At 39.8% G+C, this 72,000-nt stretch overlaps 1 protein-coding gene across 1 annotated transcript; it reads right to left on the bottom strand.

Annotated features, from left to right (window-relative positions):
* Window positions 1–29,750: 29,750 nt before the first annotated feature.
* LOC124264337 (carbonic anhydrase-like) lies at window positions 29,751–63,647 on the bottom strand. The gene is made up of 8 exons (XM_046699093.1): window positions 63,526–63,647; window positions 37,292–37,324; window positions 36,504–36,671; window positions 35,284–35,426; window positions 34,335–34,427; window positions 33,711–33,777; window positions 32,874–33,031; window positions 29,751–32,261 (listed from the first exon to the last, which is right to left on the bottom strand). The coding sequence occupies exons 1-8, from the start codon at window positions 63,590–63,592 to the stop codon at window positions 32,058–32,060; spliced, it is 933 nt and encodes a 310-aa protein (XP_046555049.1). The 5' UTR covers window positions 63,593–63,647; the 3' UTR covers window positions 29,751–32,057.
* Window positions 63,648–72,000: the final 8,353 nt, after the last annotated feature.

Below are 72,000 nucleotides of genomic sequence, written 5' to 3'. Positions count from 1 at the left end.
CATTGTGTGTTTAGTGGGGAAGTAAGTAGCTGGAAGTAACAAGACTTGTCACAAGCATAAACATGTGTGTACTCATTAATCCGTAGCAGTAATCATATGACTGAGATTTATAATACAGGTAACGCAAAATTGAAACAGAATCATTCATCATTCTCATCATGGGGTCAGCTTCTGTTGAAATTATCTAATACTGAGTACTTATTATGAAACTTGCTAAACAAGTATTTATGTTACGTCTTAAGGCCAGTGACATTATTTTATGGTGCAACCAAAATTCTGAGGGTGCAGCCAAACCTATAAGCCAGGTTGAACTTAGTGCGGGTACTGAAAGAAAACAACAAATCGCACCTTTATTTAGTGTGTAAATAAACATGTCACCATGTCATTTCTTACGGATTTCAACCGCTTTATTTTTTATTTGTTTGTTAATTCAGGGCTACTTCTTGGCCCTACATTAGGTGAGAAAGGGACGGAAATATCCCTGAATTAGCATTACAGACAATACAGACGTTGTTCAGTGTCATTATAACGAGGAACAGAACATTTTGGAGGACAGTCAAACACCATAGTAGTGAAGTTGTAGGGACCTGTGTAAATATTTTGAGTTGAAGCAAACCCAAAATGTTTGTTAGTGTTTGTTGCTTTACGCCACACTCAGCAATATTCCAGCTGTAATACGGCAGTCGAGTCTGGGCCAGGCTATCCAGTGATCAACAGCATGAGTATTGATCTATGTATGGGGTGTGATGTCATGTGTCAACCAAGTCAGCAAGTCTGATCACCCCATCCCGTTAGTTGCCTCTTACGACAACAATGGGGATGCAGTTGTTACCCGGATGTTGATGGGTGGAGACCTAGAATGAGAACTGGATGAGGAATGCCAGGGGTGGAAATAACTTTAAAATTGCTAGTGTAGTCCGTTACAGTGGCACATGTAAAATCACTTGCCCTGATAATTTTTCCACTGTACCGGCCAATTTCCTTGTTGATTTTTTAATAAACAACACAATTAACATGGGAAAGTCAACTGGACACTGGTACAGCGTGATATACAAATTTGCTTGCCCGACAGAAAAAAACACTGGACTGGGGCATCGGGCAATGGGTTATTTCCACCCCTGAATGCGCAGGGGCCAAGCTTTCACTTTGAGACAGCGGTAAGTTTGTCACGTCAAAATTTGACACATCAGTGTTTGACTGTATTTTCATACCTCTTTATTAGGTGAATTGATGCTAGGATGCAGAGAGCATACATGTACATATATATAAGAACAACAAAATGAAATAGTGACAGTTATTCAGTGCTCATTGGTGATTAGAAATGAAATAGAAGCCAGTTGTTGAATTGGCACTTTATGTGTATAAAAAGCATTCAAAAGCTGAAATATGAAGTTCTTCATGAACAAAATAGCACTTTTACCCAACCCAAACATCATTAACATCTGGGCTATTGTAATCAGTCACTCATCAGACGAGAATATTACTTGCCTGGGGCTCCTTTCACGAAGCAACCTTGACTAAGGTTAACCTTAACTCCCATTCTTTAACATTGCACTAAGGGTACGTTAGTGACTTACGATCACCTTAGTGCTTTGTGAAAGGAGGCCCTGGACTGCAGTGAATAGCAACTGGCTGGGACATACAATGTTCAAAATAGTTTATTACATTTGTTAGTTCATTACGAGCGTGCTCATTATAAACATAGTTTCTGTATATCAACTCAAAGGGATGAAGATTAAGAATTATATTGATTAATAACAAAATTAGTTCTTTTTACTACTTGGATATACAAAACAGTTCATTATACCTGTTAGTTTGTTATAAACGTTTTCTGTATATCAACTCAAAGGTATTAAAAATAATGAAATTAGCTCTTCTTTTTATGTATATATTATAAGGAATGCTATCAAAACCTGAAGTTAATCAGTTTCATATACGCACAGCTTAACCATTGTTTGGTTATGGCTCAGTTTTGTACTGCTCACCATGGTAATGTTATCAAATGTGAACATTTCTGAGGCATTCAATTATTTTTTGAACATTTATATTCTTGTAATGATGGTTTTGCATTATTGAAATCTGCTGATACATCGATATTGTGATGAACAATCTTACTTTGCAGTTGTTGTTAGTTTCTCAAACAGCGTGTCACAATCATTTGTATTATTACATTCCGGTCACAAATTTAGGAATGCTCTCAGTTTGAGTAATGAACACGAAATGAGAGTTTTGCATGGTCTTGAACTGTATGATGATGCTTAATATTGAAAGAAATCTCAAACAGATTGTAATCAGATTCTCTGCAGGTGCCCTGTTTTAGGAAGCATCTTTGACCAACAACTTGACCATTCTGTAAACAATCTGTGTAAGTGTTGCCTGCTAAGAACGTAGATTTCCATGACATCCCCAGTAGTGTAGAAGGGGTATAGTGTTACCTATTTATTAACTGTTATAATTGTTTTTAGTTTTGTCAATATTTGAACAAAGTTTGTCCACAATTGTTCAATCTCTGAAACACGCTTGTTGTCTGTAGTTTAAATCACCTGCTTTTTGTCCATTTAGTCCGCGCCCACACAGCATTTCCCTGTGAACATGATACGTGGACAGTGACTATAGCTCTGGTAATGAAGGGACTCTGGACTCTGCACGCTGCAGAACCTAAGGGACACAACTCTGCAAGCCTAAGAAGTCCTCTCAACTCTAGTTATGTTCATTAATGAAGGCAGTACTAACATATTTTCCAGCTTAGTCAAGCTTTCCCAAAGGTTATGTGACTATGGTTTTGTTTCAGGAATTAGTAGCACTTTATTGTTTGTCTTTAAATTAGAAGTGATACACGTAAGGAAGAGGGTTTTATGGATGTTAAATTCTTTACTGTGAGGAGTTATATGTTTCTGAGTATATATATTCTTACTCCTTCATCAGGTGAATAACATTTCTAAGTATATCCTTACTCCTTCATCAGGTGAATAACATTTCTAAGTATATCCTTACTCCTTCATCAGGTGAATAACGTTTCTAAGTTATCCATTTCTAAGTATATCCTTACTCCTTCATCAGGTGAATAACATTTCTAAGTATATCCTTACTCCTTCATCAGGTGAATAACGTTTCTAAGTATATCCTTACTCCTTCATCAGGTGAATAACGTTTCTAAGTATATCCTTACTCCTTCATCAGGTGAATAACGTTTCTAAGTATATCCTTACTCCTTCATCAGGTGAATAACGTTTCTAAGTATATCCTTACTCCTTCATCAGGTGAATAACGTTTCTAAGTATATCCTTACTCCTTCATCAGTGAATAACATTTCTAAGTATATCCTTACTCCCATCAGGTGAATAACATTTCTAAGTATATCCTTACTCCTTCATCAGGTGAATAACGTTTCTAAGTATATCCTTACTCCTTCATCAGGTGAATAACATTTCTAAGTATATCCTTACTCCTTCATCAGGTGAATAACATTTCTAAGTATATCCTTACTCCTTCATCAGGTGAATAACGTTTCTAAGTATATCCTTACTCCTTCATCAGGTGAATAACGTTTCTAAGTATATCCTTACTCCTTCATCAGGTGAATAACATTTCTAAGTCATATCCTTATCCTTACTCCTTCATCAGGTGAATAACATTTCTAAGTATATACTCCTTCATCCTAAGTATTACTCCTTCATCAGGTGAATAACATTTCTAAGTATATCCTTACTCCTTCATCAGGTGAATAACATTTCTAAGTATATCAGGTGAATAACGTTTCTAAGTATATCCTTACTCCTTCATCAGGTGAATAACATTTCTAAGTATATCCTTACTCCTTCATCAGGTGAATAACATTTCTAAGAATATCCTTACTCCTTCATCAGGTGAATAACATTTCTAAGTATATCCTTACTCCTTCATCAGGTGAATAATGTTTCTAAGTATATCCTTACTCCTTCATCAGGTGAATAACATTTCTAAGTATATCCTTACTCCTTCATCAGGTGAATAACTTTTCCTTACTCCTTCATCAGGTGAATAACTTTTCTAAGTATATCCTTACTCCTTCATCAGGTGAATAACTTTTCCTTACTCCTTCATCAGGTGAATAACTTTTCTAAGTATATCCTTACTCCTCCTTCATCAGGTGAATAACGTTTCTAAGTATATCCTTACTCCTTCATCAGGTGAATAACATTTCTAAGAATATCCTTACTCCTTCATCAGGTGAATAACATTTCTAAGAATATCCTTACTCCTTCATCAGGTGAATAACATTTCTAAGAATATCCTTTCTCCTTCATCAGGTGAATAACATTTCTAAGAATATCCTTACTCCTCATCATTGACCTGATGAAGGAGTAAGGAGTAATAACTTTTCAATTTGTGGCTAAGTATGCTTAATCACAATGGAATGTCAACATCCCAATTGTATATACACCACAATGTTTGGTAAGGATATTTTTCTATCTTGGATAGTTATACAGAGTGACATTTTCTGATTATACTTTTGAAAAGTTAAGTAGTATATTTTCGGAAGATCTGAGAATGCTGTAAAAATCCACCATTTGTTACTAATCTCACCATGTATGAGAGACAAAGGTTCTTGTTCTACAATCTCTTAAGGTCATGATGTATGTCACGGTACTTGTTTTACAACCTTTGAGTAACATTCAGGACTTATGCTGCATTTGTTTCAGGAATTAATTCCTTCTTCATGGGTCTTGGGTGGCCCAGTTGTCTAAGGCAGCACAATTCACTGTACAGAGTTGTGTCCCTTAGGTATGCCAGGAACCTGTGATTGGGGTTTGAATCCTGAATCGACCTGATTATGTTTCTAGGCTTGTCAGCACCATACCCATTCTTGTTGATATCACTAAAGTCATAAACATCTAAGATGAGAATCATGTGGGTCTTTCCTCGAACATCAAAACTCACACGCAGGGAGATAATGGAATTACTTTTTAAAGTGACTTTTAAACCAAACTCCACTCAATAGTTTCTTCATTATTGCGCAAATTGTTTATGACACAATTTGTTTTTTGAGGTGTGTTGTAAAACATACATCTTCAATGCTGCTGTACTGTCACGACATTGCTGTAATATTGCTGATCACAATGTTAAATGGAATTCACAGTCCCATATGCTTTAAACCATTCTGGTTGCCCGGCCTTATCATAATATACCTCATTACTGAATGCCTTTCAAATATGTGATGTCGATATGCAACGTTGACAGTCGGTGAGTGTTGGTCATTGTTGATTTCTGTTGTCAATTTCATTCTTCTATATGTTCATTTCAGTATCAACAGATTAATGGAAATGGTAAGGGGCAGATACTGTATTAATTTGATTGATGTTTTGATTGATTATGATTACAAATGTGTCATTTGTCAATTTGTCAGACTGCTCAACACTTGATATGCTGACCATTATCTTTAATATTAAAACTCATCAACATTAAACGTTATGTGCAGTTGAATATTCACTGAATCTTGAAATTAAAGTCACCCATGTTTAAAACTTTTTTTTTTTGTGTACTCTGACTCCAAAAATTGAAATGTGAAGAAAACAACATGAATGAGTGAGTCAGTTTTGTTTTACGACGCCTTTAGCAATATTCCAGTAATATCACAGTGGGGGAATCCAAAATGGGCTTAACATATTGTACCCATATGAGGAATTGAACCCGGGTCTTTGGTGTGACCACTACGCTATCCCACCACCCCAAAAACAACATGTAAACATTATTGCAGCATTGGGTCCTTGTTGCTTGAAGAATCATAAAATATATGCACTACATGTATTATTTAATGAAGATGGTTGCAGGAGTGCTAATATACAAGAAGTTGAAAAAGGTCTTTCAGAAGAATCCTCTTGAATACCAAATGCCAAAATATACTTAATCTGAGTTAAAAGCATCATATACTGAACCAAAAAAGTTAGGGGTCATGAATATTGTTGGGGATATTTTCATGAAACTGTGTGGTCAGCCTTGACTTTAACAAAAATACGCTAAAAATAGTCACGATCTCTGTCTCTTTGCTTTGTGGAAACTGTTTTGGCACTTTTATTTCTATTCAGTTGGAAACTTTATGCCTCATTTAACTCCTTGGCATGAAACAATACCCGGTGCACATGTGTGAGTTTTCATGCAACAAAACAATGCCCTATACGTTTATTCTGTGTTGATACAAGACGATACCCTGAAGTATTTACAACTGGGAAGTAGGTGCGGTGAACATGAGTGGTAAGCATTTTCTTTAGGAATCTGCCATGACATGTTTGTATTGAAGAAGTTTACATGAGATTTGGCGTAAATATTTGTATCACATTACTTATGTTATCTTGACTTATGTATTGTGATACGTATCAGGATCTGGCTGTATTGTTTCATTCCTAATACACCTTATATATATACCAGTGCCTGGTCATGGTCAGGACATTTCAGATTAATTCCTGAAAAATGAAAGATTGTTGCTATCAGGTAAGATGACCTCAAAGACCCATGTTTTGGTTGTGGTACATGTCAAGGTTCCTTTGAAGGTCATTTGAGAAGTATTGTTAGACTTCTAATTTGATTCCAGCAAGAAAATATGATACAAGTAATGTTCGTACATTGAAGGTCAAGGCCATTTGGTCCGAAAAAGGCATTCCCCAAAAGCTTCGGCATTTGGAATTTTAAGAAATTTTATAGACATTATCCCTAAAGAATTTTTGGCTGAGACTTATAGCTTTGTTGTTAAGATAAGTACAGCTCACTGGTTCAAAGATGTAGTGAAAGAAGTCATTTAACTAAAATTGGTTGATATTAGCATTTCATGAAGCATGGGACTTTCTTTCAAGGTGGTACTTCATTACACATGTGTTTTCCTGAACCAGAACTAATGATATTATACTGGAATCACATGTCACGTTATTCTTAAGGTACATAGAATCATGATACTTCATTCAAAGTTGTTGAAGTTTTATGAGAATTTAAGTTATTTTGACTCACAACTAATACAGCCATACAATAGCATAAATATTGTCATCCTTGCTATATATAATTTTTAAAAGAAGTGACTACAAATGGAATCTGGACATAAAAGACAGACTTATGGAGCTTAGTTGGTGCTAGATTGATATATATGCCACAATTTGATATGTGATGGATTCCTGAAATAACTGTGCATTATGTAGCTGCTCAAAAATGAGTTCTAGGTTTCAAGTTGAATTTGTGTGGTTTTGTTTATGATTTACCTTGTGAAATAAATATATGAGAAGATGAAATAAATTTATTGAAAATTACATTTTTTGTCATTGTTTTGTGTCACACAGCTTATGATTGAGGTTTATATGTGTAGCGTAGCTACTGCATCATTACTGGTCAATATTAAGCTCTGTACTTGTCCCAGTGTTATTATCTCATAGGCAGTGTTATTATCTCATAGGCAGTGTTATTATCTCATAGGCACAGTTACATGTCCTTTGCTGACTGTTAGATGCCGTGAAGAAGTGTTACATCTTACATGAGAAGCATTTCTTCCAGAGGTTAGATGCTGTGAAGAAGTGTTACATCTTACATGAGAAGCATTTCTTCCAGAGGTTAGATGCCGTGAAGAAGTGTTACATCTTACATGAGAAGCATTTCTTCCAGAGGTCAGATGCCGTGAAGAAGTGTTACATCTTACATGAGAAGCATTTCTTCCAGAGGTTAGATGCCGTGAAGAAGTGTTACATCTTCCAGAGGTGTTGTTATGTGTTCTAGAGGTATTGTTTAATGCACCATAGGAATTGTTATGTGTTCTAGAGGTATTGTTTAATGCTCCATAGGAATTGTTATGTGTTCTAGAGGTATTGTTTAATGCACCATAGGAATTGTTACGTGTTCTAGAGGTATTGTTTAATGCTCCATAGGAATTGTTACGTGTCCTAGAGGTATTGTTTAATGCCCCACAGTAATTGTCACATGTTCGAGAGGTATTGTTTAATGCCCCACAGTAATTGTCACATGTCCTATAGGTATTGTTTAATGCACCACAGTAATTGTCACATGTCCTAGATGTATTGTTTAATGCACCACAGTAATTGTCACATGTCCTAGATGTATTGTTTAATGCCCCACAGTAATTGTCACAGGGTCGAGAGTTATTGTTTAATCCCCCATAGGAATTGTTATGTGTTCTAGAGGTATTGTTTAATGCCCCATAGGAATTGTCACATGTCTTATAGGTATTGTTTAATGCACCACAGTAATTGTCACATGTCTTAGAGGTATTGTTTAATGCCCCAGAGTAATTGTCATAGGTTCGAGAGGTATTGTTTAATGCCCCATAGGAATTGTTACGTGTTCGACAGGTATTGTTTAATGCCCCATAGGAATTGTCACATGTTCTAGGGGTATTGTTTAATCCTCCATAGGAATTGTCACATGTTCAATTGTCACATGTCCTAGAGGTATTGTTTAATGCCCCACAGTAATTGTCACAGGTTCGAGAGTTATTGTTTAATGCCCCATAGTATATACTTGTAAAAGTTCCACAGGTATTGTTTGCTGCCCAATAAGAATTATCACAGCTTCTAGAAGTATTGTTTAATGCGTAAAAGTAATTGTCACATGTTCCACAGGTATTGTTTAATGCCCCATAAGAATTGTCACAGGTTCGAGAGGTATTGTTTAATGCCTCATAGTATATAATTGTCACATGTTCCACAGGTGATGTCATACAGGAATTGTTACTTGACCCGTGAAGATCCTTCAGTAACAGTAAAAGTCTTGATCGTTACATATAATCGTTTCCCAAATGCATAGATCGATGTTTATGATGTCAGTCAGTAGAAAACATGCTGAGTGCATAATTAAACAACAAACAAAATGTTTAATGCTTCCATGTCTCGTAGAAATTTGTGTATGTAAGGGTATTGTTACATGTTTTATATACTAAGCAGAAAAAGAAACGTCAGTTAGGAATTTTCCTTCGCAGAAACGGATAACTGTAAACTCATTTAATGTTTTGATTGTATATTTTTGACAACATTTCCAACTTTACCTGAGCAAAGACATTCCTTCCCAAACTCAATTGAACCCAGGAAATGGTCTCAAAATCGCAACCTGACCTCGGAGATGGTACGGTGTTCTCCATGTTTTTCATGCAACTCATGCGGCACGTGCTGTTCACAAGGACCAGCCCTATAAAATGCACCCCCAAACCTGGTTGAAACATTCACATTACAACGTCAGCAGGATGCCTCGACTCACTACAGCTCAGAGGAACCAGGCGCTAATTTCCGGGCCACCAACACCACAAATGATCAGCCCCGTACTGGCAGACCAAGGGTGACCACAAGACGACAAGACCGCCATGTTGCGCAACAGCATGTACAGAATCCCTTCATGCAGGCATCCGAAACAGCACGCCAGACAGTGGGAACACATGGAAGACCAATCAGTACTGATACAGTACGCCGTAGTCTTAACAGCGGGAACCTCCATTGCCGTAGACCTTACCGTGGACCTATCCTCAACCCTTGTCATCGGCGTGAACATCTACAGTTTGCCCTACAACACCAAAACTGGCGATACAGGCAATGGTGAACTGTTCTGTTCACAGATGAGAGTCAGTACTGCGTATCGACTGCAGATGGCAGAACAAGAATATGGCGACGATGTGGCCAGCGTTACTCAGACCAATGTGTTATGGAAAGAGACTCATGGGGAGGTGCAAGCATCATGGTATGGGTTGGAATAGGCCTGAACCAGAGAGTGGGTCCTGTGGTGTTCCAGAACCTTCGTTCAGGGAGAGGAGGCAGCATCACAGCGGTGCGCTACATCGACCAAGCTCTCAGATCCCACGTCATACCCCATTTCACACGTCACTGGAACAACATTTTCCAGCATGATAACGCCCGGGCACATACTGCCAGAGCTACACGGGACTTCCTACAGCAGAACGGTGTCAACATTATGCAGTGGCCAGCCCTTAGTCCTGATTTAAACCCAATTGAACATCTTTGGGATAAAATTCAGAGGAGACTGAGTAATGTCATACCAAGGCCGAACACAGCCGATTATTGCGCCAGGCCTTTCTCAGAGTGCGGTTCCAGGTGCCAATGGCCATTAATCGATTGGTGCGCTCCATACATAGACGCTGTGCTGCAGTTATTGCCGCTCGTGGTGGTTACACTAGATACTGAAGTCAAGAGTCTGAATGGACTGTAAACGTTCTCGTAATGTCTTGAAATTATGCTGAGTTATTCATTGATGTTTCAAAATATTGTACACAAAAATGTTTTTGATCCGCTTATTTTGTCCATTTCTGTAATGATTTGATTACAGTGCCTATCTAATTTTGAATTCGTAATCACGTTTTTTTGCTGCTGAGTATATTAGGTTGTGTGCGTGCGTGTATGTATGTATAGTAGGTTAAACTGTTTTCAAACCCAAGTTAACGTGTTTTTTGTAAGCAGCAGAATAGAACATGGCAGGACATGCTTGCCCATTTTTCGAACACCTGGTGTCATCGCTGATTTTCTGTGGTCCATTCATACAGTTTTCACAGTCATTTTGACATTTACACCACATAGGTTCTGTTTAAAAGGACTGTCAAGACTGGTTAGTCTTTGGCACTGACGGATACTACTGGTTGCCTACAACCGTCCAACTTTTTCGACGCAAGGTTAGTTCACGAAAAGGTGAGGTGAAGTGAAATTGGGTTTAACGTCGTACTTGAGAATATTTCGCTCATATGACGACGTGCATGCGTGTGTATGTGTATGTGCGGCTGCTTGTACTAGCCCAGACTGAAGCTGGTTTTATAGTGCTAGCCCACCGAGATACCATGCCGCAGTTAAGCATGAATACCCCACTCAGACACATTATGCTGACTCCGAGCCGACCAGTCCTTGTTGTACCCATTAATGCCGAGCGCCAGGCAGGGACCAACAAGTACCATATTTTAACGTCTTTTGGTATGACGCGGTCGGGGATCGAACCCGCGATCTTCCGCTCTAACCACTACACCACGGAGGCGGTCCTCGCGAAAAGGTAATTGGTGTCGCTGATGCGTCAAATTTGGAAAAAAATCTTCCACGTGTTTACCATAAGACCTTTTAAAACTTAGCCTGAAACTGTGAATGTTGTAACTTTGATCAAGACATTGCTGAAAGGGTCCCATGACGCTCTTACAAATCTTGGTAGGAAGAGAATGCTCAATTGTACCTCAAACTTTGAGACCCGTGAAGATCCGGGTTAGAATTGATCTTCAGCAACCCATGCTTGCCGTCAGAAGCGACTCTAACTCGCAAAATACGTCAATAGCAGTGTAGGAAAGATGTAGAAAATCTAGCCTGTCCACAGGACTGGCAGGTCAAATTTTTTACCAGTCCTGCCAAAATCTAACCTGTCCTCCAAATATAAATAAAACACCTTCGGCAGTAAATATTCAAAAAGGTTATAATCATTATATATATGTCATTGGTTTGCTAAAATTGACCCGACATGAGGACGGACTAGATATTTTTTTAACCCGTCCTCCACAAAATTCACCCGTCTCGGACGTTGGGACGGGCTATCTTTCCTACACTGTCAATAGCTCCATGTCATGTGGGGGATGACTGCCAGTCTTGTGTTTTGGAAAACTGCATCGAGTACAAACAAGGATTAACCTGCGTTATTCACAATAGAAACGTGTAATAACAGATTCTATTGTGTGTAGAACGTCTCGGGGTGTTGTTATCTGTTTTATTATCTTATCCAGTTGCGTTTAAGTCAAGATGTCAGGTGACGCCTTTTGTGCAGTGTTGTGGGCTCAATGTTACGGGCCTTGTTTATTCTTTCAAATGCACTGAGGAGGAACAGACGATCATACTTACGTCAGAGATGGCCTCGGAAATATGACACAGGGTTCGACTAGTATCTGATGCGTAATTGGTGACTGAAATATGCGATATGGTCACGCAGTTGTACCTACCAACCGTGCTCAAGAAATTGACACTAACAAAACATGTTCTGTACATTCACAAGATATTCTGTCTGCAGCTATGACAACTGTCCTTATGGTATTTTAAGAACCGGCAGAACATTTATATATATACTCTTAAAAATAAGTACGCGATCATGAAATATATATTTTATATAAAACTTTTATGTCCGTGAAACAGTTTTGTTTTAACGCCACACTCGGGTCTGAACCAGACAATCCAGTGATTTGCATGAACATCGATCTTCACAAATGGGATATGGATGACACGTGTCAACCAAGCCAGCGAGCCTGACCACCCGATCTCGTTAGTCGCCTCTTACGACAAGCATGGGTTGCTGAAGGCCAATTCTAACCCGGATCTTCATTGGGGTTCCATACACATTCCGTCATACGGGATTTGGCACTTTCAAAGAATGTCGATTCATCTTTGTAGACTTTGACTGTTGTAAACTGGGTCTTGGTTTACGCCACCCAGATTTCTTTGACCTTGTCTGACCCGACTGAAATCTGATTGTTACTGCCATGGACTACTTATTGACCCTGAAGTGGATTTCAACAAATAGGTGACCTACTTCCTAAATCGCATACTTACTAAACTTACTCTCCGCCACGTCATCCGACCATCAACTCACTCGCTCAATAACCCTAAGGGCATCGCCCCTTTATCCTGAAAGTTTATTAAATGATCATTGAAACTCTCATGTGCACCCTCCTTCTCCAGAGTGTGCAAAACACCCCACCCCACCCCACTCCCCTTCTCAAAAAGCTGTATCCGCCCCAGTAAAATCGGATCGTATCACACCTGAAAATTAGTCTTTCGTTACAAATTACGCGAAGGTGTTCCGTGACCTATATTTTGCCCCAGAACCCTACTTGGAATAACAGTACTTTTAAGTACTTGACTTTTAATCTTTATGTTCATATGCTGAAAAAGTGTAGGAATGTGATATATGTCTGCTCTATTTAAGACAGCTGCGTGTAGGACATTCAAAGGTAGAATCCGCACGTAGTGCAATATCTATCTGACGTCTATTGTTACAAGAGCTGCGTCTTACCTGTAAGTAAGGCGGAACATGACGCAGGATCAATTGTTAAACCAGTTGATGCTACACCTATCTTCGTTTTTGCACTTATTGTAGACTTATAACACATTGGGTGTACATTGTTGGAGATCGCTGTACAAAAGTCTGTAAGGTGAAACAGCATGAAAAATCTTTAGCATAAAACAAATGGTTGACATTGTAACACCTGAAGGAACCAGTAGAAACAAACAATGCGGTGTTGATTACGGCCTGCAATGTGTGCGGCCTTCGTTGTTTCTGTTGTGTCATGCTTTGACTGCAAAACATTTATTCCCATTGAGGGGGGTAGCCTAGTGGTTAAAGCGTTCGCTCGTCACGCCAAAAACCCGGGTTCGATTCCCACATGGATACAATGCGTGAAGCCCATTTCTGGTGTATCCCGCCGTGATATTGCTGGAATATTGCTAAAAGTAGCGTAGAGTTCGCTGACTCAATTATTCCCATTGAAAACGTGTAAACCCTTGTCAAAACACAATAATTGTATTTCGTTCTTTTTGGCTTTCGATGCTTGGTTAAGACCTTACAGAAAACCAAGTCTCGGAAGCCAAAAAAAGCCTCATTCTCCTTGACTGCTGCCTTGACACTTTGGAAATCCCTTTCTTATGATGTCATTTCCGGTTCAAAGAAAAACACGTAGTTTTAAAAGTTATAGTCTTTACTGAAGCAAAACAATGTCGAAATCATGAAGTAAAGAGGAATTGTTGATTCTTGAAGTCCAGGAGCATACGTGTCTGACTTCATTAACGGACTGGTTTACTACGCCTAAATCGCATAGAAAAATAGTTCCGCTTATCAGAGAATTGTCATAGAAATAAACATCCCTGTGCACACTGAAGATCTACTCCTATTAAAGTTATATTATTTTCTAAATTTCTATATAATTGGATAATTGAAATCGAACCATTTCCCAGATGATGTCAAAATAAAAACCAGCGCTGTATAGGGAGACGTTTACAAAGATAACATGTATAAAATGTAAATGTTTTCAAATACCAATCCACAGTTTCCGACCGTTCAAAATGTAACCCTTGCCTTTCTGTAAATAATCGAGTCTGGACCAGACAATCCAGTGATCAACATCATGAGCATTGATCTACGCAATTGGGAACCGATGACATTTGTCAACCAAGGCAGCGAGCCCGACCACCCGATCCCGTTAGTCGCCTCTTAAGACTCGCATCTTCCAGCAGTGTCCAGAGTAATGGTGCTGACAAACGTGGAAACATTTATAGGCGAACGCAAGATCAAAGGATTCTGGCAATTGACCAATGGGCCCATCTTGGCGATTCAAGGGGCCGATCCATGCCCCTCTCCAATAAATTTAATCATCTATATTACTGTTGCCTTTCACACACTTTCTATCCATCATACATAATATGGTAGGTTCTACTGGATTTCAATCGGATTTCATGGAACGTAAATATTGACATCCAAGTTCGCGTCGCGTCGCACTTGGGACAATCAAGCGTTGTTTCGAATTAAAGATTCGTTCTGATTTTAATCCATGGATTATTGGCGACATCACAATGCATTTATCATCCCAAACTGTGTTCCACGGGTGATGTTGCTTGTGTGAGATCATATGATATCTCTTAGGAGATATTATTTTGACAGTAGATTTTGTACAATGCCCTGACAATGCTATGACGTCATGGACTTGATGACATCACAATGCTATGAAATCGCTGCACTGCCGCAGTACCATGTTCAGAGATGTACAATTCAATGAAAACTTATGAAGAGTGATTTTGATGATAAATAGAATCTCACCCTCGTGTCTTCTGATATCAAATATATCAACACTCGTTGATAAAAGTAGAAATATCCTCGGCAAACCTCAGATGTTTGTAACATTATTAACTCGTGGTGATATATTTGATATAAAAAGACACGAGGGTGAGATTCTCTATATCTCCCGGAATAATACATGCCTACAATTAGTCTGAGCTTACCTGCACAATTAGTTGATGCCCGTGATATGACGGACATAGAGTGAACTACGGTTTCTAATTTAAACATATATATTCAAGAGAATGGATTGGGTACAAGTTATTCCAACTTAGTGAAACCCTCTCCTATTTACAGTGCTTACATGCAAAAGTGAAACAAACTATATGTACAGGGTTAGAAAGATATATACAAAAGGAGAATAAGACATTTAAAATAAAGTAATACATTGAATACATGAATAATTTAGATCATAAACCTTTTGGAGTTTGAAATATAGTTTTGAACTTCTTTAAAAATTTGAACATTGTCACTGTTTGGAAGATCTGCACTGCCATTTAATAGTACGTCTAGGTTTGTTGGTGCTCTAATGTTACAAATTCTGCTAATATTTTGAAACATTTCCTGTCTGATATCAGAATACAAAGAACATTCCATAAAATAATAAAGATAATTTTCACAGGTAAATTTACAATTACATTCGGGGTTCTGTCTAAGACCAATCCTATATATATCACCACTTAATCTACTATTTGAATATCTTAGCTGGGTTTGAATTACATAATTAGTTTTAACTACGGTCATCACGAACTCAAAGGGACCACAAAATATAGTTCGATATAACCGTAGTTCGACATACCAATTTCCAAAAATATACAGCAAATGACCGGACAAAAAACAGTTCGTTATATCCGTTATTCAAGATAAAGGTGTTTGTCATAAAAGTAGGTTACTGCACTTTTCAAATTCAGACAAAAGTAACATTTGAAAGGGGCAGGATGCTTTCCTGATCCAAACCCATCCCTGATATATTTGTGGAAGTGTGTCTAGACATTTACACTAAATTATTTACGGTGTAAATAACAACAAACATTATAAACAACACTGAAGCTGTTTTCACTAAGTCGTGAACTGACTCAAGGGGACAACAAGATGCAGTTCGGTATAACTAGTTCTTTGTACGAATTTTAATAAAATATACACCAAGTCGGGACAGAAACTTTATATATACAATGCGTTAAATAGGTCAATTCGTAAAGAGCGCGTTCGCTATAAACATAGTTTACTACATATGACTGACACTGTTCAGCGTAGAATTAAAAAAACCCAAACACATCTATATATATTATCGGATAGACGTCACATATGTCCTTGAGTAAGAAACACACATGCAAAGTAACATGATCACGTGATCACAAAAGGGGCGTCAGCGATAGGCTCATGATGGGCAGCTTGTCATTAACTTGATTAAATAGTTCTAATTGTTCTGTCCGTTTGGGTTGGACTGTCCACGTGTGTTTTTTCTCTATGTGTCCCAACGTATACTTTTGTATGGAGTTCTGTAAGGAACATCAGTTCTAGCTATTTGTGATAGTCTAAAAATGTAAAACATTAAATATACAAGCAACAATAATAATCTTTTGTGAGTAATTTTGTTCCCAATTTGAAAGCGTTTGTTCAATATTTTGGAATCATGTGGATTTAATGCAATCCTCTTTCTAATTAATCTTTTGTTCGTTAATTATCATTAGATGTTGCACAATATGCCTTCAGTTTATAGGGTTCCGGGTAGTCTATGTCATTGCCCTGGATTCCTTATTTTATCTATCAATGGTTGCTGTAATCATATGTAGTTAGGTGTATCACTCTGGTACCGATCATCTGTCAGATGGGCTGCCCACAATCTTCATTAATTGAGGTGTGGATTTCAGGGCTGCGTTTTCAAGCGTTTTTATTTCTCTCGTGGTTTATATTTTTCTCCTCATGTTTGCCAAAGAGGTGTATTTTTGAGCGTGCCATCAGTCGATCCTGGAAAAGTAAATGAGTGAGTTTAGTTATACGCCGCACTCAGCAATATTCCAGCTATATGGCGGCGGTCTGTAAATAATCGAGTCTGGATCAGACAATCCAGAGATCAACAGCATGAGCATCGATCTGCGCAATTGGGAACCGAGGACATGGGTCAACCAAGTCAGCGAGCCTGACCACCTGATCCCGTAGTCGCCTCTTACGACAAGCATAGTTGCCTTTTGTGGCAAGCATGGGTTGCTGAAGACCTATTCTACCCCGGATCTTCACGGGCCTCCTGGAAGACACCGACACATTACCTACCCTAGATTCTAAATCATTTAGATTGCATTCACAACAGTGCAATAAGCTAGTACTAATAGTGCTGAAACCATGGAATTCTAGCGTCATGAAATGCAGTTTGAGCACTTGTCGGATCATGTTCAATATTGATTATGGACATATTATGGACAAACTGCATCATTGGAATCAAAGTGGTTTATAGAAGAATTGACCATATCAACAGCAATACAAAGTATAAGATGATATGTTTCAGAAAGTCATGTCTTCGAAAGGCTTTCAATCAAATCCTAAGATCTAGTTTTGGAATGCGTATATGCTGCAAGAAACAAGGATGATGTCAGGGTGAAATGTTCTGTCGAGAAAACTATGACATCTAAAACTTCACGTCAGTGCACGTGGACTTTCTTCCATTGACAGTTTTCAGTATATATACTAGGCACATAACGAAACTGTGCATACAAAAATTTAAAATCTACATTTATCAAACCTGTGTAGACACATAAGGATTTAAACTCAGAGAATAGTGACACGTATCCAACATGCATGCACGTGCCACGTTCCGTGACGTCAGTGGGTACGTCCTTGAGACGTGCAATACGTTGTTGCACGTGCATTCCGGGAAAGAGAAACAGAGCAAACGAATGCCACACAATACTGTCACTTTGGAAAGCTCAACCCCTGCCCTTGCGATCGTTCAAAAAATTAAACGGCTATTGAAATGCATAGCATGCCAAGGCTTACGTCTGCACAACGTCATGAGGCCATTGGGGTGGTCCGTAGGGGAATGTCTCTACTCAATTTCCACTGCCACCGGAACACCATTTCTGCACTGGTGAGACGCTACCAGAACACAAATGACGTCACGTTCTGGACGTCCACGTGTCACAACGCCAAGACAGGACAGATGGATAAGGGTGACCCGTCTTCGCCAAAGGTTTCAAAGTGCAGTGATGACTGCCCGAACCATCCCAGGACTTCGCCGTATCCACCCCAATACAGTTCGACAACGTTTACGTCATCACGGGATCAGACCACGACGTCCCGCCATACGGCCTATCCTGACACAACGTCATCGACAAGCTCGCCGAATGTGGTGGAATAACAACACGCCAAAGTACTCCTTTGGTGATTGTTCAGGGCAACTTAACTGGTGTGGGCTACAGGGACCAGATTCTTCGACCTGTGGCAATTCCTTTTCAGCAACGTCATGGCCCTGGGTTAACATTCCATCAGGACAATGCCCGCCCTCATACGGCAAGGGTTGCTATGGATTTCTTGCAACACCACAACGTTGACTTACTGCCTTGTCCTGCAAATTAACCGGATCTCTCCCCGAGCATGTTTGGGACGAGATGGATCGACGTCTACACCGTCTTCTTCATCCGCCAGATAACGTCCTTGACCTTGCAACAGAATTTGAGAGAATCTGGCGTGACATCCCACAAGCCTTCCTTGCACGTTTGATAGGCTCTATGCGTCGTCGATGCAATGCTGTTCTCAATGCCGATGGTGGACATACCCGTTATTGAGCTTTTGACATGGTCGTTTGACCCCTGTCCCGCTTGTGGACTCGTGATGTCATTGTGATTGACTTTTCAGTTGAAATTCTCCCGACTTGTTATGGTCTCATGATCCCTCCATTAAAGTTTATATGTACCTTTGACATTGTTATCGTACTTATCAACTGGGATAATATTTTTAAAATGCACAGTTTCTTTATGTGGCTAGTATAGTATATCCTCTGATATTTGCAGGGTATGAAACTCCCCAAAATTGCCGCCAGGCCACAGGGCTGGTTAGATGTAAAACTTGCCAGCCCTGACCAAAACTTACGTGCCCACAAAATATCTTCATTTTTGTTACGGTTAATTAATTGCCGTGACAAAAGGTTTAAGAGTCCCCTTTGAACCAGCAAACTATAACACAGACAAGTCTAAAATATTCAATAATATATTGAACAAACATTGAGCAAGCTACAATGAATGACAATACATATATCTAGTACAATGCAATTGGGTCCCAAATATAAAATGTTAGCTCACCAGAGTCTTGGCATTCACAGTGAGAACAGATATACTGATTGCAGGTTGTTTACAATGACAGCAGTTGAATAGACAAGTACGTTGAACAACTTGATAATGGTAGACAGATATGTATAACTCCAGTCATGTGAAAAGCCCCGTGGCACAACTCAACAAACAGTCTTTATATAGCTGACTGACTGACTGAGTTTAGTTTTACGCCGCTTTTAGCAATATTCCAGCAATATCACGGCGGGGGACACCAGAAATGGGCTTAACACATTGTGCCCATGTGGGGAATCGAACCCGGGTCTTCGGCGTGACGAGCCAACGCTTTAACCACTAGGCTACCCCACCGCCCCCTTTATATAGCTCTTACACAGTTCTCTGGAATTCAAGCAATGCTAGGCTCCATCATTATTCTCCCAGAACGTTCACGAAAGCCATCGTAAACACAAGTCAAACGCGACAAGACCCGGAAGTCAAAACAAAATAGAGCCTGCCAAGGGAAGCAACTCTGAAGCGCTATCAAAAAGGCGAGCAAATTATTTATGCTACACTGAAATAACATCAAAGTCTATGGAAATTACGTCAAGTGTCGGAATACTTTTTGCACTGGATCCGACACTGCTGTATATCAAATGTACTGCATTTTACGGGGAATCTGGATATAGGAAAAGATATTCATCGCGTTATAGTCGCTTTTTCGTTATGGTAAAGCTAATCGTTAATTAAACAAAACAATATTTAACAACCTATGCATAGATACATTATATTTTCCCACGGAGTTAATGCAACTGTTACTTCATTGAGAGTAGGACAGTTTAAGTTGCAAAGAGAATATGAAAGTAAACTTAAACATAAAATGAATGCAAATCGGTTAATTATGGTGCTTCTAACACATTTGTATGTAAATTACAAAGTCAATTGAAATATTCATTTGAGGTCTCATGCAAACAGTATATGTCGTCCTGAAAGCAGTATGTCGAGAAAAAAGTTGGTGGTGAGGGATTTGCAAACTGTTCGTTATTTGATACGTATACTAAGCTAGAACTTGCCGCCACCGCCACCTTGTACTAATTGTTTGTCAACTTATGTAAATAGCATCAACAAAGCAGTACTCGGGCATCGCATGTTTTATCAGAAAACGCAATATGGGTGTATTTATGTCCCACATGTCCATCACATAAATTTTATTGCACACATTATTCAACAGAACAAAATACTACCATTCGCAGAAAATGGGTGTTATTCAGATTTTGTAAAAACCAAATTGTGACAAAATCTTCAACAAACTTTACCTTTCTATCTAAAATCCCACACTTTTGAGAGCTAATCAGTTAACTTTCGTTTCATATCTGACATGGTGATCATAAGTCATATTCAAAATGGCCAACAAATTTGCACGTTCACTGTATGTGTTATTGTAAAATGTAACGAACAAAATGGCTCTCATGTTTTAAACAAACTAGCAGACTAACTCTTTAAGGATTTATTTGGTCGAAATTAGATTCCCTGACCACACACACACACCACCACCAACACACACACACACACACACACACACACACACACACACACACACACACACACACACACACACACACACACACACACACACACACACACACACACACCACTGTATCCGCCTATGCCGTACCCCACCAGTTGTACTTGTTTTAGTCAACCTTGTGGTTGTATTTTGGATGAATCGCTACATGGCTTGGTTGTTAGGTTCCTATATTTCTATCAACGTTACCTTAGGAGTGAAACAAACTTTGGTCGCGTGTCGCCTTGACTCGCCCTTCAGACTGGCACTTTATCATAGCTGTCAGGTTCTTTTGACTGAATTTCATTCATAACGGAATACACCATACATATATCTATATCTATATCTACATCTATAGCTATGACGGTCAAATACGGCACGTATGCCTGGGAGGAATGTTCATGAAAAATGAGACACCCAAAAAAAAATCCTTCGAGAGGGTAGCGATACTGTCTTGATATTGAAGCCACATTAAACACACAGTTAAGGAATAATTATCCTACCACATGTGGTGATGGAATGTCACATGTAAAGCACGGGTGATTTATAACTGAAATTTGAACCATTAATGAAGTAATTGGATGAAATGAGGCACATAAAACTGTTTATTTGGAATCTCCAAGGAATCGCTGTTAGGTTGCAAAGGTTATGGTATACAACGCGTGTAATAATGTCTCTAGAAAAACCTTTAACCTTCTGAAAGACGAACCTCTCCGTGGAACTGAAAAATACGTTTTTTTGGTCGTTCTGGCAGTGTCCCAGCCATGTCTGTTGGTGAGATAAAATTGGGTTAAAGGTCGCGTCCAAGATCATTGCACTACAACAGGGGGCAATTACTCCCCTTTACTTTACCCCTATTTTAAATAGTTTTCTTCGTGTGCAGCTATATGCAATAAAACCTATTTGTTGTGAAATTTGCCTATTAGTTTTCAGTACCGTGGTTCTAAACATAGACGATGGTGACTCGTGCCCTTCAAGAAGAACAACAGAACTACTTTAAACACGAACTGTCGAAGCACATGTGATACATGTGGCCTCACCTTAGGCAAGTGAGTTTGTTAAAAATAGCCTCTTACCCAGCAGAAAAGGGGTATCCGGTGGGGTAAGTCATGTGACTGTTAACCTAGCGCCTCACAGGCAGCTTGGGTTATCTGGAGTAATAATAATTAGATTGAATGTTAGCGCTTTGAGCGAGCCCCTCAGTGGTGCGGAATTCAGCGCATTACAAATGCCCTTTTTATTATCATTTATGTCCCCTGTTTATTTAAAAGGACATTGGTATTGCTCTTTGTACAAAACCGTTTTGATATAATAACAACAACAACGACAACGACAACGACAACAATAAATCCCATCAACCTTTCTCTCAATCTCAACAGATATATTTATCAATTTTAATGGGAGCGCGTAGACAGAATGTTATTGTGCAGTTTTGCACACGTTTTATTGTCTGATTATACTCTTGTAAATCAGGCATCGTCGTGAACGAGTCAGTGGTGTTTAAAATATTGTCTATGTTGGTTTTGTTTACACTTCCTTACTGCTGGACTGTATAGATATGGGCGTCAACCAAGCGAAGTGCCCTATCAGTTTGGAACAGGCTGGGGTTTTCAAGAGAAGGCTCTCTGCTCGACCGTTGCACCGAGTTTATGTGCAGTGTGTTGAGGAGAAGAGCAACCCTACTGAGTCCTTGCATGAAGTCCGCTAGACTGAAAAGTGAAAAAGAAGGCTCTCTGTTTTGTAGCTCAGGACCAATCACTTACGACTTGAAACCGTCAAAGTGTCATTTTACGTCAAATGTAAACATGAAATGTAGATATTGAAATGTAATTAACGATGAGTGGTTGTCCAGTCTTAAGCGACATGATGGCGTGGCTCCGTTCCTTTTATTACCCTCTTTGACACGCTTATGGTTTTGACTCAGAGCTCAATCCCTTGTACAACCATGGAAACTGGCAATAAGGAAATTCTCTTGAATAGGCCCATATACAGCTTCAGACATACCTGAACCAAGTATCTTGATCGTGTCATTGTGCGATAACACTTATGAACTTATTTATATTATTGAATTTTCAGTCCCTTTTGATAGTAATATGATCGACAAGGTTCAGGAAAATAACAAGTATCTGTGCAAAGGGCCCCGAAGGGGCTGGGGTTGGAAAGGCCCAGCAACCCATATGCCAGGTAGGCTCTGTGACTTGTGAGTCACTGTACCCTGACGTTGACTTTGTTCATACTATCAATCACCTGTTATTTTTCTGTTCACACCCATTTACTTGCAAATCACCCGTGAAGATCCGGGTTACGAACTGGTCTTCAGCAAACCAAGCTGGTCGTAGAGGCGACTAACGGGATCGTGTGGTCAGGCTCGCTGACTTGGTTGACACATGTCATCGTATCCAAAATGCGTAGATCGATGCTCATGCTGTTGATCACTGGATTGTTTAGTCCAGACTACATTATGAATAGACCGCCGCCATAAAGCTGGAATATTGCGGTGTGCGGCGTTAAACAACAGCCAACGAACCAACTTGCAACATCATACAACAAACAAAACCTGTATCTTGTACTGAACGAGACTAGTGAGTGAGTGAGTTAGTGAGTGAGTGAGTTAGAATTTAACGTCACGAGACTAAGTTAAATAGGTAAACATGCCAACATGACATGTTCTTGTAGTCTAATGCAACAATTAGCCTAGATTAGCAAATATATCCAAGAAAGCCCACGCAAGTCTAGAAAATGTGGCAAGTCCAGATTTCACAAAATGAAGAAAGTCTCACGTCTCCTTTTCATTATATTATATTTTATTTTTTCACTACGACCTTTTTTTCTGTAAAATATGTTCATTTCAGAGACTGGTTGTTAATCTACAATTAAGCCCAGATAAGCTGCATATCCGTGTAAAATACGCATAGAAAATTTTCAATTACGCATTGAAACATAATTGTTGCGTACCAATTACGCATTTAAAATGTTGGATACGCAAACAGTTTAAAACAAATGCGTACGGAATATAAAAATCGCTTGCGTAATGAAAAAGACATCGATTGCTATCAAGTTGTACTGTTAGTATAGGACAAGTGTTGTACTGTCAGTATAGGATGAGTGATTTTTTATGAAATCATTTCCATTATATTTAACTTGGTTTTGATTAGATAAGGCAGAACATACCTGCTTAGTAAACTTACTCAATGACATAATACTTAGGTGAGAAATATGACTGAAATACGCACATATTTGAAAGCAGTGGGTAACGGAAAATGAAATACCCACTCAACATTCATAATACCCACTCCAAAAAATTACAGTGGGTACAGTACCCACATGAGCTAAATTTTATCTGGAGCTCTGTCAGCCATATTCCAGCCTGTAAATATAATCACCAGTGTAGATCCGGGTTAGAATTGGTATTCAGCAACTCGGGCATGTAAAAGCGACTGAGGGGATCGGGTGGTTCACTGGCCTGGTTGATACATGTCGTCGTACCCTAATGGCGTAGATAGATGCTCATGATGTCAATCACCAAAACAACAGATTGAGGAGACTAGGGGATGCCTGCATCCTGACATGTCAAACCAGTTCCTCCCATGCTTGTTGTAAGTCTTTAAGTCGGCTCAGTAATGACTTGGTTGACACATACCATCGTGTGCCAGTTTTGTAGTCGATGTTCATGATGTTGATCATTGCATTGTATGGTCCAGATTCGATTATTTACCTACCGCCGTCTTATAGTTGGTATAAACAATAACCAATTACAAACAAACAGTTTGGCTTTGCGTCGAACTTAATTCGATAATTCGAAATATTTGCGCTGGTCCCTGCATTTTCAACATAGTGGCGTTTGGCCGTACTCCAAAACGTTGACCATAGTTGTTTGTACAGTGTGGAGCTACTGCGTTGTGCACGTGCACCCCATGTGTAGTGTTTATGGTTTTGATGAAGAGAAATGCGTGTGCGTTCATAAGATATCTGACTTTGAAAAGTTTTTTAACGCTTATACGTCCTATCCAAATTGAAAGTTCGGGTACCCCTACGTAGGGTTTTTGTTGTTGTATATTTGCGCAGGTCCCTGCATTTTGAACATAGGGGAGTTTGACCGTACTCCAAAACGTTGTGTTCCTTAAAATAATAAAGCTCAACCAAGACACTGAACCTAACCATCCGATTCACTTGGTCGCCTTTCACGATCAACATCAGTAACTCGGGACCGTTTCATGGAATCCCCAAGGGAGCATGGGCTGTGGGGGTAGCCTAGTGAATAAAGCGTTCGCTCGTCACGCCGAAGACTCGGGTTCGAATCCCCACATGGGTACAATGTGTGAAGCCCATTTCTGGTGTCCCCCGCCGTGATGTTGCTTGAATATTGCTAAAAGCGGCGTAAAACCATACTCAGTCAGTCAGTCAGTTTATGGTCTGCAGAACTGCAAATATGCCCTTACAAAGACAACATCATTCAAATACATTTTGAAAGTTTATTGTAATTATTAGACACAAAAATGTCAAATGTCAAACGACGTAATGTGTTGTAAGATTACATCACAACTAACGAGACAACTCGGAACAGACAGAACGTGCAGGGACAACGAGAGAAAGAGGAAGAGAGCAAGCGTAAGATGGTCAATCAACTTTAATGATAATATAGTGATAATAATAATCATAATATGTCAATACTATGGAATGGTAACGAACGACTTCCATCCGTAAATCTTATCTTTTCTTTCAAAATAAAAAATATTTGTAAATATCCATATTTGATGAATAGCAGCCTTGTTTATACTCATAACAGCCAAATATACTGAGGGAAAAAAAAGGGATCACATGAAAGGGCAAGTGTTCCTTTATTTTTTTCCAGGTTTCTTCACAAGCTATGCGATACAACGCTTGTGAAGAAACCTGGAAAAAAATAAAGGAACACTTGTGCTTTCATGTGATCCCTTATTTTTTTACCTCAGTATATATATAGGATTTTACTACCACTGGCATTTTGCACCATGCATGATAAATGCATAGATGCATTCTCCATAACGATACTGAGTGATGTTATGTTATTCATTAGACACACATGATGAAATGTGTCCATGACAAAAACGAGATAAGTAATTTGGTAAATAATTTCCGAAGAAAATACTTCCAACAGAAAATAAGGCAGCTTTACATTTGATACCAATCGTTTAGTTCACAAGATTAATTTTAGTCAAAACTCATAAGGTTTTCTCACTGATGCATTAGCTCCTATAAAGGATGACCCACCTACCACCAACCCTCCAACCCAAAAAATACAATAAAGCAAAACAGAAAGAAAAAAACTTTTAAGGAAAATGATTCCGATCCATTTAAAAACGTTTTCGTCAACACTTTATTAATCTAGGATGTAACTTCTTTAAGTTCTCAGCAACCAGCACGAAGAATAGATACCAACTGAGCACAATTAACCCTTATTTAATCCGCAACTATATTCTGTTGGAAGTTCACTTGATTGTTTGTTCAAACTTGCCTCTGTCCACCCTGCAGTAAAACTGGGTACCTGGTATGATACGATGGTAGTCTGAATTTGAACCTTGAGCGCCTGACAGGCGACCGGTTGTATTCTCCAAAGGGAGTGTTCTGTACTCGTTGACCAGGGGTAATATGTCAGCGCTTTGAGCATGCAATGTACATGGATAAATGCGCAATATAAATGGACTATTATTATTATTATTATTATTATTATTATTGAAACAAATTTACATCGTTACCTCCGACATGTTCTTTACAAAAATCAAATAGGTAACACTCATCAATATTGTTGATCACACCTTTGTTTATATTTTACGTTGTCACGCAACAAACCACGAGTATCACATTCCATCACAACACGAGCAAGCATTCCTGGTTAATTAGTTCCAGCGAGAACACCATACGTACACATATTGGTCTAAAAAATGTTAAAATGTTTATATTATATATAGTCTGTATCCTCATCGGCATTGATACAGTTTGCTTAGATATCAACGCATTGCACACTACTGACATTTCGGCTTTCACCACCACAACACTTAAGATCCACAACGATACACAACACAGTAATATTTTCTCTAGGTGGACCGTCAGCTAAGGTCTCGCGTTCTGAACGTGATTGTTCCGAACAATCTAATGATTGTCTAATTCTGTCTAAACCGATGTCTACATGATCCGTCATTCTGTGTAAACCAATGTCTACGTGATCTTGCACTCCATCCAAACCGATCTCTACTCGATCTGGCACTGTCTAAATCCATGTCTACATGATCAGGTTTTCTATCTAAACCGATTTCTACATGATCCTTCACTCTGTCTAAACCGATCTCTACATGATCCTTCACTCCGTCTAAACCGATTATTACATGATCCTGCACTGTCTAAACCGATCTCTACATGATCCTGCACTCCGTCTAAACCGATTATTACATGATCCTGCACTCTGTCTAAACCGATGTCTACATGATCCTGCACTCCGTCTAAACCGATCTCTACATGATCCTGCACTCCGTCTAAACCGATTATTACATGATCCTGCACTCTGTCTAAACCGATGTCTACATGATCCTGCACTCTGTCTAAACCGATCTCTACATGATCCTGCACTCTGTCTAAACCGATGTCTACATGATCCTGCACTCTGTCTAAACCGATCTCTACATGATCCTGCACTCCGTCTAAACCGATGTCTACATGATCCTGCACTCCGTCTAAACCGATTATTACATGATCCTGCACTCTGTCTAAACCGATGTCTACATGATCCTGCACTCTGTCTAAACCGATCTCTACATGATCCTGCACTCCGTCTAAACCGATCTCTACATGATCCTGCACTCCGTCTAAACCGATCTCTACATGATCCTGCACTCCGTCTAAACCGATCTCTACATGATCCTGCACTCCGTCTAAACCGATTATTACATGATCCTGCACTCTGTCTAAACCGATCTCTACATGATCCTGCACTCCGTCTAAACCGATCTCTACATGATCCTGATCCTGCACTCTGTCTAAACCGATGTCTACATGATCCTGCACTCCGTCTAAACCGATCTCTACATGATCCTGCACTCCTGTCTAAACCGATGTCTACATGATCCTGCACTCCGTCTAAACCGATGTCTACATGATCCTGCACTCTGTCTAAACCGATCTCTACATGATCCGCCATTCTGTCTAAACCGATCTCTACATGATCCTGCACTCCGTCTAAACCGATGTCTACATGATCCGCCACTCTGTCTAAACCGATGTCTACATGATCCGCCATTCTGTCTAAACCGATGTCTACATGATCCTGCACTCTGTCTAAACCGATCTCTACATGATCCGCCATTCTGTCTAAACCGATGTCTACATGATCCTGCACTCCGTCTAAACCGATCTCTACATGATCCTGCACTCCGTCTAAACCGATCTCTACATGATCCGCCATTCTGTCTGCCTGTCCGATTAACATGACCGATGTCTAAAACTGATGCTCATGATCCTGCACTCTGTCTAAAACCGATCTCTACATAATCCTGCACTCCGTCTAAACCGATGTCTACATGATCCGCCATTCTGTCTAAACCGATGTCTACATGATCCTGCACTCCGTCTAAACCGATCTCTACATGATCCTGCACTCCGTCTAAACCGATGTCTATATGATCCTGCACTCCGTCTAACCCGATCTCTACATGATCCTGCACTCCGTCTAAACCGATCTCTGCATGATCCTGCACTCCGTCTAAACCGATCTCTACATGGTGCGACGCTCAGTTTACATCCATCTTTCCATGATCATGCTATATCTATCTAAACTGATCTGGCGCTCTGTCTAAATCCATGTCTACATGACAATGCTATGTATCTAAACCGATCTCAACATGATAACGCTCTCGTCTAAAACGATCTGTCTATGATCCGGTATTTGGTAAAATATGATATGGCTGAAATACTGGCGATGTGACTAAAAATCTTAACTGAACCGATCTGTACAAGATCAAACGCACTGTCTAAACCAATCTCCGCCTAATGCTGGCGATACAATCTGTTCGCGCTCCGCGGGCATCAGAACCAATCTCCACACGACACAGCTCTGTCTAAACAGCCTGTTTCATTCTCAGTCACTCAATTCGAAACAGGTGCTGGACGATCCGACTCCTTCTTAACCAACCCCCAAATCGCAATTATCTAGCCTCATATCGGAGGCCCCTTGACCCGAATCAATTATCAAGTTAGCAGGTAAATGAACTCTGGAGATAAATACAATACTTCTCCTCTATACTCGACACAAGAGCAGCAAGTCAAACCTCCGATAACTTACAGATTGTCACGGCAATTAAGTCTGTTACATTAAACACATGTACCATTGTGACCGCCCTCGCGATAGAAATGATGGTTGAACCGTCCTCTTGAAAGGACTTTGACTGGTATGATTTAAAATGCTGCTTGAAGAATGTAAATAAAGTGTCTTAAATAAATAAATAAATAAATAAATAAATAAATAAATAAATAAATAAATAAATAAATAAATAAATAAATAAATAAATAAATAAATAAATAAATAAATAAATAAATAAATAAAATAGGAAACATAAGAGATTTGGTTTAGTTGATGAGTGTGTGGTTATTCTGTACATGATGGATTTTCAGCGGCTTTGATTGAATAGTTCTTATTAATACCGAATGACTTGACCGGGAGGTGCGAAACCGGATCAACTAGAAGCGCAAGTAAAATGTTCAACAGATGATGTCACATAGCTGTCGATTAACAGTTTTCCGAATTGACTAGATCGATATCACCAAAGCAAACCCAGATAATGTTTCCCAACACCGAGTGTTGAAAAGGAGGAGCGTAAATGAAATAAATCTTTAAGAAGACTTTAACCCTGCATATGCTTCTCATTTCAGGCATAACGCATTGTCCTAATTTTTCCAAAACTAAATTCTCAGCTACTTACATCTTTGTTTATTAGTTGTTTAACGCCGCACCTTGCAATATTATAGCCATATCATAGCGGTTTGTGAATACTCCATTGATCCAGCATCGATCTACGCTATTGGAATTACTTTAAAACTGAACAGTGATCTATCAACAAAAACAAATAAAATAAAATTAAAACAAGAGGTGTTGTTATAAAATAATTTATTCATACATTGGTTCCAACGAATGTACACACCTAAGTATCTTCTGTCACGTGTCAGAGCACATCAGGGAGAGTTCACTCCCTTCATCGCCCCGTTTATATGAACACATGTCAGTTATCCAGACAGTCCTTCTGTGTACACACATCGAGGTGAATGTTTCCCTTATCACGAGGAACATATATTAATATTTGTGCAAACGATTTCAAATGAGCAAACTTGACAAGGAGAATTCTTAATAAAACAAGCACGCATTCGAGCTTCTAGCATTAGCGCAGAGTTAGCACAGACGGTGGGGTCTTATACAGTTGTTCCCCATTTGTTTCGACAGAAATGAAACTCTAAAATCTTACAGCGTACAGTTTGTACGTAATTCACTTGTGGGTTTGAAATCATTTGAAGGTCATGGCGTCAGTGTACATGATTAATGCTAATTCACGTCGGATGAGCATACACAGTGTCTGTCTGAATTTTATGCTACGCTACTTCGAATATTCCGTTTAAGTAATGGATTTGACACAAGACAAAACACTGGAGCCGATCTGATCATGTAGCTACTGCAATGATAACTACAATTATAACTGCGGTACAGTGTTAGACAGTGTCAGACAGTGTCTTGCAGACTAACACGTGGGTATGTCACTGCTGAATGAGTCAGCTGGCTTTAACGCTGCTTAAAACACTATTTCAGTTACTGCTAACGTGTCAGCTTAAACAGATGTGACGTAGTTCACAGAAGTTCACAGAAGTGACGTAGTTCACAGATCTGACGTAGTTCACAGACGTTCACAACTTCCGTGAAACCATGGGTACGGTTTAACAACTGGTCAACCGAACTCACGACCACCGGATCTAGAACTAACACCCGGGTCCTTTTGTGTCACTTGTAATCGAAAGTACTTTCGTAATACCAAACTTCGGCTAAATTTCCGATTGTATAAAACATTACTAATAGCTTTTTTAAATTGACACGCGTCCTAACATGGCAGAACACTTTAGATGTATTCTATGCCATCATTGACTGATTGTCTTTTAGTCAGGTAAACGTCTATGTATTATATACACCGTCGTATCAATTCACAAAATAACATGACAAAACATCAAAACAAAGCAAAATAACACCACCAAAAGACTTGAGCAAGATAATACAAACTTAGATTAAAACCTGATTAAGTCTTAAAAATATATTATTGCACTGTAAAACCGTCCATAACTCCACGGTGTACACAACTGTTTCTAAGCAAAAGTAAATATACCACTGATAATATTTCAACCTATTCCGAATTGCCAAAATGGACCTAACGGATGTCATGGAACGGCCGAATATGTTTGCTTCATCAAAGGGTCAGGCATACACGTACAGTTCGTGTTTTGAATTTAATACAATTTAATCAAATTTTGAATGCAATTACTGTTTTACAGCGCATGGTTAACGTTTCATCCACACTACAAATAAACCCAAAAAGTGTGTTACATTTTTAGAATGCAAAGAAAACGAAGTACATATTTCAAAGTGTGATAGATGAACAATAATCAAACGACATATCAAAGTTCACACAGAGAACAAAATTGCTGAGAAAAAAAGTACAATTCATGTCATGTGACAAAATTCTGACCGAAGGCACGGGCGTAAGGCATTACAAGGCAACGTGGAAAATAATGATTTTAAAAAAAAATCCAATGCATTACACAGAAACCTTTAATGCTACGTAATTCTAAGCTTGTCGTAGAATATCTGGTGATTGGGATATATTTGATATAAATGCATCATACACATAGCTGACCATGAACCATCATATTTAGTGGAACATTTTAACCATTTACTGATCAGTTCGTTATGACAGGCAGCCTATTGATTTCTTCTGTATGAAAACGATCTCTGGGCATTCAATATTCTTGTGGTCCCTAAAACCCTTCTATTTTACTGGATGAAATTTTACCATAAAAATCTGTCCATATATTATATATTAGCTTCTGACTCAAATATGCACCGGTCCATCGAATACACCATCGTTCTAGGCACTGTATGAATATATAATGAATGTCTACTATTTCTTACGGTTGTGATATTTTGATGTCTCAAATAGGACCACTGACAAACATTTTGGTCAAGTAGCACATTTCATGTGCATCTTTTTTCCAGAACTGTCATTTCGTTATTACAGGTATTCACTAAGAACAAACGGAGAGAGTGATCTCCCTTGGAGACTGGCAATGGGAAGGGAGGTAACTCTCACGTTTTGGGTTTCTATAAATATAGAAATCCCTGAGAAATGGTACATGACATGCTTTTAGAACATGCGCGACAGAATGCATGAGAGGAGAGCGAGAAGGGAGAGTGACAAATGGACTGAGGGACGGGCACCAGCGTTAGGGTTGAAGTTAGCATACAGCTTTCGGCTTCCCATTGCTTGCACGGGTCGGTAGTTGTTGAACATGTTGTGGTTTCCATCGTCGTTCTGTTCCTCAGATTGTAGAGTTCGGAAAACATCCATCTACAAAAAAGCATCTTGAATTCAGTTTTTAAAATTGATTTATCTTCAATAAATACAATTATTTGTTTTTTATCTCCGCAGTTTCAGATGTATTACGTAATTCCAATCACGCAATTGATGTTATGACATCAATCCAACACAGGGGCGGTGGGGTAGCCTAGTGGTTAAAGCGTTCGCTCGTCATGCCGTAGACCCGGGTTCGATTCCCCATATGGGTACAATGTGTGAAGCCCATTTCTGGTGTAGCTCGCCGTGATATTGCTGAAATATTGCTAAAAGCGGTGTAAAACTCAACTCACTCACTCACTCACTCACTTATACTAATGGCTCGACCCTAGGTGTGCAGCCAGTAGCGGAAATACACCCTTTAATATCGATGGATGTGTTTCATTGATATAGGTGGAAATAATGTTACCGTTAACATAACTCTTTCCGAGTTAAAAATGCTGATCCTCTATTTTAACGACTGATTTAATTTTATTCATGCCACCAGGTCTTTGGAAAGGTTTGTTTTACAGAACGACCTTGCTGTCTACATCCAATCGGAATTAATGTAATTTGACAATAGCTCTACACTTTGGCATATGGTATTAATTTAGAGTCGTAAATTACCTGTGTGGATGTGATTTTGATTGTCTGGGGGAAGACGGACCATGTGACGACCTCGTTACAGGTTGGGGTGGTCAGGCTCCCAGAGTAGCGGTAGAACTCGGAAAAGGACGATGGAAGAAGTTCATTGAGATTGAATGCAGTCACAGTGGTATTGGAACCTGTGAAATAGAAATATTGTCATGAATAACATCATCATCGCCATCGCCATCACCATCATCATCATCATCATCATCATCATCATCATCATCATCATCAGCGCCATCAGAGGCATCTGAAGCATTGTTGCCCTACATTGTTACTGGGTGATTGAGTAGCCTTTGCTTCCGTGTCCGGGTTCGAATCCCTTCACTGGCACATTGTGTACATCAAATTGCTCCATAACATTCCCAGTAAACCAATACACAGATTTGCTATTGTTACCATCACATAATCTTTTACAGTTCGAGTCACCCACTCCATGGGTTGTGTGAATCCAGACGCAAAATCTGAGATAGCCTAGAGACTTCTGTTGAAGATAAACACTACCTAGTGTATCTGTCATTCTTGGAATTGTTTCTGTCACAAGGGCACGTAACGCAAACCCATGCTTGTCGTAAGAGGCGACTGACGGGATCGAGTGGTCAGGCTCGCTGACTGGGTTGAGACATGTCATCGCATCCCATTTGCGTAGATCGATGCTCATGCTGTTGATCACTGGATTGTCTGGTCCAGAGTCGATTATTTACAGACCGCCGCCATATGGCTGGAATATTGCTGAGTGCGGCGTAAATCTCAACTCACTCCCTCACTGTTTGGGCTGACAATAGACACATGGAATCCTTGATGCTTCATGTTTACCTGAGACAGTGATGCTTGATAGGGCATCGACGATCTTCTGGATGCCAGGGTGGCTGGTGTCACCGATCTGCAATAGGTACAATATAGTCTCAAGTCACATCCTCACTTTCATCAGTATAAATATTGTTCATTATTGGTTCTTGCCTCGTCAGCACAAAATATTGGACAGATTACACTGGGATGCTTTGTATGAGAGAGAAATAATTCGTCTTGAAATAATCCACTACCATTGATGAGGAATAATCGGTTATAACGAATTGTTGGTTGTAACGAAGTTAAAGAATGACGATAAACGTTTATATTTATGGAAAGTGTCGAACTTCGGAATTAACGAACTGTGGTACTACATCCGGAGTAGATTACCTTTGCCGACCTGCTGCTATAATCGTCTTGGGCGCCGTTGTACAAAACAACCTTAGTTCTACGACAGCTGAAAGTCTACGTTAATGTATGGGAGTTACGATCACTTTAGATTGTGATCGCTATGTGCTAGGGCACCCTGGTCATAACGCTCTCCTTCAATGGATACGTTACCTGTCGAGTTGATATGTCTCTGCGGTATGGACAATGGCAATGGGGATGTATTTTACTGTGAAATATAGATAAACAAGATATACTTTTTACCTCGAAGAAGAATCCGAGAACGGCAAGACCGTCGCTGTGTCCTGCTGCGTCGGAGACACTGGCGTAGCTGGACTTGTAGTTGACGATGTGCATCTGGAGACGATCAAGAGTAATGTCAATTAATAAATAATCTTTACGATATGCACCACGATGGTAATCTCAAGATACGACACATATAACGATATTTGCCCCAATGTTCGATACACATGGCGATATTTGCCCCAATGTTCGATACAGATGGCGATATTTGCCCCAATGTTCGATACACATATAACGATATTTTTACCCCAATGTTCCATACACTTAGCGATATTTGCCCCAATGTTCGATACACATGGCGATATTTGCCCCAATGTTCGATACCCATTTAACGATATTTGCCCCAATGTTCCATTCCAATATAACGATATTTGCCCCAATGTTCCATACCAATATAACGATATTTGCCCCAATGTTCTATACCTATATAACGATATTTGCCCTAATGTTCGATACCCATATAACGATATTTGCCCCAATGTTCGATATACATATAATGTTATTTGCCCCAATGTTCGATACCCATATAACGATATTTGCCCTAATATTTGATACCCATATAACGATATTCCCCCCAATGTTTGTATCTACATGGCGATATTTGCCCCAATGTTCGATACACATTTCGATATTTGCCCCAATGTTCGATACACATATAACGATACTTGCCCCAATGTTCGATGCACATGGCGATATTTGCCCCAATGTTCGATATACATGTAACGATATTTGCCCCAATGTTCGATATACATATAACGATATTTACTCCAATGTTCGATTAACATGACGATATTTAAGCCAATGTTCGATACAAATGGCAATATTAACCCCAATCTTCGATACACGTTAACGTTAACTGCTGTACAGACGGTGGGTAGCCCAACTGTAACGGTGTTAGCCAGAAACCAACCTCCATTGGAAATCGTGTCCCATCCACGGTGTGTTCAGATCCCTCGGCATCGGTTTTACCCCAGTGAAAGTGGAGTTGGGCAGTGTTATAGTCGCCGGTCAGACCACCCCCCGGACACTTTGACCGCTGCCCCAGCAATATTCAACTGAGCTGAAAAACGAGACAGGACAGGTGAGAATAAACTGACATTACTCTTGAAGGAACTGAGTTTTTATAGTAACACCAGTAAATATATCTCACTAATCGAGAGTTGGAGTGTATAGAAGAAAATAAAAACACAACGAATATTGTGTGAGGGTGAGTGAGTGAGTCAATTTAGTTTTACGCCGCACTCGGCAATGTTCCAGCTATATGGAGGCGGTCTGTAAATAATCGAGTCTGGACCAGACAATCCAGTGATCAACAGCATGAGCATCGATCTACGCAAATGGGATACGATGACATGTCTAAACCAAGTCAGCGAGCCTGACCACTCGATCCCGTCAGTCGCCTCTTATGACCAGCATGGGTTTGCGTTATGTGCGCTTGTGACTTTCCAGTGATCAACAGCATGAGCATCGATATACACAATTGGGAACCGATGACATGTGTCAACCACGTCAGCAAGCCTGACCACCTGATCCTGTTAGTTGCCTCTTACGACAAGCATGGGTTACTGAAGATGAATTCTAGCCCTGATCTTCACGGGTTCCAAAAAGGTGAGTCTTGAAGGTTTTTTGTCAATGCACTTCGAGGACGGTTCGGTGCTAACGCTATCAACCATTGGTTTGTTTTCTCATTGCAGTGTATTAGCTAATTTAACAAGAAGACAAAGTAATCAATATCCCCCGCAATGGCAAAATACTCTTCATGATTATGTCTACGAGTTATGATCATGTCAAATATGTTGGTGTGTATATAGAAAAGTGGAAGGAGAGTATTGAAAGGTTTTTAAAGTTCTGCTCCAGAAAGGAGCACTATCACAAATTTCAGTCTATGTCAAACTTGCCATGGAAATGCCAAAAATATTTTATTCAGAAATCCAAAACTACCAAAAGGCACCAGTACACCACCAGATCTATGTATGTGCCAAGTTTGGTGAAGAAATATTGAACGGTTTTAGAGTTCTACTCCGGAAAAGACAAATGTGCACGGACGGACGAACGGACGCACGGACGGAGTCCATTTTAATACCGGAGTCCATTTTTATACAAGAAGCCCTGTATCAGCAATATCCTCACCTGTGTGGCCATTGTTGACAATGTTGAGAGACAGTCCTGTAGTGGTGTCAAATTTGGTCAGAGTGAAGGCGTCCATGGACGACATCAGGGTGTCAGTGGGGATAATGTTTATGGGAGACTGACTTGACATTCCGCATGTTGCGCTGACGTCGGCCCAGTGACTGGGGCCTACAGAGAAAACAGATCATGGCGTGAAGTGAATGAGACACTTTAATCGCGGAACAGTAATATTTCTTTTAACGAAAATCCGCATAAAACACAGATATTTGACCTGCAGTATACACGCTTAGGGGTTTCTAAAGACATGGTTACTATTAGCTTATATTTCCACAAGATGACATCCTTGAATATTGACAAAAACGCTCGGAAGCGATCGTGCGGAACATAGCATTCAGAATCGTTCGAGTTTTTTAGGTAAAGGTTCAAACGATATGTGCGAATGTTAACTTTCGCGATTTGGTAAGCTGTGTTCTGATTGTTCAGTCCAAAAGGTTAGCTGATGCGACCTTCTACTATGGTTTGTTAGACTGTGTATAGCAGTGTCAGAAAAATACTGAGCCTAAGCTTACTTAGACTGATGGAAATCACGATCATTGGATTTTGGCCTCTCTAAGGAACACAACTCGACAAAGCAAGAAGCCTGACCGGCCGTTAGCCCAATGTATGAAGGCCCAATGGGGTCACAATACAGTTCCGTTTTTATACAGGTTGTACCCATGATAACTTAAACACAAGCATTGAGATTATTAAATAATTCAAATTTGAATAAATCTTAAAAGCATACTTACCGTCAGAGCCGAAATAACCCCATGATGAGGCTCCTGCAAAGAACAAGAAGTGAATAAGTGCAATGATATTATATTGAAGAAATCATAAGTATATCGCCCAATCTTAGCATTTTGAAATATTACCTATTCTGCCCATCTCACTGATTCTAATTCCAATCACTTGTCACGGCGATACAATGTATGAACAATTCGAGAAGTTTCGCGGCCATTTTGAGTTTTTGATTTGCTGACATGTCTTTTTTTTGTTTATTTCGCCAAGTGAAATGAGCAGTCAGGGACATGTAACTTAACAGTTTTAGCGTCCGCTCGTCACTCGAGAAGTCAGAGTGCATTGCAAATTTCTATGTTTGTGTCATAAACTGAACAATGGCACATATTATCTGCTCTAGTACAAGTTAAATCCTTACAGATTATTAGATATAGAATATTTTCAATGTTTCTACTGTGACCGTTAGCGCAATAGATATCTTGTGTCTTACAACGTGGAAAATATGTCCCTAACGGAGCTCCGTAATGTAAGCTCCGTTCCTCTGCAGCTGGGAATATTTCGCGCGATGCATAACGTTTACGTTGCGCAGTTGTTTACGAAATATTCTTTACTCCTCTAAAACGATTCCATCCTTACACCAACGTCAACCAGGCTAGCCTTTCTCACGGCCCCTTAGACAAATGTTTAGTCTCTGAATATATAAAAATTTAAAAGTAACAAATAAACCCATTTATAATGAAAAAGAGGCCCAGTGTGATGGGAGATTCAGAACCTGAACCTGAGGAGTGAGTGAGTGAGTTTAGTTTACTCCGTTCTCAGCAATATTCCAGCTATATGACGGCGGTCCGTAAATAGTCGAGTCTGGACCAGACAACCCAGCGATCAACAGCATGAGCATCTACGCAATTGAGGTACGATGACATGTGTCAACCAAGTCAGCGAACCTGACCACCCGATCCCGTTAGCCGCCTCTTACGACAAGCATGGGTTACTGAAGATCAATTCTAACCCGGATCCCCACGGGTCTGAACCTGAGGACATATAGACTTGCTTCATTTAGAGCTTCCGCCTTGTAGGAACAGACAAGCAGCCCCTTAATAATTTCCATTAAGTCCCAAAATGTAGCAAGTGTAGATTTCCCCGGTCCCAGATCTTATTCTCCCGTCACTGTAGGGCTCCTTATATACTAAAACAAAGTTTCTCTATTAAGTGCCATTTAGAAGCTGGTGTGATGAAGAGGAACACTTATGGATAGACAACTTCTTTACCGCAATAAATGCGACGCATCGGTGTAGATGCTAACAATTTGTTTGTTTTATTGATATTATGTATAACAAGAGTGTGAGACATACTTTCTTCAATGACGACTTTATGTGGAAAGAAGGCGCCAATTCCATGTCAGTTTCTGTAGTCATGATAACCCCGGCTGACAGGGGGGCACGCTGCTGCTTAGAGATATCTCCCGTTAAATATACCCCCCATGAGACAAATGAATACGTTTGTTTCATATACAGTCTCAACTGTTTGTCTTATGTAATCATGCGAAGTCTGGCTTAACATCCTCTTGTTATAACGGCACAGACTGACGTCAAACTGAGGGGCTTAATGGGGGTGTTACATGTCAGTAGGCATTACTTGTTTCGACCTAGTCCCTCCCCAAAACCCCTTCCTTTAAAAATATGAAATAGATGAAAAATCAAACAAACCTATAAAAACCTATTAAAAATATTTTTTTTAGAAAATTAAAAAAATAATAACAAAATATTAATTTAATTTTTTTAGATAAAAATAATAGACTCAGGCAATGTTTACGAGAGTTCCTTAGTTATGCTAAGCAGTATACCCCTTCAGTACCCTCCTTTACGTACCAACGAAGGAATAATAAGTCTGTTTGTAAATGTGCAGCCAGCGTATAGCCTGCTGGCTGACATTAGAGATGTTCCGTTGTGGGAACGGTACAAGTGATATACAGACGCAGACATAAACTAGGGGACCTTCATTTGACATTCTAAGGAAGGGGGCGAGTGGTTGGGGGAGGGGCGATTGGCGTGTGCATTACGCATTGTGCACTTTACAGATGTCTAGAGCATCTAGCATTGTGCCCCACCCAGTAGCTCGGTCATAGTGACATTGTGCAGTAACCACCTTCGAATTATATTAATGTATATACTGATTACGTTTATAACGAACTCTCATTACGAACTGGCAGATATAACGAACACATTTTTCTGGTCCCGCTCACATGCTGTATATTTTACTCGAAATGTGTATAACGAACTACGGTTATGTCGAACTGAAATTAGTGGTCACTTGCAGTACATTTTAGTCGAAATGTCTATAACGAATTACGGTTAGTAGTAATTTGAGTTCGTCTTAACCGTAGTTTATTGAATACGTGGTTCGTGACTGCAGAATGTTTATTACATTTTCTGTACAGATGTTACTAGTTGTGGGGAATATTTAAACAAGCAGTTTCTTGTAGTGGTGGTCTGATTAATTGAAATAATCGAAGGTTGGTCGCAGTGACTAAACGACCAAGCAATCGATCATGTTTTCTCATAATCGAACACAAACAATTCTGGAACACTTGTTTACATTAACAATATTTTTCAAAAGGTTGGTTTTGTTTGTTACATTTGATGACCACTACAAGCTTGTTCCAAGTCATGGTTGAATTTATCTTCAAGACTCCAAGAAATTAAAGTTCCTAACCTACTAGTCATCCTTTAAAGATGTGAAATTTGCCAATGCCTTTTGTGCAATTTGCAAAAACACCAAAGAACTACAGGGTTTTGTCTTTATTTTTTTAGTTCATTAACAAAATAATCATGAAAATTTCATAAATGACGCTTACCAATTATTTTCGATGATTGATCGGTTGTAATGAACCAATCATCAATTGTGAGATTTTGACCAATTCCCAGCACTAGTTTCTTGACTATTAGTTGGCTTGTTGTTTATCGCCGCACTCAGCAGTATTCCAGCTATATGGCACCGGTCTGTAAATGATCGAGTCTGGACCAAAACATCCACTGATCAACAGCATGAGCATCGATATTAACTGACCCTTCCCTATAAGTAACTTCGGGGAAATATATATTGTATAAATCAGATTTATCTGAAGGCATGTCAAACCTGTCCCATGCATACTAGTATTACCGTGTCTACCACTATGAGCTTTAACGACACAGTCCCCATCAATAGCTCTAATTAAACACCTATTAATAGATGTTTTTCAAGGTTAATTGTTCGTTTCATTGTAAATTCAAGTCGCAAAGCTCCCAAACGGAACCAGGTGTTTATGTATATATCTTGTTTATAAACACATGTCAATTATGCGTCTTTAATTTTGAGAGTAATCAATTTCATGAAGCCAGTGTTATTCGGCCGCGTCAGTTAACATTAACAAATATCTATCGTCAAGAGATCTAAGGAAAAAATTCTCTTTAACCGGGGTCGATTTCACAGAGTTTGGAAGTGGCTTTTTGTCATCAGTGAAACTGGCTAAATATATCTGATGGGTTTTTCAAGTAGTGCAGATAAGGTGACCCGCCATATTGGAAGCAACTGTCATCAATGATATATATAAGCTGTCAAAAGTACACTGGTGAATGTTCTTTGCATAGCAAGGATGTAGATAGATTGCACCGCGCATTCGTGGTAAAAAATACATAAAAACATACACATGAATTAATTTGTGAATTGAGAGTGCTGACGATGAAATTTATTCATCAGTGAGAGTGATGACTTTAAATTTGCTTTGAACATGCTTTCTGTGGCACGATCCATTCGTAGGATTATGTCATTCGTAAGCCTATGATAAGCTTTAGTTACGACACCCGTAACGTTACGAACGCTCTGTAGATCGGGACCTAGTTATATCAGCTTAATGTGGGAGAAAACCCCTAAGTTACGCAGATCTTTCACATTTCCCGCTTTGTTGAAACCCACCAGCAGGCCATGGTTTCTGGGGCCCAATCCACAAAGCGTTCGTAACGTTACGACCTGTCGTAATTCGGTACTGTTTCATTGGATTACGAATGACGTAATGCTACGAACGTTTTGAGCATAAGGTCCCATCGTACCAATGGAACAGGGACGCTGCCCACAAAGCTTTCGTAGCGTTACGACCTGTCGTAACTCTATACCATATCATTGGCTTACAAATCACGTAATGTTACGAACGCTTTGTGCACAAGGTCCAGGCGTGCCTATGAAACAGGGCTAAATCCACAAAGCGTTCATAGCGTTACAACCCTATCGTAACTCTTTACTATATCATCTGCTTACGAATGGCGCAGTGTATAGGGTGTTTGGATTCAAGGCTAGCTATTCTCGAAACGTTCGTAGCCCTACGAACTTCTTAAGCCCATTGTTAACACATTAGCTAAGAGTTAAGTTAAGAATTCTTAGGGCTACGAACGTTTCGAGAATAAGGGCCCCGGGTTCCGATCCACAAAACGTTCGTAGCGCTACGACAGGTCTATGATAAACTGCACGTATGTTTTACATGAAATTCAGATCTTTTTCAAACAACGAATTATTAAGAATGGAATAACGGAGCTCTTGATTAGTGATTACCATTTCTTCTCTGTAAATGAAATCTTTGATGAAGATTAGTCACTGTAAACCGAACTGTATTTGGAATCTAAGCTTGCAACATGGAGGGACCTTGGGATAAGTTGCTGACGAAGGTGTTTAAGACCTCTGCAGTCACACAATGACAAAATTCAATAGCATGGAGTTGAACCCCCGGTCATCGCCAGTGGAGCTTGACCCGGGCTTGTTCAAGATCAACGAGACATGTGACATGTGAATACAGCATTGATACCCAGGTAACTTTCTTGTTACTAAATACACCCTCATTGTGAGATTTAGGCTGTGGGCAAATGAACGTTTACCGGTTTGGCCACTATCCCACAGCAAGCTCTCAGCTGGAAAGTATCGGAGGTTAACAGAGGGTAACTGACTGACATTTCAATCAGAAGGCACTATAAGCCAGACCATTTACTTCTTTATCTTTTGTATACATTCTGAATAGATTCTGGCGTCTTTCAAAGATATTTTCGCATGTTTATAGAAAGCGGTGTCTTGTGTACCATTCTATACTGGTCAAGCTTAAATTATTATTGATAATGGTCATTTGATATTTCCGTTCAAGAAAAATCACCTTTTACTTTATAGGAGGGGAACGGAATGATGGCCAAATTATTTTCTCATAATTTATCACAGTGTATGCAACTCGTTGACCCGTGGTGACCTCAGGTGGGTGTTGTTACTGACCGCATGAAAACATGATATAAGGGACGGTTGGGGGTCAAGGTTCAGGTGTATGGCCGCAAATTTGGACTGATAGGGCTATAGGAATATTATGACCATTGAGTTGGAATTGAGCAATTGGGCAGTGATGAATCTTTTAGTCGTTTCAGGATCCGCTCTCGCCGATTCTAATTCCAGAGCAGGATCCATTATTTGTTTTCGGTATATTCGTTTGTTTGCGGGGCGGTGGGGTAGCCCAGTGGTTAAAGCGTTGGCTCGTCACGCCGAAGACCCGGGTTCGAATCCCCACATCGGTACAATGTGTGAAGCCCATTTTCTGGTGTCCCCCGCCGTGATGTTGCTGGAATATTGCTAAAAGCGGCGTAAAACCAAAACTCAGTCAGTAAGGCAGTCGTTTGTTTGCTTTTGTTGGTTGTTAAACGACACAACAGGAACAATCCCTCCATATGATGGCGGGACGTAGATAATAGACCTGTGATTGATATCATGAGCATCGATCCTACACAACTGAGAAACCATCAAAGGCGGGGTTGGTCTAAGCTATGTCAACAGCACGTATGTTTTACATGAAATTCAGGTCAGTTTCAAAAGACAAATTATAAAGAATGCAGGGAGCAAAGGTCCAAATCTCCCAACTAAAACTTCGAAGTGAGAAAGGCTATGACGAACCTTGTGAATGTCACAGTGCTCCCCCAAGATATTATTTACCCAGCATGTGTTGGAACAGTCACTAAACTAACAAGGCGTGTCTTATGTTGTGACAGTCTAAAAAACCTTAAACAACAATATACATTACAACTAAAATATATGGCTTAAAGTGGCACCGCTCAAAAATGAATATGTATATGTATGAAGATTTCGAAATCGGGCGGTGGGGTTGCCTAGTGGTTAAAGCGTTGGCTCGTCACGCCGAAGACCCGGGTTCGAATCCCCACATTGGTACAATGTGTGAAGCCCATTTCTGGTGTCCACCGCCGTGATGTTGCTGAAATATAGCTAAAAGCGGCGTAAAACCAAAACTCAGCCAGTCAGTCAGATTTCGAAATCAGTAAAGCTTTGCGTCGTAAATTGCTCTCTGAAGTTACCTCCCTTAAACATGCTGGATTTGGTAGAGGAGGGTTCGATTCCTAAGTTGGTGATGTTCACGTCGAGCAGTACCGTACAGTTACAACTGCTTCACACAGGGGGTAACGGAATACGAAAGTTTCCTTCGACATAGGTTGAAAGATTACGAGTACTCAACTTCGTTCTAAATCTTTCGCTGGTATAGGGTGAACTCGATTCGGACAACAAAATACATCAACAAAACAACTTTGACGATTATGGTAACATTTAAGGTATAACTTTCGTTAATTCTAATTTAAAAATCATAACGAATATAGCCTGCTTTATTAATACGGGGGTGGTGGGGTAGCCAAGGGGTTAAAGCGCTCGCTCGAAGACCCGGGTTCGATTCCCCACATGGTTGCAATGTGTGATTTATTTTTAAGCCAATTTCTCGTGTCCCCAGCCAGGTGCGTAGCTACCATTATAAAAAGCCCGGGGTTATACATGATTGTTGCTAAAAAGGTTGGGCAAGCCCTCAATACTGTCTAAATATAAATTGAAGCTTTGCAACATGTCGGGCTTACACGACAAAATGGCTTGTTACGCGCCTGCCTGTCGTGATATCGCTGGAATATTGCTAAAAGCGGCGTAATACTAAACTCACTCACTCACTGTTAATACAAATTTTATGAATTTCAGAGGTGACCCCTTTAAAGCACTTCACCCGGGTGAGGTGAGCTGTATTTCTTCCACGGCCCCCTATTATAAAGAACAGAGTAAACTCTACTGATGCCTTTTGCAAATATTTAGATTTTGAAATGATATATCTTTCAATCTCTGGGCTTTTATGACAGGTACGGACAGTGTGTACACAATTCACAACACAATCGGTTCCTGGAGCCGATCACGCATGCTATTATTGTAGCAGATAGTGAAGGGTAATACATTATTTGTGTGGCGGATGAAAATATATGGCTTCCCAGAAACTGCTGCGTGAGCGGCGTCCTATTTCTCTTGCGATACAGACATCGATCACATGGACAAATTTGACATCTGTTCGGTCCACGTCGGTCATTCACGTATCGGGTATACAATCAGCAAATACTGGGCATATGTGGAACATACGTGGCATGTACATTCAGCATACATCGACCAAATAAGAACTAGAAAATAAGCAAGTGTGTTGCAACATTTGGGATTGCACTTTCTTAGAAAAGTTCAAGTTCTAATATATACTTTTTGAGTCCCATCAGGAATCAGAACCCACATTCTCAGAGTCAGGCACCAGTTCGTCAGCAGTTAAATCCAATGTTGTGATAACTAAGCCAATAATAGCAGTGATTCGAGATTTGAATACACTATCCTGTGATTCGAAGGGCCACAACTCTGCATAGCAAATTAGACGACTGGGACTGGTTTAGCCATCAGCTCGTCATTTAAAAAGTGTCAGATTTAAATAAACACTAATCGCGGGGCCCTAAACACAATATATTGTTTTGTTGCTTGTATTTCAAGAACACTGTAGTTCACATTCCATTACAGAGGGGATTGAGTGAGTGATTGAATGAGTGAGTAAAAGAGTGAGTGGGTTCATTTTTACGCCGCTTTTAGCAATATTTCAGCAATATCACTGCGATGGACACCAGAAACGGGCTTCACACATTGCACCCGTGTTGGGAATCGAACCCAGGCCTTCAGCGTGACGAGCGGACGCTTTAACCACTGGGCTACCCCACCGCCCCTGTTCCATTAAAGAAAAGATCACAGTGTGTTTGGACACTTGGTCATACCTCATAACATCTTGACCATCCTGCTCTTTGTACCGGAAGTACTTTAAGAAGCCGGAAGCCAACAGCTGGAAGTCGATAACAACGTATTCGGAAGTTCTTAATATTCGGACACTTCACAGCTGCCCACTAACGGGAAAAGAGGGGAGGGCGATCTGCATAGGACAGGGGTGAATTGACATATCTTATTTCCTATCCGACACTAAGATATCCTTGAGGTGGGAACTGCGTGAAAATGTAAGATGTCGGTCACTAGGATACAACTTGTGACCGTGAGGATTTCTTGTCGCCAATGAGCGTGTAGTGTTATTCTTGCTCTGTCCAGGATTTGAGTGAGTGAGTGAGTAAGGTTTTACACCGCTTTTAGCAATATTCCAGCAATATCAAGGTGGGAGACACCAGAAATAGGCTCCAAACATGGTTTGAATCGAACCGGGCCTTCCTAGCGAACTAACGCTTTAACCATAAGGAACCCACAATCAAAAACCACAATAAACCACTTGACCTTCATTTGAGATTCTTTCAACGTGATAAGTTAGCGAGACCTATTCTTCCCACAGGCTCGCGAGAGTAAGGCTCTAATATACCTGACCACGTTCGGACTCCTGTGAGACCAGGTTGGTTTCTAGCGAGCGTATGCAGCAATAGCTATCTCCCCAAACAATAAAGCCCAAAGAAATGCCCGTTGCTAAAGCGCAAAGAGATGCTCGTTTCTGAAGCTGCTGCCGTCGGGCTTAACCAAAGATTCGTTTTTATTTAGGTTTTTTTTATATCTTAGATGTAAAGGAAAGAGAGTTGATAAAACCTATGCCTTGGGGTGAACACATCAGTCTCTGTTCAGTTGATATCATCTATTCCCATGGGAACAGACACATGAGCGCTGTGAGAGTATATCTAGACTTGTCAGTGTGGTACGATGCTATTATTTAATCGTACATAATTAATATTAATCCCTAGCTGTCACAAATGATATTGTTGAGATGAATTATAGATTAGTATGATAAAATGATTGTAGTTCGTTACACCCACACATAAATATATATATTGTCAACTTCCATTTTGTTGAAGTCTTTAACTATACAATGCAACTATTACTTAAAGCACCCCACCAAACTCTGACCTTTCACGGTCTATCGAGTCAACTAAAGTTTCTCGATCAGACAGATCCTGCTCGTGCATAAAAACAGGACAACGCCGTACCACTCGGCACACCTCACTCCGCATTGTACGTAACGGAATTAACCGACACGAACCGAATTAACACCTTCCTGATTCGGAAAGTAACCCATGTATAAACAAGCGGAGTTCACTGTGATGTAATAGCCATCCGCACACACAATAACAAACAGACAGACAGACAGACAGAGTTAAAACATGAAATAAAACAGTACAAACAAAAATTATAAACCTAATTTTTGGATCACCAGTCTTCATTGTGACATAAGGGCTCGTCCATTTGATGTTCAAGGTTTGGGCGGGGAGCATTTTGGTTTGAGATGACGTCATTATAACTTTTTGAATGTTTAGGAGCTCAGTCATTTTTTTAAACACCACCAGGTGCTATTTTTTAACAATTAAAATGAATTTTTGGACCCAATATAGTTCTCTTTACAAGATGGCCAGGTCACACAGGTCTCAGAGGTTAAACAGGTCACGTGTTCAGGCCATTATTCTTGCATCACGTGCTAGCAATGCTTTTTTTATTGCAGTTAAATATTGCCTGATATAGACACGTACAAGCCCCGCGGTTATTTAGAAAGACGTTTTCATTTATCGATATCGGAATCCTGAAAATATCTCCCACTACGTTGCTGTCAGCAGTGTGTGGCTCGACTGGTTTTGCCTGCCGATGAAATGTCTTGATAAATATACGATAATCCTCACATTTACCAGACCTCAAAATACGATGAATCAGATCCCCTGGTAACAGATTAATTAAACTGATAGCTTCATCCAAATCCGGGTCCTTTCACATTTTCACTGTCTTTTTGAAGCTTTTCTTCTTATTTATTTTTTATTATATAGAACGACTTTATTTTTTTCCGATTATATTGAAATCTCGTTAATGCGGACGGTAAAGTCATATTTAAGAAATATCCCGGATTAACAAAGTGTGTTATTATTGAATCACCAATAGTAGTTGTACGGAAATAGGATTTCAGGAATTATGTTGTCCGGATTAAAGGGGTTGTCAGTCAACAACTCTGAAAGAATATGGAGTGAGTGAGTTTAGTTTTACGACGCTTTTAGCAATATTCCACGGCGGGATATACCAGAAATGGGCTCCACACAGTGTACCCATGTGGGAATCGAACCCGGGTCTTCGGCGTGACGAGCGAACGCTTTAACTACTAGGCTAACCCACAACTCAAATGAATATGGTGAGGTGAGGTGAAATTGGGTTTAACGTCGTGCTTGAGAATATTTCGCTCATATGACGACGTGCATGCGTGTGTATGTGTATGTGCGGCTGCTTGTACTAGCCCAGACTGAAGCTGGTTTTATAGTGCTAGCCCACTGAGATACCATGCCGTAGTGAAGCATGAATACCCCACTCAGACACATTATACTGACTCCGAGCCGACCAGTCCTTGTTGTACCCATTAATGCCGAGCGCCAGGCAGGGACCAACAAGTACCATATTTTAACGTCTTTTGGTATGACGCGGTCGGGGATCGAACCCGCGACCTTCTGCTCTCCGGGCGGACGCTCTAACCACTACACCACGGAGGCGGTCAAATGAATATGGAAGGATTGGCACAGTAAAGTGTTCTTAATACACTGTCTAACAAAGAGCATGGAATTAGTTCTCTCCTATTTTTCAGATACGTTAAATCATTAGAATCTGGGACAGAAAAACAAGTTACATTCCTGAGATGTCGTGAATTCCCGTAACCAAGACAAGAGGAGCCTGCGATCAGAACAGGCATGTTCAATCACTTGTATCTCGGGTAACAAAGGTAACTTTCCCCAGATCTCGCAAATTCCCGTCACATATGCCGTGTAAGGCTACAGAACAGACTGCTTTCCGCACAACTGACAAACAGCCCGCTTTGGGATACAGCGATGGCAGACACTTAACATATACAGGAAGCAGATGTTTGTGGGCTGTGTAAACCCTTTGTAAACAAAGCTCGCTTTCCTTGATGAATAGTATATATTAATTAAAACATGCACTTACGGGGCTTGCATGACGTGTACAACAGCCCCTATCGAGCAGTTTCATCACTCCGATGCCGACTTCAAGCTATTCTGGTGAAAGTAGCAAGGTGGGGATGTTTGAATAAGCTTAAAGTCCTCTTCAGCATGTTACCCCTTGAAAACGTAAATGGTAATTAGATAGAATGAACACTGCAAGCTTTCGGGTTGTTACAAACTTGAAATAGGTAGAGTATGTTAAAAAACGCTCTGATTTAATTTAACAGAATTAACGGCTCCTGTGACGAGGTAGTACTTGTACAGTGAGCAGCAATGTAGCGTGAGTGAGTTAAAGTTGTGTTACACAGCTATCAACGATGTTCGACCTATGTACCAACGTCCTGGAAATTACCGAGTTTGAACCAGACAATCAAGTGATTGAAAACATGATCACATATAGTAGATGTATTGGGTATCAAACCCGTATCTTCGGTGTGAAGAGCGAACGCTAGAACTACTAGGGCCCAAAGCCCCTGTCACTGGAAACAGTTTATGTTTCTGTATGTTTAGACAGAGAAGGAACACCAAAAATGTCTTCAGACCAACACTTGCGTATGTATTGTAGATTCTGTTCTCTGAGGTAGCCTAGTAGTCAAAGCATTCGCTCGTTACGCCGAAGGCCCGGGTTCGATTCCCCACATGCGCACAATGTGTGAAGCCCATTTCTGGTGTCCTGCGCCGTGATATTGCTGGAATATTGCTAAACTCGCTCGCTCGCTCACTCACTCAACTCTCACTCACTCACTCCAACAGCATCTGGTCCGTTACGCGAATTCTCTGACAGATATTTACCAATGGAAAAAACACGTTTTCCTAAATCCCTTGATATTGAACACTTATATCCAAATTCCATCGCGGGCGAGCTCGTTATCGTTACCATATGTGGTCTTTCCGGCATTCTGGGATCTTAAAACAATTGTAACCGACTGAGAGAAAACAGATACTTTGCTTTGTCGAGAGCAGACAGGTGAGGTTATCTAGAGCAAACACGACCAAAGCGAGTTAATGCATTTTGTATGGGGCATTTCCATATCTGAGTAATCACGAAGTCCAATTTTGGTGGAATTCTTCATTTGTCAAAAGTCTGTGTTACAATACTTGACTGTTGTTCTGGCAACACTGTTACGGTTGACGTAACAACAGAAAAGTGGCAACAACGGCAACAGCGGCCAACGTTTGTCCAAGATAAGAGTTCTGGAGATTAGAGTGTTAAGAGTTGCCATACCTCGCAATTAAGAGATTAGCTTGCTGTGTTCCCATACCATATGTTCCGATCCCGTCTGCCGAAACAGTTACTAAAGTATTTCCCACAATTGCTGCCAAAAAAAAAATAATACATGTGGTGTTTCTTCAATACATGTGGTGTTTCTTCAATACATGTGGTGTTTCTTCAATACATGTGGTGTTTCTTCATTACATGTGGTGTTTCTTCAATACGTGTGGTGTTTCTTCCGAGGTATTGAGTCCAGAGCTTCGTCCATCATGACTGTTGACCATTTCTGGAGTCACCCAAGGTGATATTACTAGAATATTGCTCAGGGGCGGATGCAGCTTTTTGAGAAAGGGTGAAGTGTGTGTGCGTGGGTGCGCGCACCATTGAGAAAAGTGGGGTGCACATTTCATTTTCACCCGAGTTTCAGTGGTCATTGAACAAACTTTCAGGACAAAATGGGGGTGGGGGTGGGGTGGTGCACCCCTTCACCCCCCTCTGAATCCGCCTATGTTGCTAATAACTGTGTTAGAGCCAGAGAGCGAGGGAGGGTTTTCTCGTGATTTAACTTTTTCGCATGTCCACTAAAAAGAGGTAGTTTTGAGCGTGTCATCATACGACCTTGGAGGGCACCGCCACTTACTTCCTGGTCTAGATTCTAAATCTTGCGGGTTGTATTCCCAACAGTACAATGGACTAGTAACCTAGAGTCAAGAACTGATATCTTCCCACTTGTGTCAAAAATGGAATTACCCATGTCTGACATCATCGACACCACAGATTTGACATTTGAAATTAGAATGAAACAAATGATATTAACGGGATAGATAAATGTTGAAAGTCTTTCCCAACATATCAAACATCAAGAATGAGGACTATTTGTATGGATATACACCTTCTTTTTTCTATATAGGCGACGTTTCGACATAGATTCTAATGTCGTTGTCAAGCATATCAAACATCAGTTTATGTACTTGAGGAGAGAGAGAGAATTAAGATATAATTCGAAAAATGGAATTTCAGGAATAATTAATGAACAGACCCATGCTAGTCCCGCCCCTGATATAATTGGAAAATGGCGCCATGGGTGCTTCAAGGCACGCTGGTAAACAGTTTATTTGCAGTGTAAACGTTGATTTCGTTTGGCAGAAATACGATTTGTAGCAGACGTAATGGGGTCAGCAATTGACCTGCCGAACAGGACCCCTTTTTACGTACATCTGACAAGACCACATAGGTGTACATTTAACACGCTCGCGGTTTCCAGTCACGAATTTCGGAGGGGGGATATGGAAGGGCGGTTACTTTCCACTGGCGACGTGAAATCGTTTACAGTTATCGGCGGACATGTTCGTCGCAGTGGGAACCGACTTTGTCAGATGGCTGTGGTAAATATGTGAAACATGTGTAGTTTGTTTTTTAGCATAAAAAATGATGGCATTAGGTGCACGAGGAAAATAAAACGTAATTCGATAATGGATATGTTTGTAAGGACATGAGAATTGGAATATATGTTTCTCGTTATTGTTGATATTTCACAAACGATTTGATTTCACGACGATGAAAGGTTCTCGGTTACTAGTAGTTTAATTTTAAACGCCCATATTCAGCAATATTACAAATGTAAGACACGGCCAGTAAACATCTGATTCTTTGTCCCAAATTCGGTGATTCATATTTTGAACTCCAATCAACGATCAGTCACCGTCATTATGAGTTTGATGAATGTAAAGATTGTCCGTATTTTATTGAAAGAGTTCTGGCCCCTATTCTCGAAACGTTCGTAGCCCTAAGAATTCTTAACTTTGATCGTAGCCAATGTGTTAAGAATGGGCTTAAGAAGTTCGTAGGGCTACGAACGTTTCGAGAATAGATATCTTGTTTCACTCCCTATCTTATTATATTTTGGACGATTTTGAGTTAATGTTCGACATTTGTGACCTGATTATTTTGTAAACAAACTTCTGCTGAGAAATCTTTCTGAATAAACATGCCAGCAAATATTCACAAACATTTCTCCCCTTATGCAACCATATCTGATTTGTATCGCAAAAAGGACGTTCGTATCCTAGCAACTGGAAAAGTGATGAAACTTATTACTATACTTCTATTCTACTATACCGTCCGAAGAAAGTAGACATTCATTAAAGGCATATTTCCTCACAGTACCCTACATGATCTAAATACACACAGATTAGATGCTATACCAAGTAGCTGTACCAGATTTGGTCAATCCTCGAGTCTGGTGTCCATGGTAACCCATGTCTACACGTGAAGCCAGACCAACTTATTTTCCTCCTCCCATAAGCCAACGGTTGGCTAATGAAACAGAAAGCGTCTTTCTTTCATCTTTAACTTGGAACTGATATCTTTACTAGTTGGATAAATGAACACTCGTTAAGTGAGTGACAGAAGGACGATTGATGGAGAGATGCGTAGAGGTCCTTGACGTCTTCAACAGGCGCCCGAGAACGAGGATTCTAGAATCTGGCTTAGTATCTAAAACAGCATGTGGTAAAACACTGCAGAAATTGAAGGGCCCTTGAAACATAACCGCGATCCCATTTCACTGAACCTTATATTTTTTACATATGACTTGCACTGTGGAAAGATAACGGCATTTTTTCTTTAATGATAACATGAAACACTAACTGAGCTCCGATACATTCAAAAAGTGCTGACATAAAGCCGAAATGCGACCGAACTCAGACCCGTGACCTTCCAATCTGTACAAAAGGTTGGAATAGGTTCGGGTTTTTTAAATGTTTAAAACACCTGTCTATTGTGGAAAATATATTCAAGCTCCCAAACAAAATTTACCCACATACCTAGCCTTGCTCCAAGGCTTTACTGAATGCTGAGCCCATGGTTGTATAGTAATTCTATACTCCCAAGAGGCAAGTCTAGATAAGCGAATCCCAGTGTACTATTTATTATTTTTTGAAATTATTATTTAAATTATTAATTTTACCTTAGAGTCTTGTGCAAGTCTAACACATGTCCTCCTCTCCCCGCTTCCCGCACTCTCCTATCCGCCCCCCCCCGGCCCCCGAAAATCATGGGGTTGTTCCTTATTTATAGAAGCATAGTAACTAGTCCTATGTAACACTATGGTTGGATATTTAAGGCAGCTTTTTTATATATATATAACAGAACTAGACGTTTTATTATCAAACACCGATCAAGGATATGAAAAACGGATAATATGTACACGCACTAGTAGACCAACGCTGGTGAATGCCAAGGTTGGGGATTGCAAAAACAGAGGACCATTGTCTTGTTGAACCTGAGGGAGCTACACGCCCTATGGAAGGAACTGCCGGGAGGTTATCTGTCCAAATAGCGGTGAGACATCTGGAGTTGAGACTGTACTTATTGTATCCGACGTGCATGGAATCTGGGTGGCTTGGAATTCCTGAGAGTCTCAAATAACAAGCACTGCGGGCACTGGTGCCCCCTTGTATGTTAATGGAAAGAATTTTGTCGTTGTACTGCTAGGAACAGCAAGAGCAGTAGTAGTAGTAGAAGTAGTAGGGGGAGGGGGAGTAGCAGCAGCAGAGGTAGTTGTAGTTGTGTGTTTTGTTTGTTTGTTATAACAGTCAGCATTAGTCCAGCTAGCTATATGGCGGCGGTCTGTCAATAATCGACTCAAGCATGGGTGGCTGAAAACCAATTCTTACCCGGTAGTAGTAGTAGTAGTAGCGATGTCAAAGGCGATTTTCACATTTACCAAATCCACATGCCCAAATCTATTCCTAACACTCATCACAACTGGAGGCCATTAACACTTTCTTTAGTGGTAATTGGCATTTTTTTAATGTATATCAATAAAATAGTTTATTATTTTCCAGATTAAAACCGATACCGGCGGCCACTCACATATTGAAGCCATAACCCTCATACTGCAATAATCATACTGCAATATCTCGAACACCTCGTCAAAACCCTACTTCTACTCACCTCAGATAATAGGAGTCTTTTCAAGAGAACTTCTGCGATAAGACGGGCAAATATAATTCCCGTTATAAACAAAGGAGATAATAAGAAAAAAACTGTATTATATTTGCAGATATAGGGGTTGTGTACCTCTGGCGATGACCCTGTAACACGTAAAACCTTAGATGACATCATCACGATTTCGTCATGATATCACTCTTAACCGATACCTTTACCAGCTATGTTGATATCCTGGCGTGACGCCCTCTCATTAAAACTAGTTCAGGCACAGACACCCCATTATGCTGCACAACCTTTGATGATAAGTTAAAACATGCATCCATTAGCTCTTTATTCTATCGTTAACTTTCGTATTGTTATTGCAAGAACTCATTCGTGACCACTCGTGCCTTTCCGTCAGTTACAGAAACTGACAAATGGGGAAACGATATCAGACATTTTGAGAGCATTGGACTGTGGGAAATTATACCGAGAATAAGCTTAACCAGAAAAGGTATGTTTATTTCCTCTACAAACAAGTAAGGAAATATCAAGGTCATACGAAGATAAACAATGACAAGAGAGCATTGATATTTTCATATTTACGTCCTCCGCAAAAATGAGGTGATCTGTTAAGCAAACATAGGATATCTTAGCTCACCTAGATTTTGTGTTACCTCGTCTGCAGTTTTGTTAAGGAAAGGGTGCCTGCGAACAAAACTTCTCCATCACGTGGAGAGATATTTCTATTTATTAACTCAGTACTTAGGCGGGCAAACTATAAAGTATTTACATCTCTGACTGTGTAAATTTGCATTGAGGCTATTGCACTCATTGTCACGAAAACCGACATTTGAACCTCATCAAAGCTTACACAGAATGTATGGTACGTTATCTGAGGCATACGTGACTTCAGGGGGTTTGAAAGTTTTAACAAATATGTGTCATATGAAATGTCTTGGGAACTACTGTAATGCTACCTAAGGCTATGGTGATGAACCAATGAAGATCCGGGTTAGAATTGATCTTCAGTAACCCATGCTTTTCGTAAGACGCGACTAACGGGGTCGGATGGTCAGGCTCGCTGATTTGGTCATCGTATCCCAATTGCGTAGATCGATGCTCATGCTGTTGATCACTGGATTGTCTAGTCCAGGCTTGATTATTAACAGACCGCCGCCATATAGCTGGAATATTGCTGAGTGCGGCGTAAAACTAAACCCACTCACTCACTATGGTGATGATTATGATGATGAAGATGACGACCACGACAATGATGATGATATATTCGTTTAGAATAATGCATTGTTCCTCTGTTCGTTTCTGGACAATAGCGACGGCGAGTAGCCTCGAGTCACATCGAAGACGTGAGTTCGATGCCACACTACAACGTGTGAAGCCAATTTCTGTTGTACTCCCGTTGTGATATTGCTGGAATATTGCTAAAGCGGCGTAAAACTATACTCAATCACATATTCGTTACAGCAGCTGACTTTGGTGGTTCAAGGTGGATGTTGGGTTTGCGGCTTCCTGGTCGATCTCGCTTAAACGTTAAAAAGCATGTAAAACGTCACGAAAACTCACGCTCTAACCAATGCACAAACCATCACGTACGCACTCTGGGAGTTTGACGCAAAAAACCACAGCTCAACCACGGCTTCGTAATGTCCATACTAATGGTCAGTACACGAGATAGATCAGCCCAGAACACGGATGAAATATTTAAGGTTATCAGATCCAACTATGCGTGCAACAAGCACGTATGCGTTCATAATTACGGACTGACGCGGCTTCAAAGTGGTGAATTATTACCTAAACACATGTACGGTTATTTACATAACGAATTATACAATCATATTACTAACAATCTATTGGTTTTTAATCGCAGGTCTGTCGCTCCAGGCATTATTTGCCGTTAAAATGGCCGCTCGTTAAATATCATTACCATGCAATTACAATAGGCTTCAAAATTCAAGGTCACAGAAAGGCTATAAACGTTAAATTGCAGGCTTATATATATTAAATGAAATTATTACCGTACTAATCCTTATTTTGTCACAGTCCCATACCTTTCTCAGTTGAATATTTACCCAGTCTTTGCGTGTGTTTGTGACTGATGTCGGTAGAGCAGAACATAAGCAACATGCCACAATCACTATTTGATTGTGAGACATAGACACGTGCTTATCATACGATAACGATCATCATTATGAGGTGAGGTGAGGTGAAATTGGGTTTAACGTCGTGCTTGAGAATATTTCGCTCATATGACGACGTGCATGCGTGTGTATGTGTATGTGCGGATGCTTGTACTAGCCCAGACTGAAGCTGGTTTTATAGTGCTAGCTCACTGAGATACCATGCCGTAGTGAAGCATGAATACCCCACTCAGACACATAATACTGACTCCGAGCCGACCAGTCCTTGTTGTACCCATTAATGCCGAGCGCCAGGCAGGGACCAACAAGTACCATATTTTAACGTCTTTTGGTATGACGCGGTCGGGGATCGAACCCGCGACCTTCCGCTCTCCGGGCGGACGCTCTAACCACTACACCATGGAGGCGGTCTATAATACATATTATGATTATCTTGTATTTGCTTATGTATATGGTCTATAGATAACGTCGTTTTGTTAGTATGCCGACTTTCTAAATTTGATGGTTAGATGTGTAAAACACTTTATATTCTTCGAGGGCACAATGAAACTTGATTGAAACCCACCCTTGATTTCTTTACTATGTTATAGTGAGTAAATGAGTTTATTTTTCGCTTTTGCAATATTCCAGCAATATCACGGCGGGGGGGACACCAGAAATGTGCTTCACACGTTGTGGCCGTGTAGGGAATCGAACCCGGGTCTTCGGCGTGACGAGCGAACGCTTTAACCACTAGGCTACCCCACCGCCCCTTACTCTGTTATAAGGATCCCCTAACAGAGACACGGACGCCAAAAGGACACGGACATGCCATAAGATTCTCAGCAGACTCTAAACGTATCACACAAGATACCCGACTATACACACAACGTCGTCCTTTGGTGTTGATAACGTATGGGACAATACAGCCATTTTATGTGGTAATTAGAGATTTAATGTTATTGAGGTGCATGAATAATGGGGTGGGATTTATTTCCCCGTCTCCTTTATGTTTTCAAAAGAACATGCATAGAATGCAGTTGCAGGCTTTATGTCGTAACGATTCATAAATTAAGACCAGTCTTATTTCTATGGAGCTTCCATGTCGTATAGAACAAACGGAACATGCATTGAAAGCAATTACCGACCTGTAACATCAGGCAATCTAGACATGTAGGCCCTATTGTTACATCCATAGAACTAGACTTAGAACCTGTCTTTTTCCAGCGTACTATTGAAAGAACCTATGTAAAATTACACGACCGTTTCTTATGGTGGTAGAAAACAAATCCTAGAATTCAAGTTCTAATCAACGGCTTCGTAAGACAGATATGAACGGGGTTTTCACAAGAACATTTTAAGGAAAGCTGTTGTCTATACATTACATCTCCGACAATATCTATTACATTCACACAAGATGCCCACATGTAGTCTTAAAGGAGATTCTCGAGATATTGTCCACGGCATTTTCTTTAGATAAACGCTATCGGACGTCTTCGATTTTCTCATTTTAAAATAGTCTGTTTTCAATTAAATTGGTGTAATCATTAATCACTTGATTGAAATACCCTTTTAGCATTGTCATATCACGTCGGGCTGATGTAACCACGGTAAATCAGATCAAGAGAAACCCCTACCCTAGCTAAAAATCTAAAGGAATCTACGTGTGCTAGTCTAAACTAAAATGGCTTTGTGAAAATGTAAAATACAATATATATGTATATATGTAAGTCAGCTTCTAAATGCCCAGTGTTTGTAAACAGACCACGCCCATTTAGTGAAATAGACAGTGTTTATTATTGGTATGGTCCTTTGTACCATTATGTGACAGTGTACTCTTGTAAAGCATGTTTAGTCATGTTTTATTATATGACAATAGGTTGATATGTGTTCCACTTCGCATCAGGCGTCTTGGTAAATTAAATACAAATGCTATACATTCTGCATGATCAATTTTCTTTAGATAAACGTCGGATATTTTCGTTCGTTCGTTGTTCGTAACTTCTTTACCCCATTGTAAATACAAAGAAAACCCCGCTAAAATCTACAATAAAATCTACAAGTCAGCTTCAAATGCCCTTTTGTACTAGAAAAAGACATTATGTACCATTAACTTAGAAAGCAGTCAGGGGTTGATAGTCGCATCAGGGGTGGTTTTGTTTGCCCATGATCATGTTCGTAACCTTGAACTGAAACGCTTAGAAAAACAGAAGGACTTGAATTAGGTGGCTAAAAAAAGACAACAAAACAACCCAGCAAGTGATCTTAGCACCCTACTCGGGTGCATGGACGAACCCTTAAGGCCTAGGTAAGTATTTCATTCTTGAATGTTTGGGGTCTGTTGTAATGTATCCAAGCTGGAAAGCACGTCAATTGTGAATGTATCTGGACACCCGGCCTGTTAACGTTCACTGTTTGTGTTAACCTGTGATAAAAGTATTAGTACAAAAACAACCGAGTGTATGGAGTGAGAGTGTGAATTGGGGTCAATGCCGCTTTGAACAATATTCCAGTTATATCACAGACTCGTGTGGAAGGCACGCCTACAGTGATACATGTCAATGTTTACCACTTTGGTGAACCACTCGGTATGGTGTAGACTAATGCTTAGTCCCTGAATATATATAATTTTGATAGTAACAAACAAGCCCATTTAAACTGAAAAGCAGCCCCAGGGAGACCAGAGATTCAGCCTGAACCTGAGGAAATCTAGACTTGCTTTATTTAGGGCCTTAGCGCTGCAGATAGGGCTTGGCAGTAGGGAAAATAATGTGGTTCAGGGACTGTGAGACAGACTAGGTATGGTGCTGTGAAACCTAGAAACATAATTAGAACCGGAATTCGAAACCGCGATCACAGGTTACTGGCGTGACAAGGGACGCAACTCTGCAAGGCGAATTGCGGCGCACTTTATCAAAGGGCTACCCATGTCGCCAACAGCGTGTTGAGCACCAGTGATTTTGCGTCGACGTAATTTTGAAAACATTTCAGAAAATCATGGCACGCCAGCTTGATGACCAAAAATAAACCACGTGACCTACGGTGCGGGATCAGTGCGAATCTGGGATTCAAACGCCAGATCCTGAGTTCAAAGGAAGGGTCTTAGACTACTGAGTCACCCATTCTCCCGTTATGACGATAGCCATCGCTCATCTACCAGTATCAACAAACCCTGATAGGTACAGACTCGCACCCATCTTTGCACCGCCTCGACGGGTTTCAAGGGCGAGGCGGTGGGTCCGTAAAACGCATTGGTTCACTGCGTACAACGTTTCACAAATACGATAGGGAAACACCATGCAATGTATACAATGTTTTCGCTGTTCAACGATATGAAAAACATGTGCGATTTACAATATTTTTATAACTCGGATGACGGAAACAAACGTAGGGTTTGTGCTGACGACATACACGTACGCTGGTGGTGTGTAAAACATATCTTAACCACATGCACGAAAGGCATTTGCAATGGAGCTTATGTTTCAAGCCGGGCGGAAAGGCGAAAACTGGCAAAATTTTGGATGGAGCATTGAAAGGGCAAACTAAGAAACATGAATACACCGAACCAAATATACTGCGAAATTTGTTAGAAATTATGTAGAATGAGAGGAATGACCGGGGAGGGACTCTAAGGATTTATCAGTTAGCAGTAGAGTTGCCACCCTCAAGCGTGCCGGAATCCTATGACCGTGAATCCAAGATTCTCCCTGGTCTTGTTTCGAGGTTTGTCAGCGCGTCTGTTTGTGAACCCTGCGTCTTAGCGTTACAGTTGTCATAATTTAGTGTTTAAGTGTGGGAGTTGCTATCGTCTTAGTGCTAAGATAGCTTTGTAGAACAAGGCCCTCTACTGAAGTTATAGGCACATTTGTTCATGGGGCGGTGGGTAGCCAAGTGGGTTAAGCGTTCGCTCGTCACACCGAAGACCCCGGTTCGATTCCCAACATGGGTACACTGTGTGGAGCCCATTCTTTGTGTCCCAACATTGCTGGAATATTTCCAAAAGCGGCGTAAAACCTTTATAGTACTGATGTCACATATATTAACACTGTCACTTCTAGAACTGCGAATGAAGTGTAATTATGGCCCAGCGGACCACCCCGTGCTGCGGCATGCGCCGGTACTCGTACAAGCTGCAACAATATATACTTTTTTGATAGCGTTAACACATGGCAACTGATTGTTTTACCCGGAGACCGAAAATAGCTGGGGAAACAGAGAACTCCTGATGAAAATGACAACCACGTGACTGGACTTTTTTGAATGATTCATGAGCAACGCGCATTCTGTGAGTATGATTGTTTGGAACACATTTTGTGGCATTCACTGAGTGAATAGTTTTCCATTATATGATATTTTGCAAGAATTGAGACTTCTATGCTTCTTTGTGGGATTTCCATAGCAATAGAGTGACACATTTCGCATTTTTATGGTTTTAAAAAGAAAAACCCAACGTCGTACATGAGTTTTACCACTTTGGTGATATTAAAATAAAATGCTCGCGAACAAACGATCGGGACGTTTCTTTGTCATCGGATCCTGACCGGGAAAGGGACGCAACTGTACACTTTACACCACTTGGCTACCCATGTCTATAAACATAAGTTTAGTCCTATCCCTATTAAAAAAAATAATGTTCGAAAGTAAATACCAGGCCGAAATTTCGTCAATGTCCTCCTTGTGTTTTAAATACACCGGTTGATAGACTGTTATTCGCTACTGTAGAATTCATCAGTTCTACATATATCATAGTCTGTCTCACAGTCCCTGAACCATATTATTTTTCCTACAGCTTAGCCCTCCCTGCAATGCTAACGCCCTAAATGAAGCAAGTCTTGAATTCTCCCTGGGGCTCCTTTTCAATTAAATGGATATATTTGCTACAATCAAAATTATATGTATTCAGAGACTAAGTATTAGTCTACATATGTCATAGAAATAGTACAAGAATATCCCCGAGATCTTAGCATCAATCCAGCGTTACGTAACCAGTGATCAATAGCATGAGCAACGACCATGACGGTCAGGTCACGATGCTTACAAGCAATAAACAGGCGGAAGGTTGGTTTTCCGGCCGTCACATTCAATTACAGCCTATAGTCAGCTGTGAACGTGTGCCGCGAAACGACCACTCCAGCATTGATAACATTGTACCACGTCCGTGATTAGTCATATATATATTTTCTGTCAGCCCTGTATCACCCATTTCACTTCCTCGCTGATCACGTACATGCATATCCCACTCTTAATCATGGAGGATGGAGGATGCATCTTAGGTCACAGTCGAAGAAAACCGACTGCAGCGTTCAGAGTGCACACCGCCTAAGTGCGAAACTATGGAAGCCTGTTCCTGTAATCTACCGTGATCGCGGAATACTCTCCTTCACCAGTGGAACCAATTCGATTTTTGGTAAGAATATGGGAATCATTACCTGGAAAGGTGGATTTTCACCAGGGATAATAAACTTATTGTCAGAGTAAATACGACCTAGATAGCTTGTAGTGATGTAATTGGAACACCGTCCACTCACGTTTCACTCAATGACACAATACACCAAACCGACACGACCGCCCGTGTGTTAATCCTAACGCTGTTGGTATAAACACAATGTTTATTACACGTCTTCCGGGTTTAATTCAATTTTAAGAAAATATTACACGGTCTTATCTATTCAGCTAATTTTATTTCATCTAAGTGTGAAACATTTATCCTCTCGTTTCATTAATGATATATACGATCACTGAAAATCATAACAAAAAAATCAAATTAAAACTTCAAGTACGACCATTGAAAAGTGTAAGAAAGTAATCGAATTATTATTCAAAAGGTTACTACATCTATCCATGTGTCTGAACTGTCAGTCCCACATTTTCCACCCTTCGTGACAAAATGAACTCGCCCGATCCCAACCTGACACTCAGCACTTGCAATGTCCTTACTCACGAATCGAGAGGGAGTCGACAAACCAGAGGAAATGATTTCTCACTTATACTGTGTGATTGTGTTTAACGCCGCTAAGTGGCAACTAAGCTGTGTTAGGATGTGGTAACGTGATGTAAAACACAGCCTTCATTAGCACAGATTGTAGATGCTCGTTCAACCACGACAAAGGATTAATACTCGCAAACCAAGGACCAATATGGAATCGAACCACGTTAAGCGGATCCTGCAGCTAAGTAACAGAAAATAGACCCCAAATCCACCGTATTTCTACAATATTCCAACCCACTGATTTTTAAATTTATTTTCCTATTGAGTTTATGTGCTGTGCATAAATATATTTACTGATGTAATCTCCAGTGTTATGCTTCAACTCTCTATTTAACAGAGCAGTGCGTTGTGTTGTAGTGATTTACCAAGTATAAAACTACACAGGCAAACTTGCAGCCCGCTGACGTTAGTGCAATGCGTGCGTTCGTAATCAGCACTACATAAACGATCTACTGCAGTGGAGGTACACTTTGCCACACACGACTAAATCCACGTCGCTTGAAAAGCGCAATAGGCAAACACCAGTCCACCTACTATCTCATACTGTCTTTTATACGATTATCATTTCATTTCGATTATCTGAGTCTTAACACAAATGCTTTTAAACACACATTATAATTTACATTTTGGAAAACGAAACGAAAACGTATTCTGATTGTACATTTTTAAAACAAAAAATACCACCAACAATACACACACCAAACAAAAAAACCTACACATTTACGCGTCACACAAGCAAGTCTACATTTAAAACACCCAAACGTTCCATTATGCAAGCCACGGACATAATACGTTTCTATAATTCTAAATCTACAATATATCCCTGTTTCCAAAACCAGATTTTTTTCAGGGTAGTATAAATAACAAGCCCACATATCTTAATTTTAATCGAATTATACCAGCCTTGAATATGTCAACAATTTTAAAACAAAAAATTACGCTTGCTATAAAATTACGAATGTGTTAATTACCAAAACAACCCTAAATTGTGGATATAAACCACTTTCTCCAACCTGTTACCACAAACTTCAGACTGCACAGTTTCTTAACACGGGGCCTTGTTGCTGCCACTGTGTATTCTTATAGTCGGTGTAAGGGGATATCGCACTAGTATGTTGTGACGACAAATTCGTCACTAAACCCACAGAAAAACTAACGCCATGTATATGCCCCGTTTCGTTGGATTAGATTTTTGTGCAAACTTGTATTTTACTAGCGGCCAGGTAAAATGCTAAAAATGTTTACTATATCACGGTGATCAAGAATGGATAAATGTCCCCTATCCTTTTTAACCGTTTATGGGAGTTTAATTTGAAAAATATATTATTATAAATAAAATTTGACTTTATATTCGTTTTTTTTCTCTAAAAAATAAATATTTTTGTAAGTAACAAAAACGGTGAGAAAAATGTAAGCAAAGTATATAGATGAGTTTAATAAAATGTGTTAATATTAATTCATGCCTTCATTCTTGTCGTATACTGAAGTTCAGTTCCAACGCTAGTATTGACGGAAGAGTTCTCGTCTCGCATATTTGCCATAAAAGCAAAGTTAATAAAATTAAAATAAAATACTCAAGATCATAAATGTTTGAAATATTAAATAAACTTTGAAATGCAAAATACTGAGAACAAAATATATAATTTAAAAAGCAACTTACCAATGGCACTTGGAAACAATTGGACGAATGCCACTAGGGCAACAGCGAAAACTTTAAGAAAATCCATTTTTGACTCGGAGCTTTCGAACTACTATCTGAAGACTGCCACACCATTTTAGCTGAGTTTGGGGTACTTATAGTACGACCATATTTTGCACACGGCCTTCAGTCATCCAATTATCCTGAAGATCTTCAATGAGGATTCGTCCCGGTCACGTGACCTGTGTAATATCCCTCGGAGCAAACCTGTTCCATAGCGGCGAGGAAAGTACGGTAGCCGGACCGAGCGACAATTTTCACATGTTACGCAGAACGCAAGAATAGGAGTTTAACAATTACATAACGGCTATACAATTGTCATTAGGACCATTTACACTTCAATATCCGGCTACATAATGGAAAAACAATAGTTGCGTCATGTTACAGATGTATAATGCATGTACTTATAAGGAATTAGCAATCGTTTGCGAGATGACAAAGCCTTTTTTCCTTTCAATATTATGTTCGGGGATTAAATGAAAAGCAAGAACTTGTTCTTGTATTAAATGAATGAAATGATACCATCTTGCGGATTTTGATTTTGAATTTGTTTTTTATTTCACTCGCACTATCGTCTACGGTTTTAGTCAGTATGAATGAAAATATCTAAACAGGAATAATTTTTATGGATAGAAAACGTCTTAATTGCAATTTTAACTTCTTTATTGCCATAAAGAATTTGTCAATCCATAAAAATGCCCCTCTTCATCATACTAGCTTTTAATGACACTTAAAGAAATAGAAATAATTGAGTAGAAAAACAGATAGGACATGCGTAAATATTGTTATAAATCACAGAGTGATATTTATTAGATAAATTGTGTATCTGTTAGACTAACAACTAGTCTCTGAAATGAACATATTTTACTGAAAAAAAAGTTCATAGTAAAAAAAATATATATAGTGAAAAGGAGCCCTGAGACTTTCTTCATTTTCAGAAGCTGTGGAAATCTAGACTTGCCACATTATCTAGACTTGCGTGGGCTTTCTTGGATATATTTGCTTCAGGGTCTGTACGAGAGACTATGTATCTGTAAACCATCACACCTGATATTTCCACCATATTCATATTTCCCCACATGTGCTTGTATGTAAATATGAAATACCACAGTTATCATCATGTAAATCAGATGTCACTGTAAGGCGTGTGTGTACATATGTTTGACAAGCAAATCGTTTCTGTACAGTATATATATGTAAATATACACCAAATGTTTCGTGCCTGAAGCGCGTGGACTGTTAAACATTACCAACGAAGGTATTTCATTGCGGACTTTGAAACAATGGCCGGAATTAAATGTTTGCCCTTCGAACCGCGTGTCAGCTCGTGCAGGAAACTTGTTAATTGCAAGGATGTCGATATGACAGGTAGTCAATTTCAGGTCATTTCACTCATAGTTTGTAGCAAATTTACAGCTATCGCGGATGAGTGAGTGAGCGAGTGAGCGAGTGAGTGAGTGAGTGAGTGATATCACAGGTAGTCAATTTCAGCTCATTCCACTCATGGTTTCAGCAAAATTACAGCTTGCTCGAAACCACGTGAGTGAGTATTTTTTTTATCTTTACGTAAATAATCGAGTCTGAATCAGATAATCCGGTGATTGACACCGCCAGCATCAATCGGGATATGCAGAAATGCATCAACCAAGTCAACGAGCCCGACAACCGATCCCGTTAGTCCCCTCTTACGATCATTTGTTGAAAGATATTCATGACGTCTGTCACTGGCCCTGGTCTGTCTGGTTCAAACTCGATTATTTGCATTACACAGTTATTTTGCTGGGTTATTGACAACTACAAAGTTAAACGAACGAACAAACAAACACACACGCCTGCAGATGCAAATTTCTAGTTATGGGACTTTTAACACTCATGTGTTTAGTGACCTGTGAAGATCAGGATTAGAATTGGTCTCCAGTAACCCATGCTTGTCGTAAGAGGCGACTGACGGGATCGGGCGGTCAGACTCGCTGACACATGTCATCGTAGTCTGTCTCACAGTCCCTGAACCACATTAATTTCCCTACTGCCAAGCCCTCTCTGCAGTGCTAAAGCCCTAAATAAAGCAAGTCTAGATTTCCTCAGGTTCAGGTTCTGAATCTCTGGTCTCCCTTGGGCTCCTTTTCAATATAAATGGGCTTGTTTGTTACTATCAAAATTATATATATTCAGAGACTAAGCCTTAGTCTAATGTCATCGTATCCTGTTTGTGTAGATCGATGCTCATGCTGTGGATCACTGGATTGTCTAGTCCAGATTAGATTGTTGATAGACCGCTGCCATATAGATGGCATATTGATGCATGCGGCGCTAGACAACAACCGGACCCATCTATGCATGCGTTTAGTTATGAAACTTACAACCACAACATGTGATCACAACTGAGGGGCGCCACAGGTTTGCCACCCATTAAGCCGAGTTTCATGAAATTAATTATGCTTCAGTTCTAAATTGCTCGATGATTACGACTTTCAATAGCCAAATAAGCCAACACTTTGTTACAGAACGTGGCCTACCTTGATATTGGTGGTATGTTGCGAAAAGCGGCGTAAAACTAAACTCGCTCACACTACAGAACTTGGAAAACACATGGTTATATTTAATTTAGTTTATTTTGTTTTGTATTGTTGCGCTTCGGTGTATAAATTGTTTTTTGTGTATGTCTATGAATTTTTATCTTTTAAAATTGTTTTGACGGTGTTGTCTGTTGGTTCACTTGTACATGTTTTACTGGTGTTGTCGGGATGGGACAGGGAGTATTGGCGCAGCCCCGGTATATCGTGACGTTATATAGACAGTGACAGCCGCTTCAGGTTACAGTGTACGGTCACACAGACTAATTGTATGTGCAGGGTAAGTCAAATATAGTAAGTAGGCAGTGATTCGTTTGTCACTAAGTAAACATTAGATTGACCTACTTCTGTGAAAAATGTGGGAGCTGAACCTATGTGACGTCATGAACGAACCCTCTCCCTTTCTCGCATTTGCTTTCTCTCTGCCCCCTTCTCTCTACCTCTCTCCCCCCCCTCTCTGTGCCTCTCTCTTTCTCTGTCTCCCTCCCCTCCGCCTCTCTCCCCTCTCTTTCTGTGCCTCTCTCTTGTCTGTGCCTCTCTCTTTTCTGTGTCTCTCCCTCCTCTCTCCCTTCTGTGTGTCTCTCTTTGTGACTCTCTCCGTGCCCTCTCTGTCTCTCTCACCCTCTTCTCTTTCTCTGCATCCCTCTCTCTCCTTCTCTTTCTTTCTCCATCTCTCCTTCTCTCTGTGTATCTCCCTCCCTCTGTGTGTGTGTGTTTCTCTCTCTTTTCTCCCGCTATCTGAATTATAAAAAATCCCTTGAAACTGTTTCAACGCATTGTTTCTTTTTTTTTTTAATGTAAATTTTATTTCTGAATCCCTGTTACAGTTGCTTTCAGAACCGTGTCTACCCCTCCTCTCCCCATCTTCTACCTCTCCGATGTGCACATCGCAATTGGATACACCCATGTATGTTTCACGTCTTTCTATTTTCGTTTGAACAACACCCTCTGAACACCAACAACACACGCACACACTCTTGCTTGTATGTTTCTATATCTTGATCGCCACATACAGCTCTATTTCACCTTACAGAGGTATCAATCTGTGTTTGGGTTAGCTTCAGCTGCGTTCACGCCTGTCGCGTCAATATCGTGGCCTTATCATGTACATCTCTCTCGTATATCACCCTTCCTTTGTGTGCATGCAGAATGAACCCAGTTCTCCTTTCACAAAATACTACACACTACTCTACACTACTCAAATCTTCATAGGATAGTTACACATTTCATGCTCTTAAAAGTTTGTGCTGAAAGGCCAAAAATATCATTGAATATGAATAATATTTATAGGAAGCATATTTAGTTGTTTGTTTCTCTGGAGATTATATGTTTACTTGTCCTATTATCATTGCTTTCATCCTGATTTATTTTAAGATATAGATGCAACCAAATAGCATTAACGTTTTACACTCCGAAGGTATATTCCCAAATTCTACTACTACTACCACTACTACTACTACTACTACTACTACTACTACTACTACTACTACTACTATTACAACTACTACCATTATTATTATTATTACTAGTACTATTACTAAGCCTACGACTACTTTCACTACTACTACTACTAGTGTTGGGAATTGGTTGAAATTTAATTGATGATTGGTTCATTACAACCGATCAATCATCGAAAATAATTGGTTAGCGTCATTTATTAAACGTCCCTGTTATTTTTGTTAATGCACACACAAAAATAAAGAAAAAACATGTAGTATATTTGGTTTTTTGCAAATTGCTTAAAGTCCATTTGCAAATTTTGCATATTTAAATGATGATTAGTATGTTAGGAACACATATTTCCTGGATTCTTTAATATAAATTCAATCATGACTTGGAACGAGCTTGTAGTGCTTATGAAATGTAAATTTAATGACACAGACAATACCAGCCTTGTGAAAAATATTGTTAATGCAAACAAGTGTTCCAAGATTGGTCGTGTTCGATTACGAGAAAACATGTTCGATTGCTTGGTCGCTTAGTCACTGCGACCAATCTTCGATTATTTCAATTAATCGGACCACCACTAACTACTACTACTACTACTACTACTACTACTACTACTACTACTACTACTACTACTACTACTACTACTACTACTACTACACTACCACTACCATTATCACTACTGTCACTACTACTACGATTCGATTATTGATAGACCGCCGCCATATAGCTGGAAGATTGCAGAGTGCGGCGTAAAACTAAACTCACTCACTACTACTGCTGCTGCTAGTAATGATAATATTTCTTCCACCCAACCTCTCTCTGCTGCCTTTTATCTTAATCTGTAAACATAATAATTCTTCCAACAACCACGATCTGACACAGGTAAAATAACTTTCACTTTGAGTATTTTTGTTGGTTGCTAACCACTGTTTTTTTTGCCCACTCTGTTGACTTGTGAAGTGGTAGCTTGCAGCTATTATGAGCACCCCGCGGAGGGGATAAGAGGTGGCATTACATAATTTTGTTGTTAGGGGTCCAGTGGGTGATATGCTGCCCCGGCGGTCTCCGCTAATTGAGATACATGTGTAACAATGCGAAACAGAAGGGGAACAATTCGACTTTCAAGGATGAATGACCAAGGGCGTCCTGTGGCTTGTTGTGACTGGTCGTGTTTCGTAACTCGGACCTCATTGAACTTTTGTTGACGATAGGAATCAAACAGTGACCGGACTGTCAGGTTGATAGCTTGATTAGATTTATTCGTGTTTATTTGACCGTGTAAGAGTAATATCATTATCACTCGGGGTATGTCAGTCTTGCGTGAAGAGGAAATTCCAAACAGATTACAGATGATTGCTACTTTTAATGTCCTCCTCCTCCTCATCTGACAATATCATGGCCTTATTGATATCACCGTCATCTGACAATATCATGGCCTTATTGATATCACCATCATCTGACAATATCATGGCCTTATTGATATCACCATCATCTGACAATATCATCGCCTTATTGATATCATCGTCATCTGACAATATCATTGCCTTATTGATATCATCATCATCTCAATATCATCGTCTTATTGATATCACCATCATCTGACAATATCATCGCCTTATTGGTATCGCCATCATCTGACAATATCATCGCCTTATTGATATCATCATCATCTGACAATGTCATCGTCTTATTGATATCACCATCATCTGACAATATCATCGCCTTATTGATATCACCATCATATGACAATATCATCGCCTTATTGATATCACCATCATCTGACAATATCATCGCCTTATTGATATCATCATCATCTGACAATATCATCGCCTTATTGATATCACCATCATCTGACAATATGATTGCCTTATTGACATCATCATTATATGACAATATCATCGCCTTTTATTAATATCATCATCATCTGACAAATATCATTGCCTTATTGACATCACCATCATCTGACAATATCATCGCCGTATTGACATCATCATTATATGACAATATCATCGCCTTTTATTAACGTTATCACCACCACCATCACCTGGCAATATCATCGCCTTTTATTAATATCATCATCATCATCATACAATATCATCGCCTTTTATTAATATCATCATCATCATACAATATCATCGCCTTTTATTGATATCATCATCATCTTACAATATCATCGCCTTTCATTGACATCATCATCATTATATGGCAATATCATCGCCTTTTATTGATATCATCATTATCTTACAATATCATCGCCTTTCATTGACATCATCATCATTATATGGCAATATCATCGCCTTTTATTGATATCATTATCATCTTACAATATCATCGCCTTTCATTGACATCATCATCATTATATGGCAATATCATCGCCTTTATTAATATCATCGTCATCATCATCATCATCATCACCTGACAATATCAAAGCCATTTATTATTATCATTATCATCGTCGTTGTCGTCGTCGTCATGAGTGACCTGGCATAGAGTTGACACGACATGCATCGTTTAATGTTAATGCAAACAAGTGTTCCAAGATTGGTCGTGTTCGATTACGAGAAAACATGTTCGATTAGCGGTCGCTTAGTCACTGCGACCAATCTTCGATTATTTCAATTAATCGGACCACCACTAACTACTACTACTACTACTACTACTACTACTACTACTACTACTACTACTACTACTACCACTACCACTACCACTACCATTATCACTACTGTCACTACTACTACGATTCGATTATTGATAGACCGCCGCCATATAGCTGGAAGATTGCAGAGTGCGGCGTAAAACTAAACTCACTCACTACTACTACTGCTGCTAGTAATGATAATATTTCTTCCACCCAACCTCTCTCTGCTGCCTTTTATCTTAATCTGTAAACATAATAATTCTTCCAACAACCACGATCTGACACAGGTAAAATAACTTTCACTTTGAGTATTTTTGTTGGTTGCTAACCACTGTTTTTTTTGCCCACTCTGTTGACTTGTGAAGTGGTAGCTTGCAGCTATTATGAGCACCCCGCGGAGGGATAAGAGGTGGCATTACATAATTTTGTTGTTAGGGGTCCAGTGGGTGATATGCCCCGGCGGTCTCCGCTAATTGAGATACATGTGTAACAATGCGAAACAGAAGGGGAACAATTCGACTTTCAAGGATGAATGACCAAGGGCGTCCTGTGGCTTGTTGTGACTGGTCGTGTTTCGTAACTCGGACCTCATTGAACTTTTGTTGACGATAGGAATCAAACAGTGACCGGACTGTCAGGTTGATAGCTTGATTAGATTTATTCGTGTTTATTTGACCGTGTAAGAGTAATATCATTATCACTCGGGGTATGTCAGTCTTGCGTGAAGAGGAAATTCCAAACAGATTACAGATGATTGCTACTTTTAATGTCCTCCTCCTCCTCATCTGACAATATCATAGCCTTATTGATATCACCGTCATCTGACAATATCATGGCCTTATTGATATCACCATCATCTGACAATATCATGGCCTTATTGATATCACCATCATCTGACAATATCATCGCCTTATTGATATCATCATCATCTGACAATATCATTGCCTTATTGATATCATCATCATCTGACAATATCATCGTCTTATTGATATCACCATCATCTGACAATATCATCGCCTTATTGGTATCGCCATCATCTGACAATATCATCGCCTTATTGATATTATCATCATCTGACAATGTCATCGTCTTATTGATATCACCATCATCTGACAATATCATCGCCTTATTGATATCACCATCATATGACAATATCATCGCCTTATTGATATCACCATCATCTGACAATATCATCGCCTTATTGATATCATCATCATCTGACAATATCATCGCCTTATTGATATCACCATCATCTGACAATATGATTGCCTTATTGACATCATCATTATATGACAATATCATCGCCTTTTATTAATATCATCATCATCTGACAAATATCATTGCCTTATTGACATCACCATCATCTGACAATATCATCGCCGTATTGACATCATCATTATATGACAATATCATCGCCTTTTATTAACGTTATCACCACCACCATCACCTGGCAATATCATCGCCTTTTATTAATATCATCATCATCATCATACAATATCATCGCCTTTTATTAATATCATCATCATCATACAATATCATCGCCTTTTATTGATATCATCATCATCTTACAATATCATCGCCTTTCATTGACATCATCATCATTATATGGCAATATCATCGCCTTTTATTGATATCATCATTATCTTACAATATCATCGCCTTTCATTGACATCATCATCATTATATGGCAATATCATCGCCTTTTATTGATATCATTATCATCTTACAATATCATCGCCTTTCATTGACATCATCATCATTATATGGCAATATCAT

The sequence above is a fragment of the Haliotis rubra genome, unplaced genomic scaffold (genome assembly GCF_003918875.1).
Source record: "Haliotis rubra isolate DU_JTF1 unplaced genomic scaffold, ASM391887v1 Scf92, whole genome shotgun sequence".
In the NCBI taxonomy this organism is placed as follows: Eukaryota; Metazoa; Mollusca; class Gastropoda; order Lepetellida; family Haliotidae; genus Haliotis; species Haliotis rubra.
This window is presented reverse-complemented; position numbering and strand designations above follow the sequence as displayed.

Bases quoted from the DNA above. Each gene is read 5' to 3' on its own strand.
- LOC124264337 (XM_046699093.1), bottom strand. From the start codon at position 63,592: ATGGATTTTCTTAAAGTTTTCGCTGTTGCCCTAGTGGCATTCGTCCAA. The intron at 36,672-37,291 runs GTAAGTATGCTT...TTTTCTCTGTAG, and splicing joins GGGTTATTTCGGCTCTGACG to GCCCCAGTCACTGGGCCGAC. The intron at 32,262-32,873 runs GTAATTTACGAC...GCTTTTTTGTAG, and splicing joins TCAAAATCACATCCACACAG to ATGGATGTTTTCCGAACTCT.